Raw genomic sequence first — 72089 nt, forward strand, 5'->3', positions numbered from 1 at the left:
ATTTCCTATCATTTGCCAAACAGTGATTATATTATACAGCACCTTGGGTAAATCCATCATTGGGCAGGCAGAAGTTAAATGAAAGAGGGCTTTCAGATTCTGCGTCTTTCAACATAAAAGCTTTTCCCAAAAACTGCAGCATTTATTACCAGAGAGATATGTATATTTTTCTGCATTTCAAAAGTGTTAAAGAAATAAGGGAGACCCAGTTACGTCTGTAGTGTTGTACAAATCAAAGCCTGCTGTAATTATTATTTTAACTCTTGGAGATTTTCCTCTCCCTTCTCAGTGTCAACGAAAACACTCAACATCTCACAAAGTCTCACCCAATACTGCTTTCCTCCATCACACCCTTTTTATCTAAAAGTCAAGAGAACCAGAGGCATATAAATAAAGTAGGTGGAGAGAGAAAATGAAAAGTCACACAAAACAGAAACAATACATTTGACAGCCAAGGTATGTCAGTTGAGTTTACCTCCTAAAGGGAAATCTAACATCACTATGGATGTGATAATATTAGCGCTGTCTGTCTAGACTTTGAGATCAGACTTCAAGTTATGTTCTCGCTTACCCCTAAGAAATTATATTGTAAATGGATCGTTGTCTGTAAACAAATGCCTTAATGCACTGCTTGTAAATTCAATCTCATTGCTTTAGTGTATAGATTCACAGTATCTCTGTCCTGTTTCATTTCAGGAACTCTCCCATCCTCTCCCATCTCAATTTCTTCCTTTTCTTTATTGCTTTGGTGACCTTTCCCCCACCTTCATTTGATGGCCACTCGTTAAGCAGACAGTGCGGTTGGATCTCAGCGAAGGGGTTGGGGGTCGAAGTGGGCTGCTGGTGGCCCCGCACCTCTGCCTCCCACCCAACGTATGTGGAGATCGGATGGAAAATTCCTGAGCTGTAAGCTAGCTGCACTCCTGGGCTCCCTCCCTTCCCAAATTAAAGGCATGTGTGGAATCTTGAGCCGTGGCTCTGACAGTAAGGAAAGAAGGGAATGGGGAAAAGACAGAAGGGAGCAAGATGATCCACGAGAGCGTGGATGACTAAAGAAAAGTGGGTGAATAAAACAACAGTGAAAAGCTGATGAGATTCGGAGAGTGTGTTTTTCTCGGAAGATTGGAAGATGAAAGAGAATGAGAGAAGGTCTGAAGTACGAGGAGAGTAAAGGGTGGAGCTGCTCCCTGGGGATGTATGGAGGCGCACATGTGCTTCCTATCCAGCAGATCCACGTGGATTTCTCCTTTGCTCATTTGTACGCCTCAATCTCTCTCCGTCTGCGTCTGAGCTCTCAGGGTGTGATGGAGAGAGAAGTTTCTAAAGCCCCCAGCACAGATGTGTTTAGTCAGACGTTTAATAAAAAGAAAACAAACTTTTCAGTTTAACCTGCCGCACCAGTGGTGGAAACAGAACCCTGGGCAGGGGGTCACAGAAAAACATAGATCCCCTGTTTCCCAAATCAACCCAACCTCTCTCTTACCAGATACAAGATCCAAACGTTTCCTGATGCTTAAGAAATAAAGATTCCACTGATACTAATAGCTGATTATTTAGACTGATATATGCCGATTATGATGCAGATACTGATAGCCGATTATTCAGACTGATATCTGCCATTAATGATGCAGATACTGATTATTCGGACTGATATTAGCCGATAATTATGCTGATACAGATTATTCAGACTGATATCTGCCGATAATGATGCCGATTACTCAAACTGATATCTGCTGATACTGATGCCAATAGCCACTTATTCACACTGATTTTTGCCGATAATGATGCAGATACCAATTATTCAGACTGATATAATTGTGGTGATAGCTGATTATTTTAGACTGATATCTGCCGATAATGATGCGGATACCGATTATTCAGACAGATATCTGCAGATAATGATGCAGATACTGATAACCGATTATTCAGACTGATATATGCCGATACTGATGTCGATAGCTCATTATTCAGACTGATATCTGCCGATAATGATGCAGATACCGATAACCGATTATTCAGTGTGATATTTGCCGATACTGATGCCGATAGCTGATTATTGAGACAGATATATGCCGATAACGGTGTGGATATCGATTATTCAGACTGATATCTGCAGATAATGATGCAGATACCGATAACCGATTATTCAGACTGATATCTGCCGATAATGATGCAGATACCGATTATTCAGACTGATATCTGGAATAATGATGGTGATACAGATAGCCGATTATTCAGACTGATATCTGCTGATACTGATGGCGATGGCCGATTATTCAGACAGTTTTCTCCCGGTAATGAAGCTGATACGATTATTCAGACTGATATCTGCTGATACTAATGCCGATAGGTGATTATTCATACTTGTATCTGCCGATAGTGATGCCGACACCGATTAACTTATATATAAATTCTGAAGATAACATTTTCTAAATTTTAATTATTCATTGAATGCGTATAACTACTGAACTTTAAACTAGTGATGTTTCTTTACATTTTCTATAAACAGAGCTCAAATTTATTGCATTTTCCTGTTCTCTTTTGATTGACAGGATATCACCATGACTATCGGTCAACTACTGGTCGATAGCAGATAATGTGAAAAATTGCTTTTATCGACTGATACAGATTATTGGCTGATATATTGGTGCATCTCTATCAACAGAGCAACACAATAAGAGCCAGGGGTATGTAAACTTTTGAACAGGATGATCAGTATTAATTGTTATTATTTTGTTTTAAGATTATATTTTTTATTTAGTAATCCCCTTTAGAAGCAACCTACTGTAAAATACGTTCATGCTTCCCTGGAAACAAAATAGCAATTTACATCATCTTGTTCCAAAGTTTTGGTACCCCTAATGTATTATTTTGTCATTTTTAGGATCTTTGTTTTGTTTGGTAAATGTTATTATGAATCTCTCAATTGTCCTCATTGTGAAAGGATGAATCTCAACATCAATGTTGGAAAGGGGCCAAACATGCACAAGATGCTGCAGAAACACAGAGTGTGCAGAACCTGGAGGACTTTTTCTTAAGGCCATAACATAAAAACAGTCATTGATCAACCAGGTAAGAGTTAGTAAATGCAGTTATTATTATGTGTGGCTTATATTTAAAAATCTGTCATATAATAGTTTGTTTTGAACCCCCAAGCCTAAAGAAATTCACAACCTTTAAACGACAATGACATCATAGACTCGACTTCTGGCAACTCTCCCCATGGCTACTTATTTATGCAATCCCTGATGTTATCTGCCATCTAACAATAAAAATGGCACATTTTGGTTCAGTGAACTTATTTCTAAGGAACTGTTAATAATTCTGTTATTTTTGCTCCAGTGAACGGCATAGGAGGATTTTAGGACACATTTTTTCTTTACCACAAATGGCAGTCAAGAATTTCCTAGAACAGGTGACCTCTGTAAGAGGTGAAATGGCCGGAGGGAAGGGATGCAGAGACCAGCTCATCTCCACAAAATAACAGCTCAACTAATGCCAGGCCTCAGGATGCACGTGCTGAACATGTGTCACATGACCTCGCAGAGGTCAGCAACATTGCTTTAAAAGCTGATCTTTGGCCTTTAAAACCATAAAGATTTGACATTAAAGTGTTTGTTTACCTAATCAGGTCAATAGACATTCTTGTAGTTGTCAGGGTCTCTCAAAGGAGAGAGAGAAAGTGAAATTCCTTTTCTTATAAACTGGAATGAAATGTTTATACTTAGTGCTTCCTTATGTTAGTCTTTCTATTTTAGTTCTACGCTGGCAGTATAAACGACGTTACTGTCTGTATTAAATCAATCAAACAGATGTTTTCCATTGCATGTACAACATTGCTGCCCAGCTCAGACTTCTTTTAATAACCTCTCTTATTAAAAAATAACTGACCTGTAATGACACATATGTGACCCAACGTTTAATATTAGTTTACTCAAAAATATAATTTTCTTTTTTTACAGTGCAGAGATGCTGGAATGGTGTTAAGAATAAACAAATAAACAAACAAATAAATAAAAAATTCTCATAATTATAAAATTATTAGCATTAATATTTGATTTCAGTCATTGATTTTACATTGATATCAATCTTTGACATGACCATACTTTTAAATATACAGGTGCTGGTCATATAGTTAGAATATCATTAAAAAGTTCAAAAAGTGAAACTTGTATATTATATTCATTCATTACAAACAGACTTATAAACACTAACCTAAAGGATTATTAGAAACACCTGTTACATTTCTCATTAATGCAATTATCTAATCAACCAATCACATGGCAGTTGCTTCAATGCATTTAGGGGTGTGGTCCTGGCCAAGACAATCTCCTGAACTCCAAACTGAATGTCAGCATGGGAAAGAAAGGTGATTTAAGCATTTTTGAGCGTGGCATGGATGTTGGTGCCAGACGGGTATTTCACAATCTGCTCAGTTACTAGGATTTTCACAACCAAGGTATGCATTAAAGCATTTGTGAAGCCACAACACGCACAACCTTGAGGCAGATGGGCTACAACAGCAGAAGACCCCACCGGGTACCACTCATCTCCACTACAAATAGTAAAAAGAGGCTACAATTTGCACGAGCTCACCAAAATTGGACAGTTGAAGACTGGAAAAATGTTGCCTGGTCAGATGAGTCTCGACTTCTGTTGAGACATTTAGATGGTAGAGTCAGAATTTGGCGTAAACAGAATGAGAACAAGAATCCATCATGCCTTGTTACCACTGTGCAGGCTGGTGGTGGTGGTGTAATGGTGTGGGGGATGTTTTCTTGTCACACTTAAGGCCCCTTAGTGCCAATTAGGCGTCGTTTAAATGCCACGTCCTACCTGAGCATTGTTTCTGATCATGTCCATTCCTTTATGACCACCATGTACCCATCCTCTGATGGCTACTTCCAGCAGAATACTGCACCATGTCACAAAGCTCGAATAATTTCAAATTGGTTTCTTGAATATGACAATAAGTTCACTGTACTAAAATGGCCCCCACAGTCACCAGATCTCAACCCAATAAAGCATCTTTGGGATGTGGTGGAACGGGAGCTTTGTGCCCTGGATGTGCATCCCACAAATCTCCATCAACTGCAAGATGCTATCCTATCAATATGGGCCAACATTTCTAAAGAATGCTTTCAGCACCTTATTGAATCATTGCCACATAGAATTAAGGCAGTTCTGAAGGCGAAAGGGGGTCAAACACAGTCTTAGTATGGTGTTCCTAATAATCCTTTAGGTGAGTGTATATCAAATGTTTATTTCTTTCAATTTTGATGATTATAACTGACAACTAAGGAAAATCCCAAATTCAGTTTCTCAGAAAATTGGAATATTACTTAAGACCAAAAAGGATTTTTAGAAATCTGGGCCAACTGAAAAGTATGAACATGAAAAGTATGAGCATGTACAGCACTCAATACTTCGTTGGGGCTACTTTTGCCTGAATTACTGGAGCAATGCGGCGTGGCACTGCTCAGGTATTATGAAAGCCAAGGTTGCTTCTAATGCTGTGTGTTGTTCAAGAGTGGCTTGTTCAACAGCCGAAACCCATGTCTTGCATATGTCTCTGCGTAGTGGTTCTAGAAGCACTGACTCCAGCTGCAGTCCACTCTTTGTGAATCTCCCCAACATTTTTGAATGGGATTTCTCCAGGGTGCGGTTATCCCTATTGCTTGTACACGTTTTTTCTACCACATCTTTTCCTTCCCTTCGCCTCCCTATTAATGTGCTTGGACAGTCAGCCTCTTTTGCAATGACCTTTTGTGTCTTGCCCTCCTTGTGCAGGCTGTCAATGGTCGTCTTTTAGACAACTGTCAAGTCAGCAGTCTTCCCCATGATTGTGTAGCCTACAGAACTAGACTGAGAGACCATTTAAAGGCCTTTGCAGGTGTTTTGAGTTAATTCACTGATTGGAGTAGGGCACCAGGTGTCTTCAAAATTGAACCATTTCAAAATATTTTAATTTTCTGAGTTATTGAATTTGAGATTTTCCTTAGTTGTCACTTAATCATCAAAATTACAAGATATAAACATTTGAAATATACCAGTATCAGTCTGTGTGTAATAAATTTATATAATATAGTTTCACTTATTTTGAATGGAATTAAATAAATCAACTTTTTGATGATATTCTAATTATATGGCCAGCACCTGTATAAGTTGTATATTTTTTACGGATTGTTCTTTATATTTTGTTGGATGATTTTATGCAGAAAACAGTAAAAAATGATGTTAGCTGAGTTTTCACAGACTGGGTCACATGTATGCCCTTTCTGATGGATATAATAAGGTATCCACTTATCTACCCTTAATAGCATTAAGATTTGAGTCGGTGTAGTTGCACAAAGTTCAATCAATGGTAACTATGTTTATGAAACATTCACACATAACTTCCTAGCAGGACAGTCATTGTTACAAAGAGCAATGTGAAGCACAAACATCCACACACAAACAAGTTCCAGAGCTGAGAGGGAGAGAATGCTGGATCCTTACATGAGGGCGGTGGGATAATAGTGTGGATTCCTAACAAAGGCTATTTTGACAGAGCAAGCATTGTCTGTGTCAGCCCACAAATCCATCCACTCCAAATGAACTCAGCAAAAATAAAGGACTTTAAACAGTGCTGGCCATCGAAAAAACATCACTGTTCAGCACATGTGTTTGACCTTTTGTTATGTATCCGAACATTTTAATCCTTCCCTCACATAAAATGTGCCGGAACCTGCTATCACAAAACCCTATTGGATAGAATTAACATGAAGAGTATACGTGACGGATAACTGTAATGGTTTTAAACTCTAACACTAATACTGTTTTGCTCATAGTTTTACCTTTTTGTATCCATATAGTGCAGTCAGACAGAAAAAGCTTATTGACGGTAGCTTTCACGTTCTGCAATGTCCTCTCATTTTCTTTCACTCTAACCATCCAACATTCACCTAAATCACGTTAACAGAGAACCCAGTTACTGCCCTGCCAAATATAGACTAATGCTGACCCTCTCTTAAGACTCAAATTTAATTTCAAACTGACATCAGTTCATTTACCAGCACACAGGACTACTGCTGCTTCAGCTGTATGGTAGGATGTGCTTTACCTACAAAATTAATATCCCTTAAACTTCAAAAGAAGTTTTGCAATTATAACAAAATGTGTTGAACAATATTACCAAAACATAGTTAAAAATAATTCATCACAAAGTCGAACTCCAGTCGTATTAATGCGTATAAATGATAATGTGATAGACACTTACAAATACATAAACTTACACACTTTAAGATCAAATTTAGGAAGGAAAGATCCTAATAGTTTTAAAGATATTAGGTGAAAATGTGAAAAGAGGAATATGATCCTACTGTTCGAGTAATGAAATGGAAAAATAGGGGAACTGCTGCATCTCACTAATAGATTTAGCAGAGAACGATCGTATGGTTTATAGTTCCAGGAATGGATGTCATTACATATGGATTCACCACCAGTAACAAAAACCAAGACGCTTAGAGATGGTTGAGCTTGTTTGAGAAACAAAGATCGATGGCGTAAATGTGTTTAAATTTACACAGACCATGCACTCCAAAAAATGTTGGGATATTTTAACCCACTGTTGTGTTATAAATAAACCTATGCTGGGTAGTTGTTTCCCAGCCATGGGTTAAAACAACCAGCATAGGTTTATTTACCAACGGTTGGTGCTTACTAACGGTTAAAACAGTGGTTCCCAACCTTTTATTCTTGAGCACCCCTTTACTCCTGTACATCCAATTTTCTTTTAATTTTTGCAATTACACTGACAAACACATTGAGATGAAGCGAGCAAAACTGAAAGAATAATTACGTAAGATAATATTTGAAAACCTCAGTCACTCACCTCAGTCAAAAATGAGACAATAATATTGCTGAATGCTCTCTGCACATACTATATGTCCATCAAATACTTTTGCTTTAAATCTGCTTAATCCCTGCCTTAGGCCATTCAGAAATGCTGCTTTGTTGGCAGAATCTGTTAAACGCCACCCCCAGACGCGAGTGTCGCGATTCGGTCACTGGAAAACAAAGCTCTGACGTTCCATTGAGGAAGAGAATCGTGTTCACCTTGATAATAATGAGCAGTTATCATGCTAAACATTGAATTTTCAAAAATATGCAAAGTTCATGGCTTTTTTAAATGGACGTTATAAACTACGCTGACTCGTTATGATTTTAGATTGATAAGGACTTCCTACTGACCAAATGCCATAGTATACGCACAAGCTGTGCATGTAACAAAGAATCGCAGCCTTGCGATTCAGAATCGATTTCAGACAGGCATTTTTAATGGGACACACGTTGAATCGTTACATCCCTTGAAGGTGTTAAAAAGTGAAGAGATATGCTTCAAACAGACGTTTAACGGGAGCGTCTCATTGGTATGGCTGTTGATAAAGTGCACAATGTTGTTCTATGGTGAGTAATGTTGTTTATTTAGATGCTATTCGATTAGCTGGTTATTTCAAAAACTGACTTGTTTCCAGCCAGCTCGTAATTGTGGGCAGTCCAAAACGTGACGCTAGATGAAACAAACTGTGATTGGTTGTTTGAAATGTCGGTCAAACAGCTCGTGGGCGGGCTTTGTCCAGAAAAAGCAGTGAAAAACACCAGACCTTTAGTAGTCTTGTCCAAAGAATTTGATTTTTGTAGAAGTGGATATTTTTTAAAATGCACTTAGAGGGTTTTGCAGTGAAAGACAGTCAAATTTTATTAAATAACAATTAAATTACTGTAAAAGTGACATTTGTAAAAATAAGGCATTTTTAATTACTGACTAATAACCTTTTCATTATCATTAAAGTGAAACCAAACCGTTTGTGGACTTCATTTACTTCCATAGCATTCTTTTTTCCTACTATGGAAGTAAATGGGGTCTATGAACGATTTGGATACAAAACATTTCGTAAAATATCTTCCTTTGTGTTCATCAGAACAAAGAAATGTATGCGAGTGTGTAATAACATAAAAGTGAGTAATTTTTGGGTGAACTAACCCATTTATGAACCTAAACATAAGAAAACATGTCAGATACACTTAAAGGGTTTTGCATCTGAATGTTTTAATTTAACAAACTTATATCTTGGCCTTGTAAGCATGTGATTTTTAAAAAAGCTTTTAAAATATTTTTTATATAAAATTATATAAAGGTTGGGAAACATTGTTTTTAAAGTGTGGCAATCAAGCATCAATCTAATCTAGTTTAATGCATGTGCTTCTATTTTAAATGGCATAATAAGACACTTAATGAGAAAAACTCACAAAGCGGAACCTAAGCGACTAAACATAAATGATCTCAAAGCTGAGTAACATTTGACAAATTTTTCCTTTTCTATCAGCCAATATCAACTATTCAAGTTCCCTACTGCACTTATATCATAGCCACAAATGCGTACAGGCCAGAAGAGACCGAGCTCATCTGAACAGCACTCTGGCTCCAACATTTACTGAACTCAGCACAATCTCTGACAAGCCTCAATGTCTATTACTCACCCCAAAACTCCCAGCTGCAGCTGAGCAACGCCATGCGGAACAGCCCAGACCAGGGAACAGGGGAGAAAGTCTGACCCAAGCTCAAACTAAATTAAAGGTTGATATGGTTTAATAAGCAATAGTGCTTCAACAAAAAAAAAAAAAAGAAATTCTGTGATATTATAGGACATATAAAAAGAGACGCATAAAACAAAATCAATGCAACATTGAATGCATTTGTCGCCCATTTACCCAATCAACTTCTCTTAATTCTTAACACGCACCGGCCCGGCGGCGGTCCCTAGGGGGCGTTTTTACGTGTTTTTGTACTTTGTTTAACATCAAATATTCAATCAACAATCATAAACTTTGCATTATTTGAAAGTTTAAACACTCAAAATTCATGTTCTGAACTTATTTTTGCAATCAATACACTGGTGTGGATAAGATTAAATAAAATGCAGACGGAATGCATATAAAAAAATTTGTGGGTACTCACATGTCTTGCCATATGGTTCTGATCATCTCTGACAATTCCCAAAAACTTCAACGTACATTGCAACGTAAGGGTCCACTCTTCAAAAAGCATCCCACGTTTTAATCCAAAACAACGAAAAATAGTGATAAATCCAGCAATACCCTCCTTTATTTACATCCGCGCTTCCGCTAAGTATGATCGATCATGTTTATTTTCTATCAAATATCGAGTTTTATCAGTGAAAATCCATCTCTTCCTGCTTCGTTAGACTCTTCCGATAAATATCCCGCCCTATTTTTCTGTTTTGTTCAATCAGATAAGGTTTGACAACTCAAAATGAATCGGGAACACCGATTTGCCCAGACAGATGTCCTTCAGCTAACCATAGGCTTTTGACTGGATTACGCCAAAACAAAGCCAGCCAATGCTTAGCCAGCAAAGTTTTGATGGGCAGGGGTAGTAACCAATCATGAAACGATTACAAGGATTCAACTTACGTCAGTAAAGTGTACTTCTGCGCAAATCTACAGAGGCGCATGAAGAGGAATGCCCACGCCCCCTCCCTGCGCGTTTGTTTGTTTGGGTAGCATAGCAGCCGGCTAGGCTCTCCGGAGCCGCTGAGAAACCTCTCAAAGGTTAGATATAACATCTCCATTGTGGATTGTCGACTGCAGAGGACTTGTTTGTGTTGAGAGTGTTTTGGAGAAGTTGATAAAGAGCATGATCGCGGAGCAAAGATACAAGATTGGATATAAACAATCCGCGTCGTCGACGAGAGATGGACCGGACTATGAGCTCAGCTGCGCTCGCTTGGATAAAGTAAGTGGATTCTTTTGTTCATTAGTTATTTTACGTTACATTTCTAGTTTCTTGTTAGCTGTTTTGATTATAAAGTAACAGTGGAGATGACTAAAATACGAGTTTTACATGGTTTCATTTTCTATGACATGTTATATAAATGAATCATTTTTATAGCTATATGAATCAAATGCACAGAATATACAAACTAAAAACAAGATATGTGGTGGAAAATATGAGTATTACCAGCTGAGAAATATAGGTTATTTGGCAAACATAAGACATTTGTAATTATAAATATATTCATGTAATGTGTGTATGTGTGTATGTATTATGTTCATGTATATTACATCATAGTTTCTCATACAAATAGTTGTATGTCTCTAAATTTTGACTCAAACTAAAATCCTCTCTTGCTTTGTGTGTGTCTGTGTTGTGTTGTGTTGTGTTGTGATGTGATGTGATGTAACAGGTCTTCAGCTGACATCCAGAGGAGGACTGGAATCTGGAGTGCATTCATGAGCGACCACATTCAAAATAGCAAGTATTTTGTTATAATGTGCAAATGTTTTTTTCTGAAATAGTTTTTTCTATGTGCTTTGGTGGGCAGAGAAGTTCTGAATTGATATACATCATGTAATATGTAGTCCTGACTCATTTTCTTTTGATAATCATGTCATTTTGTTATCATGTGTATATTTGGAGTTTCCAAGTGCACTTTTTCTGAAAGGACGCCTGGACTTTTTTGAAATAAAAGCTCACAGAAACAACATTTTTTGGAGTATCATTCTCAAATTTGAATCACAGCATGGTCAGACATTCAGTTTACCTATATGGTGTCCCCAGGTGTCTCAGATGACCATTTCATACCTTTTTTGCTAAGTGAATGTTATTTAAAGAAAAACGGAAGTCATTTAATGTATATTTTACCTTGTTTTACTCTGTTTCTTTACTACTCTGAGTTGTTATGACTATTAGGCAACAATATGTCAAGTGTCTAGTTTCAAACAAGACCAGAATTATGAATATAGACCATAGGGTTTAAGAGCTGCAGACGTTTTAGGTTGGAGTTGTCGTTTTTCAGAAAATGCTCAAAAATAGAAGTGCTGGCTAACAGGTTAATGTGGTGGCTAAAAGCTTTTGAGTGAGGACTATCTTGCATTTAACCAAATAACAAACTACAAGTTCGACTACAGCTACATAAACTCATGTTGCTTATGCAGAGATAAGAGCGACTGCAGAAAAGACATTGTGACATTGACCATGTTACTCCTTTGTGCAAAAGGTCAGATTTGATGTACTTCAAAACATTCTTGAATCATGTTGGCATAATATGCATCATCTTCCAGAGCACAGCATCTCAAACGCATGCTGCTTTTATTCAATTATTTATATAAAAGCAGAAAAACACGCATGAAGCAGTAGTGTAACTTCATTTACATTAATGCATTTGGCAGGGAATTTTATCTAAAGTGACATACAGTGCATTCAAGGTATACATTTATTTATCAATATGTCTGTTAGAGAGAGAGCGAGAGAGAGAGAGAGAGAGCTCTGTCATTCCACTTGGGTCGAGTCATGGTGCCAGGCTCAATTAAGCCTCGTAAAAGACTAAAACAATGGCAATTGTGTGTGTACACAGAGTCCCATTCTGATAACAGAACCTCAGTGTGTGCGTTTGCAAAGATCTTGCTGAAAAACAAAACAACATGATTTTTCCACCTGTTTACCGTGGTAATGCTGGCTGACTGTGGTGCCACAACTGGGGTTTAAGCTTTCTGATATTCTCATGATCCACAAAGTGCTGTGGGAAACAGAAACGGAAAGAGGAGGAAAATGACAGATTTTGAGACAGTGCCCCTTTATTGACATGGAAAGACACAGTCGATGTGTTTTGGTTCTACTTGGCGACTGCTTGGCAAAAGTCCAGAATTTTGAGATGGGAACTGCCTACAGCACATTCAGGACAATGAACTCATGAGGGAAAAGGAAGTCCGATTGTGCCTGGCTGTGAATGATACCACACGAGAAACAGAGATCATATGTTTACATAATCATTTTTAAGAAATGCATGTGCACTGTAAAAATGATGTGAAATCAACACATTTTTATGTTACTTTAACTTAAAAAATTAAGTTAAGCAATTTCAACTTGTGTTTATAACTTAACTTGCAAAACCAAGTTGTTTTAACTTACAGGATTAGTCGATTTTCTTAAAAGAAAAATCCATATAATTTACTCACCACCATGTCATCCAAAATGTTGATGTCTTTCTTTGTTCAGTCGAGAAGAAATTATGTTTTTTGAGGAAAACATTGCAGGATTTTTCTCATTTTAATGGACTTTAACAAACACCAACATTTAATACTTAACTCAACACTTAACAGTTTTTTTCAACGGAGTTTCAAAGGACTATAAACAATCCCAAACGAGGCATAAGGGTCTTATCTAGCGAAACGATTGTCATTTTTGACAAGAAAAATAAAAAAATGCTCCTTTAAACCACAACTTTTCGTCTAGATCCGGTCGTGATTTTCAGCGTGACCCCACGCAATACATCATGACGTCAAGAGGTCACAGAGGACGAACGCGAAACTCCGCCCCAGTGTTTACAAGTGTGTTGAAAGAGGACCGTTCCTACGTTGTTGTATGTCAACTGATACTAATTAATGTCTTTGTGTCAGTTTATTGTTTACAATGGTCCGCAAATGTGCGTTTTATATATGTAACACGTGACCTCCCTACGTCACTACGCATTTACGTTAGGTCACGCTGGACCGGACCTAGACGAAAAGTTGTGGTTGAAAAGAGCATATTTTTTTATTTTTCTTGTCAAAAAAGACAATCGTTTCGTTAGATAAGACCCTTATGCCTCGTTTGGGATCGTTTAGAGTCCTTTGAAACTCCGTTGAAAAAAACTGTTAAGTGTTGAGTTAAGTTTTAAATGTTGGGCTCTATTAAAGTCCATTAAAATGAGAAAAATCCTGCAATGTTTTCCTCAAAAAACATAATTTCTTCTCGACTGAACAAAGAAAGACATCAAAATTTTGGATTACATGGTGGTGAGTAAATTATCTGGATTTTTCTTTTAAGAAAATGGACTATTCCTTTAATGCTGCATTTTTTTTACGGTGTGTATATTCAGTATCAGCAATAGATACGTTAGAAAAAACACCAGCAACAAATGTCTTATCGCCACATATATCACAAAGAAATAATAACAATGGAAGCATTTTTAAACATTAAAGGCTTTCAAAAGGTAAATTGCACGTGACCTGCGAAATCCTCTAAAGAGGCTGTAAATATTGCCGGTTTTGACCAAAATTCCACTAAGACGGCACAGCCAAGACCATTTTTATTTCATGTTGTTTTTTCTGCAAATCCCCCCTGTGTTTTTCAAACCCTCAAGCCACCTTCTGAAATTCTTTCAGGCTCCGGAGAGAAACCGAGAGCCAAGAATAAGTTGAGGTAGTAAGAGAAAGAAAGAGAGCATACACTCTTTATTTACTCTGTTGTAACGGTACTTATGAGAATTATATGACCATAGGATGTTAGCTGAACTTTTAGCATACAATGGACTCCCCATTTGACCCAGGGTCATAACAATCATCATTTAAGGAAATAATCATTAAACCGGGCTTGCTTATCTTGGAAGTAACATGGAGAAAAAAAAATGTAGCGCAACCTGAAAAGTAAAGCTTACTGGAAGCCAGTCAGCTTCCTCAGAGACCAAACAAACATGCAGAAGGGTTGAGCAAAAAAATCTCAGGAAGAGCAAAAAAATAATTTATATACAGTACTGTATAAAAGTCTTATGCATTGTTGTCAGAGTCATGTAAATCTCTTAGAAAATGCTGAATAAAATTATAAGCTAAAGTGTCAAGTATTTAGTGCGACCTCTCCTTATCTCCTTAGGTACAAATGTTGTCACGGGATGGTACCTTTTAAAGGTAATATGAACCATTTAGGTACGAATGGTAATTTTTAAAAGGTACCGCCCCAGTGACAACTTTGTATCGTCTTGTACCTTTCCTTTTCTTGAGCATTAGCAGTAACCAGGCCGTCTTAAACCTAAATGAAATGAAAGCCCAATATCTCATTGAATCTAATTACTTTAGGATTTTTCGGGGGATGGTTTCCTGGACAGGGTTTATGTTAATCCAGGACTAGGCTTTATTTATATTAGGTAATTTAAGAAGTTTTTACAAACATACCTTACAAAAAACACTAAAGGTGTGCATATTGAGACAGAACAATGGCACTGAAATATGTTAAGATACTTTATGTCTGTACAAAGTATTTTTAAATTAAGGCAGCTCAACTATGCATTTAAGTCTGGGACTAGGATAAGACATGTCCAGAAAACTGCCCCCAAGAGATCGAGATGTGCTAAGTGCAAAGAGAGGTCACACTAAGTACTGACTTTTGACTAAAGAAGGCATTTTTCTCAAAAAAATGTTATTGACACTTTGTGTATGTACATACAGCATTTCATATATTTTCTGTATCTTAATAAAGCGAGAAATAAATATGGATGGTCATTAAATATTTGTTAAAACAACAAAGCTGGTGGAGGCCTAAGACTTTTGCACAGTACTGTATAATATAATGTAATACAACTCGCTTCTGATGTAATTATTTTTTTTAATAATAAAAAAAGGTCCTATGTAGGTATAGATATGTATACATTTGATACAAATAATTCAAAAAATTCTGTCTGTATACTAAAGGTGGATATTGTTTACATATCTGCCTATAATAGATAGATATCCACACATCCATGATCCTTCATCAAACCATCTTTGTATTTTGCAGCAATCCATATAAATAATTTTTTTAAGGGCTGCACAATTAAGACAAAAAAAAAACATTATAATTGTCAGTTATTTTCCCCTGCTATTGTAATAACAGTTTTCATTTTGATTAATAGTATTTACATTGTTTTTATTTTATTATCATTGTATACCTGAGGCTTAATTGTAACCCTGTGTTACAACTAAGCCCGTGCTGTGTAAAAATGTCTTCAATCAGCTATCAGTTACTAGGAGTTGCTGACATGTTTTAAAACGGTGTTATGTTTTAGGTAACAAAACAGTTATCGAATATTATAAGGTTGGATTTGGTGGCTTACACACCCAACTCAGAAAAAAAACATAAGACGAAGAAATGTACTTCCATGCCTCCAAAACACTCTTTGTTCAACATCTTAACGAAAGCACATCAAAACTTTTCACAAATTCACAGGAGATCATCTTCTGGCAGTAAGAAGAAAAACACCAAAAGCACAGATTGCTCAGCGTTGTACAACTATGTAAAGTAACCGTGTTACAATATAACCCAGCGTTAGTTTGTGTCCCACTCACCCCTACCTTTGAGAAACTAATATGTACCTCTGAGGTACTAATATGAACTATTTAGATGCAAAGCTGTACTTTGGAAAGGGTACCTCCCCAGTGACAACTGGGGTAAACACTGTATTTTGATAATTTTTTTCTGACAGTATGAAGCTCAATATGTGGGGATTGGTGCTAACAATGCTATACGTTGCTGAGTTTGATTCCCAGTGAACACAAAATGTATAACTTTAATGCACTGTGAGCCACAATGTATAAAAACACAAATGCAATCCAAGCCAAATAATGCCTACACCAATTCTTGGAGCCATGTGTATACAAATAGGAAAAGGGAATGAAAAGTCTGTATTCTGCTTCTAGAAACACCAATAAATCAAATGTGTGGGGGCCGATTAATTTACAAAAAATTGAAAAAACAAAACAATAACAGATCATGCATACAGGGTACAATTAGGCTAATATCCAGATCAGGTTCTGGAAAAGGTTACAATTTAGTGACCCCAAACATTTCATCATTATTACCATATGACTAAAGAAAACCTCAACCAGACAATGTTTATAAATATTAGCATTGCTGTATCGAAACTGACATTGTGTATACTTAGACTGTATCTCATATAAAGAGATGAGTGAGCAGTAAAGTATTGTAAACAGACTGATGTCAAACCCAGAATATGCTCAAAATGCCCCAAAGCCTTGCAGCTGTTCGGATACATCTGCCACTGGACAGCTTTGGGTGACAGTACACCTGTGAAAATACTTAAGGATTGTTTTGGCCCCTCTATATTACTTCCTCTAACACTCCATTCTTTCCCCGTTTCAGAGACCCCATGACCTTTCTCGTCGTCTCACGCAGCATCTGAAGTTCAAGTGAAGTCATATGGTTTAAGAGTGACAAAGTCCCTGTGTTTTTCTTTTCCTCTCAATGGAAGTGGTGAGGTTAATACAGGCACGTTTTTTAACTTTACTTTTTGACCCGTGACCTCATTAAGTCAAGTGGTAAAACCTCCATGTACACTTCAACCACTACCCGGCGCTCCCTTGAGACTACACTCTTTCATCTTCTCCTATTATCATTTTCCTCCCTTAGCAATGCTTGTCCAGTGATATGGGCTGAAACACATGTACTATTATTTCCACAGTGTGTGCCAACTTCTCACTGCCCGTTTCCTCGAACCAACTTAAAGCTTTGTAGTTCTTCACTGCTCCCATGCCCTCTTTAAAGCAACACTATGTAGTTTTTTTACTTTTAAATAATGTCTCTAAAATTATTTCAGTGATAGAACAACTTTAAACTGGACAAATTGTACTGTTGCTGCAACCTGAGAAACCTCCTAGCTGCTACAAGCACACTCTGAAAGTGGCGGTGGAGGGTAGAGCACACAGCCCCGCCCCTCCCCCTGCCTGCAGAAGAGTGTCTGATACCAGGCACTGTTGCGCTTTTCAACCACATGGGGGAGCTGTAAGTCATTTTTACATGGAAACTACATAGTGTTGCTTTAAACCATCGAAGAGTAACATGTTATGATTTTCCAAACAATAAGACACATGTTGGAGAAATAAATCACAAATATGGTAAATGCACCTGCATAAAAACCTATTCAAGCTCCTGTAAAGTCAGATATTAAATGTGTTTGTCACACCACAGAAAAATGTGTTATTAACCACCCAACCAAATTTAAATTATGGAAAAAAGCAACATAAATAAAATAAGTTATCAAAAATCTTGGAAAAATAGGCAGCATTCTCTGCTCTCAAGTGGTGGGGCGTGTCCACTGCCTGGGCTGAAACCACACCCACTCGCCGCAAAGCTGCAATCTCTCTCAACTTTCAAATACCTCTACAACCTGAATGGATGCTCACTTATGGTTAGGGGCGGGGCAATGTGCAGTGGCTCAAGTGCATCATCGAGCCACCTTTTTAGGCCCGCCTACTGAATACTTAACTAATACTTATACATTTCTAACATTTATAAAATTGACTTTGCAGGGACATTAAAGAAAGACACCATGCAATGACAAAACATGTACATTTGAATGTGACATATCAGAGGACCTACCATTCAATTTTAAAGTCACAGTGAAATTGAAAATGACCATTTTTATAAATATTTTTTTCATGCAGGTCTTTTTAAATATTCATGTGGCCTCATAATCTTTAAATAAAAACTTAAAGTGTCTTTGACTTCATGTGGCGCCACAAGCACCAACAGGCAGATGTCATCAGACTACCATGAGTGTGATCCGAGAAATCATACGCTGGAGTCTGCCTTTGAATCGCTCTCGAAGTACTTTGATGTTCATCTGCCTTTCAATATTGCGCCGCTAGAACTGACAGGGGGTTGACGTCAAAGTTCACTGAAAGCAAACTCCTCCGTATGATTTCACGAATCGCTCTTGTGGTACTTTGATGTCATCCCGCATGTTGATTCTTGTGGCGCCGCATATACATGGGTTTCAGTCATGTGACTTTTTACGTTATGCCGCCATCTTGAGGACCTACCGAGTACCAGTAGGCTACTGACAAGCATTGGCTGGCTTGCTACAATTTACGGATTTCTTATCTTTTACTGTCTATGATTCTTATGGATACGGGAAATGGCTACGAAAGACAACATGTCACACCTCGACTGTCATGAAAAGAAACGCGACTTTAAAAAAATATACCTTGGTTTGGGTGTGATGCCTACTCAATCCCCGATACGTTCTTCCAGCCGCTGTTCGCTGCTACCGAACTACCACTATTTTACAACACTAAGGCGGCGCGTCACAACATGAAACTTTGCTCGAAGTATCACCTGGATCTCTACTCATGAACGCGAACATTGAGAACATTGTTTGTGTACACAGAGTTTAATAAAAAAGAAAGTTTTGTACAACTGATTTTGGCTGTTATGGTGTCTGCTCGTCATCCCTGCCAGACGGAAATAATCGATTTCTGAATGCGAATGAATGAATCTCATATGAGGCTCCTTTTTCAACTAGAAGGTCAATATTGTTTTTCACTTGCGACAAAACAACGAATTATCTGTGCATTTATATGGAACTATGCTTTAGGAGCTATCCATCTTTACTCTCCTCCCTCCTTACGTTCCATTCGCAGATCGATACATCTAGACTGGGAAGATGGCGGCGAGCGGAAGCCAAATCAACCAAAGTCAGTTGTTTAAAACCTTCTTTTTAGTAAACTCTTTGTTCACAAACAATGTTCTCAATGCTCGAGTTCACGTGTAGAGACGCAGGCGATACTTCGAGCAAAATATTATGTTTTGTCGAGCCTTCTTAGTGTTGTAAAAATAGCGATTTTGATGCTCACAACATATTGAAGGCATAGCTTCTAGTTCTTTTGCGACCACTTCAGGTCCTCAAAATGGCGGAAGACAAGAGAGTGACGCCAGCTGAAACCCATGTATAGTAGAACAAGCCTATTATCTCCTCTGTTGATGCTGTATATCTTAGCCTGAGGGCGGGGCTATATTGACAGTCCAATGGCCAGACTTCCATCAATCCATTAATTCCTGAAAGACTAAAAACTCCCCGCCCTACACTTTTCTCATATCAAAAGTTGTTTCACGCAGACATTTCACAAATACATTAAAAACCAACATCACAACTTCCGACTAAGAAGCCAAAAGGATTTAGTTTTGTCACATCCACAAACCACGACTAGGTACGCTGTAAAAAATACTAACATATATTTTTATGTTACTTTAACTTAACAAATCAAGTTAAACAATTTCAACTAGTTTTGTCAAATAAGTTGTGTCAACTTAAGTCAAAACTTTAAATAGTAGGTTGAATTGACTTGCAAAACCAAGTTTTAACTTCATGCTGCATTTTTTGTAGTGGCATGTGGAGGAGTGACATTAACATTCTAGAAAGCATCTGATTGGACAAAAATTTGGTTAGTGCATGATGACTCATCAGTGTCATTGCTCTGAAGAATAAGTTAGTAAGTTTCAAATCCGGTTAAAAAGAGTTTCCTCAACATTTAGGACTACAGAAAAGTATAAAGAGCTCAGATGCAAAAGCCTCTAAATGCCACCTCTATCAAAAAATTAGATAATGACATTAACCGAATGCTATCTGCACATATTATACATGCATCAAATATTTTCGCTTCAAATCCGCTTAATCCCGACCTCAGGTCTTTCAGGAACACCTGGCAGAAACCATTACAAGTCTGATAAAAAAATGTTGATTCACCACCAAAAAATGTCAGAGGCACTTAAAGGGTTTTGCATCTGAAAATCTTCATATAGATGTTTTTTTTTTTTTTGGCGAAAAGCCAGAAAACATTCATTGTGATTTCACAAGATCTTTAAACAAAAAACAAACCATTACAGGTTGAATATTTATGTACACTGCTTGACAGAAACTTTTATTCTTTGTGTGCTTCTCATTACACCATCACAGACTGAAGTCACCTATGCTGCTTCCATAACATCTCATTCAGTCATTAGGCCACAGTGTTGGTATGGCAACGCTGAGAGGATGGAGTCTGTGTGTGATCTAACTAAATTAAAACTTTGCTTCTGCTCTATGAAAGCCATTTATCGTTCAGAGGTTCTGCTCCACTGCAACGGAGACAGCAATGACTGCTGTTATCAGACCAGCACAACAACCATCAAGCTCCAGTAGAAGTCAAATACTGCAGTAGACTTCTGCCTCCTATATGCTCTATCATGATGTGTGATCTACAGAGTTTCCCTTTCATGTAAAACACTTAGTGGTACGGAGAATGAGCTTAGTATACGTTTCTTAAAAAGGGAAATCATGTCTTGTCATAACACCGTGTGACTGTTTGAATTTTAATCACACAGTTTATTTACTTTGAATGTACAAATATATGTGTTGTATATAAACACATCTCGTGTTTCCATGTTGAGCACACTGGACTTTAAAAACCGAGTTCTTAATAGCCGAACCATTTTACCCTTTTTTCTCAAGGTGAGAAACATTTGTCAGAGATATCACCTCCTATGATTGTTACTTCCCTTCTTAGCAGCGCCGTCAGCACCTTTGATCTTTAGAGAGTCTAACAGGTTTTTTATCCTTGAGCTAGCTGGTTCCAGTTTTCTCTTCCTGCGACTTTTCACCCCTGCTCCTGCAGTGACTGAAGGAAGGAGAAGAGCGGCGAATCCCCACGGCGAGAAGGATTCGGCCGATTGGCTAGAACTTCGATTAAGAACCTCCCTCTGCTGAAGAAGCCACGCGCTTTCCCGACAAAGTGCCACAAAACGTTCTAGCTGTGTTGCGTTAACGTTCTTGCTAACGTTCAGAGCGCTTTCAAATGGGTTCTGGATGTGCAAAGCGGATGTTTCTGGTTTGATCTGATCCTTTCCCTGCCAAAAGGTATAAACAATGTGTTTAAGGCTTTAGGCAAGCACACATACAAACAAACACTGTGCATCTATAACAACTGACAGCACTCCAGATTGGAATTTTTCTGTTTAAAGTCCTATTTTTTTATTTACTTTATATCTTTATATATTTCTACATAAAAAAGTTCAATTTAGATTAAAAATTTGTACAAAGATGCTGTTTAAATTCACATATATATTTTTTAAATTGCCTTATATATTTATGTATTTTTCACATCAAAACTCTTAATTTAGAAAAGAGACAAGCTTAAAAAAATTACATAGGACAGAGATACTGTTTAAATTCAAATATATTTTAAAATATTTTTTATATTTAAAAAGTAAAAAAATAGTTTACAACAAAGATGATGTTTAAATTCATATACTTCTTTTAATTAACTATATATTGCCCTCTGGTGGCTGATTGTGGAAGGTCTGTTAATACGTCACCAGTATCTGCTGTTTGTGTGTTTGTGTCATCGTTGGATGACTCACCTTCCTAATATTGATTGATGCCTTGTTAAAGGGAAAATTGCCATAAAACTCAAAGAACTCCTGCAACAGTGTCACTGTGTAAGGGAATAATAAAAAGTTTAATTCAAATTTCTGCAGAAATTAATGCATTATAGGGACAGTTTCCTGGACAGGGATTAGACTAGTCCTAGACTAAAATAAATAGTCCAAACTGAAAACAACTTACACTGACATATCTTAAAATACATCAGTGCCCTTTGTTTTGCCTCAGAATGAACGCCAGTAATGTTTGTAGTAAGGCATGTTATAAAACTAGTTATATTTCCTTATTAAACGGACACTCCACTTTTTTTTTTTTAAATATACTCATTTTCCAGCTCACCTAGAGTTAAAGATTTGATTTTAAAATAGTCCCCTTAGTATCTTTCAATAGCAGGGGACTATTTTCAGGCACTGCGTAATATCATTGCACCTCCTGCAGCCATGTTACAGCAGCAAAGTCCTTGATTATTACATCAGAATGAGAGTATAGGTCCTAGCCATAAAAAAGCAACTTTTAATTTTCCGTCGGTCTTGGTACACGATTTAACTAAAGAAGTTTTAAATAGGAAAAATATTAAAACTCTTTGGTTATTTTTTAGCCCGATTCTAATGGTCTAATCAGATTCAATAGATTATGCTAAGCTATGCTAAAAGTGGTAACGCCAAACCCAGAGATCAGCTGAATGGATTTCAAAAAGGTAAAAATCAACTCTAGAGGAGCTGGAAAATAAGCATATTTTCAAAAAAAGTGGAGTGTCCCTTTAAACTAAGGCCTAGTCCTGGTTTAAGCTAATCCCTGTCCGTGAAACTACCCCATAAAGCATAACAGAAATGTATTACATGTTAACTCACCTAATGTATCAGTGTTATTTTGCACCGTAATCTTGCTGAGGTCACTGACAATAGTGCAGTCATTACCTTCAATGACACACTTATCTGATGCTCCTAAAAAGTGCACACACACATAAAACGTAAATTTAATGTCAGTGGCCTTCCACAAAGGGACAGATTGTGTATCACGATTGTCGAGTCAGTCTCCTTGACCCTGGTAGACTAGACAATGATTGTGTGGGTAGCTTGTCAGCTCTGGGGAGAGTCATACAATGTGATATATGCCAGGCTCCTATACTTTAGTGTGACCGCATTGGATAGGACAGAATTGTATCATAAAAGCTCTGCTTTCTCAGACACCATAGCAATATAAATATATTACACAGCACTGTGGAATGCTTGATTCTGACTTGCCAGTGGAGACATTCCAAGGTCCGTTATTCCCAGACAACAACTCCCTGGAAATGATGACTCTGCCTCATCAGAGTGCAGTTAAATTACAAATAAATATAAATATGCATAATTAATAACATATTTGACATTTACCAAATGTAGTTTTATAAACCATGGGATTTATAAACTATATCAAATCAATATTTCACCTCATGTGGCTATAAAAATAAAACTATAGACACTCCACTTATGAGAGCAAACAAATGAGTGAATACATTACCGGTCAAAAGTTTTGAAACACTCTCTCGTTCTTTATTTATTTAATTTTTTCACATTACAGAATAATAATAAATTGTCCAAACTATGGAATAACACAAATGTAACTATGAGAATTATGTTGGTGACTTAAAGTATCCAAAATAAATCAAAACTTATTATTTTATCATCTGTTATATTTTATCATCTGAAGTGCAGTCACCCTTTGCCTAGAAATTGCAAAACCGTACCCGTGTCATTTTATCAAGAAGCTTTTTGAAATTTCACCTTAGTATGAATTTGATAGAATATCGCAGGAGTTCACATTTAATCCGGGCTCTTATTGGTTGCTTAACCTTCAATATTCAGTCTAAGTCATCTATTTCAAAAATAATATTTAAAATATAATTTTAGTTTTCTAATAACAGAAATTAATCTGTTTGGCACATTTCAACCATTTAACCATACACCTTCAGATTTTTAAGATAGTAACATTTCATTCAAATGTTTTTAAACTTTTGACCGGTAGTATATATAGTAACCGAGAAGAGAAATATGGAGAGACAAGGCTGTTATAGAAAGATTGTATATACCTGACAGGTCCTTCAACTGGTCCAGGGTGGGCAATATTGGAGGACTCCTCTGCTGTAGAAAGAACAACACCATGACCGTTAAAGAGAAGTTGGTGATCCATGGTCCTGGAATACTGCTTGTGATGGCATGAACCCGAGCCCAGCACCGCACGCTGAACACCAGATGCCGAACACGAGGGTCCAGGGTCCCGTACAAAAACAGCAGCTCTGAACTCTTCATCGCCACCCTACAAACAAGAGAACAACGTTACATAAAACCTTTTGTGGGTTTTAAAAATGTTTCTCTATGCATCAAAATGCTGTTTACACTGCAAACATTCGGGAATCCCCCTCTCTAACCCACAGGTCTGTCCATGAGGGAATCCTGCATATTAGGACAACATAAAGATAACAGCCAGTTTCTGTGTGTTACACTGGTACGTCACGGTCTAAATTAAAGCATCATGGTGACCTTTATTTTGAGGAAGTATGATGAACTTGAGTTTCCTTAATTCTCACACCACACCAAATTAAAAGCGTATTAACTTTTGCTTTCCATCTTGGCTGTGGAAAGATGTCTAATTTTGTGTCTCTTATTATAAAATGTCATTTGAGGGTGTATAATCATGTCATTTAGCAGACAGATGAATTCCCCATAAAAACAAAAGGACATTTTGCTATGGTAGATAAACTATTACATAGTTTAAAAAATGAAAATTCTAAATAAAAGTCTAATACCTGTTATTGGCAGTAAGGTCACACTGAAAGCCAGAGGGCTGGTGAGCAAAGCGGACAAGAGGACATCGAGCTTGGAGAATTTTTTGGACCCCAACACATCCAGGGCCAAACTTGTCTACACATTCCCCAACGACTGAGAGGATATTCTGGGTGACAACCCGCTCTGATGCCCCTCTCTTTACCTGGTACTCCAGAGAGACACCTGAACCCTGTTTAAAAAACAAATAAACAATTCATAATCAATACTACAACAATAAATAATGTAATATTTATAACAGTTAGTTAATTTTTTTAACCACTTTGTAAACAACATTGCAACAATTTATAGAAATTAAGCTGAATAATTATTGTGCCTAAAAAGCAAAGCTAAAACAACAGCAACACATTAAACAATTCTAGTCTCATTAATGCACATTTCTCACAGTAAGGCACTTGTGCGCATGATTTGAATGGACGAGCAAGGTGTGCGGACCTTACAGACACCTGCTATTGAAAATGAACTGGACATTCGCGACTGCCACGTACGGTGTGAAATGCCCATAATAAACATATCATAGTAAACAATACACCCTACTAAAACTGACCGATTTTTGGCTTGGTGCATAGATGCCATCGAGGTCCAGAAACATGTCAAGGTCACAACCCAATTTTCCAAAGCTGTTCACAGTGGAGCCAAAAGGCCTGATAATGCATTCTGGGAAATACGCAGCCGCTATGTCTCTAAGAAGAGAGCAGACCAAGAAGCGCAGGCTGATGTTCTCTTCTGTAAGCTCTAAGGCCTCTGTTAGACACAGCAGTTGCTCATCTATCTGAAAATAAAATGCGGATAATATGGTGTTCTACAAGTCAAAGGTAAGCGTTTTGAAGTCATCATTACAGTTCCTGTAGCTTGGATGGTAGAGTACTGACTGACATTGATGCATTTGGCCAACGCTTTTATCCAAAGTCACTTAATGCACATTGAAGGTAAATATTTTTTATCAGTATGTGTAAAATCATGCCTTTAATAAACATGTGACATGTTTAAAAAACAAACAGATCTTGTTTAATGATCTTAACATTAGTAAATGTCACTTACACTGTCCTGTTCAGAGAGCAGTTTAATAATGTCATTGATGGTTGGTGGGGAATGCTCCTTGAAATTTGGCATAGAATTACTCCCAGACCCAGTCTGTTTGACTGTAAGCAATCGGGATTTGAATGGTACAGCGGCTTCATGTTGAACAGCTGGTATGTTAGTTCTCTCTTTCAATGAGATGATGCTCTCTCTGCTGGAGAATTCAACAACAGCATATGTTCCCTAAAAAAAAAAAAAAAAAACATACATGGTCACGTGACAGGCATCTGGACACAATTATTTAATAGTTATGTAAGGTATAATTGACAACAGGCGCTAAATTATTTTCAAATAGGACTGGAATAAAGTATTCGGCTTATACCATGGTTACCACAGACATTGCAATGCTCCGATGGTTTAGATATTTGACAGGTCAGGTGTGTGTTTATGAAAAAATCATGCATAACGGTATAAAAAAATAAATAAATTTTTATAGTTTAATAGGCTTGGTAATAGTTAAAGGGATAGTTCACCCAAAAATGAAAATTATGTCATCATTTACTCACTCTAATCTTGTTACAAACCTGTATAAAGTTTGTTGTTCTGATGAACACAAAGGAAAATATTTTGAGAAGGGTTTTTAACCAAACCAAATGTTTGTAACCAAACCGTGGACCCCATTCAGTTCCATAGTAGGAAAAAATAATACTATGTAAGTAAATGGGGTCCACAATGGTTAGTTACAAACATCTCAAAATATCTTCCTCTGTGTTCATCAGAACAAAGAAATGTATACAGGATTGTAACAACATGAGGGTTAGTAAACGATGACAGTATTTTTATTTTTGGGTAAACTATCCCTTTAATCTTGATATATGAGCTGCTGTAACGCTGTCATACTTACATAGCTGTTGTAGAAAAAATGTTTGTTGATTGTCCCATGTTTTGACAGGTCATCCAAAAACTTGTTTTCGTTTATTTTAGCCGGACAGCTGATTAAGACCGATCTTTCAGCTTGTTCTCTTCTTTCTTCCTGTATTGCTTGGAATGATTTAATCTCCTTTGCTTTCGGGAAGAAAACGAAAGGGGAGCAAGTAGAAATACTATTGGGTTAGTGACAGTCCGATTATGCACATCTTAATAAAATATATTAATGAAAGAATATAACGTTAGTTAAGTTTTACAACATCTAAATACTTAATTGAAATCTCTTGCTTGCCTGTCAATTATAAAACTATAAGTATACCGGATGTCGCTGTTTGTTTTACTGCTCGTGCTTTCAAATGTGATGTAGTTGTAGCCAATCTTCTTTTTGATTGAGGTACCGCTCCAAGACAACCTTTAATAAGCTTCCCCGAGCCCCTCGTGTGTAACCTACACACACCAACGGAGGCCGCCATTGTTGACTTGAAAAGGGCGCATGCGCAAACGGTTACTGTACGGTGGCTGCGAGGAAATATCTATGTCGCGTTTTTATTTCGAGGGACCAGAGTCATAAGCTTACTTCAGTCAGCTATCACACACAAATTCTCTTGAATCTTAATAAATCCTTTTAATCACATATATTACATTTATAGCAGATTGTTGGAAACGCCATAATTTTTTTTCTATGGCGCAAACGGATAGTGAAGATGAAAGCGAATGGCACGCTTCTTATCTCCGTGGAAGATTCTGATGGGGGCGGAATAAAAACGAAACCGCTAAACGAGAAAATACCCTGTGCCGCTTTGAGTGAGAAGAGAAAACGAAACCACGGTTGACGCACGCGCATACATTACTATATCGTATGAGAGCGCGTCAGTTTCCAAGAGAGTCAGTCAGTGTGAAGTATGGACAAGCGGAGAGGATGTGTACGGCTGTGATTCCAAATATTCAAAGGTATGTAAACTGCTGTTATTTTATACACATGTGTTAATATTACTTTTAGTTTATTGTACTTTTAATATGTCTGTTAATATTTGTTTAAAACATTAGTTTATTTAAAGGTTAGACTTCTGGTTGTATTGTAATTTTAGCCAGCAATTACAACTTAGGTGCGTGACGCAAAATGTCCTGCGCGCGCCTAACCCCCGAATTAACCGATGTTAAAATATGATTTTGAGACGCAGTCATTGACTATCGCGTGTGTATTGATTTGTTTTTGAAGGGGATTGTGGTTGTGGGGGTCGCTCCTAAAATTGACAGCTAATCTCATTGCTGGGAATAAGTTAATATCCTGTTTGAAAGGGAGTTTATGCTGGACAGTCTCTAAAAGATGCGTTAGGGTTTTTTAAATGTTGAGTTTCATATTCTGCTAGATGTTTTGAAGGAAAACATGTAGGGGTTTCCCACCCCCCAAAACACCACCTCTTACTTGCAAAACAGTGCAAGAAGGCTGATCAGGAAACACACCTGACCACACTGAACATACATTTGGTGCTTTCTTTGTAAACAAAAAGGATACATGCACACAGTACCACAGGTGCTGAATCGGGGGCATGACATGTTCATAAAGTCTCACAAACTTTTTTTTCTAGAATTGAATCAAGAATGGAGTACGAGAATGAAAATGCTGGTATAAAACTGCTTCTTGCTCACATGAATATTGAAGACTTTATCCAAGAAGCGGACAATTTTTACTGTGCCGGTGAAGAGGTGGAATCAGGTATCTCATTTGAAGAAAGTTTCTCGCAGGACGACATGTTGGATGATAATGGGGAGACACCTGTCATAGGAGCGCAACATGATGTCATTTCAAATGTGCAAAAACATGGAAAGGTCCGTTATGGGACATCATCTGAACTTTTGGACTTTGTGAATATGGTCTCAAGTACATCGTCTTCTCTTTTGGACATGAGTGAAGAAATGGGAGTCTTGCTGAACAAGGTACTAAGAGCTCTGGCTTATGATTTGATTCTCAGATAAAGCTATGCTAATCAGATACTAGGTAAAGGATAACAGTTACAATTGGTGACACAGTAAAGGTGAATCATATTTGTATAAAATACTTGTTTGACAAGTTTCCTAGTTTCATTAACACCCTGATTTGTTTCTGCAGACGGATATGATTATTAAGGAGGGGCATTACCGCATTGACTTGGATGTTCTTCTTTTTCCATGGAAACTTACATATAAGCCCAGAGGGCCTGGACATGTTCCCAAAGGCTCCTTTGGGAAAGTCCATTTGGCCCAGGATATCAAAACTCGGAAACGAATGGCATGCAAACTAGTAAGTGCTGGAATTGTTTGTTTCAGGAATCTCAACAATTTGTTTTTGGCAAAGGAAATTGTTTACTCTGACTTACAACATTTTTCCTATTATGCTTGGGTGTGCTTTTTGTTAACAACTTTTGTACTGTCTGTATGAAGTAATATATTATAAACCTGATTTGAATCATTTAAAAAGAACAATACAAAGGATTAGACACAGAAGGTGGGGCAGCAGTAAACATAGTGGCTCTTTGGGCACATGAAAGGATCAGCAGATCAAACCCAGATGACACTGTTGTATTTCCCCTAATGTCTTGCAACAGTCATATGCATCAGCATGTGTAGTTCATGTGAGTCCATAAGGATTTAATACAATAAAAAAATAACTCGAAAAAGAGAAACACTTGCAGAAGCAAGCACCAGTGTTTTCAAAAGAGGAAGAACCCATTTTGGGAAATAACCCTGTTTCTCTAAAATGCTCAGAGGGTCAGTCTGCAGCATGTAGTGTATCAACAGAAACTGAGAATGGTTTGAACGTAGACAGGAAACCTGACACAAACGCCCCCATGGAAATAGGCTGCCCACAGAGATGGAGCAGCACATGTCGGTGGCAAAAGACATTTCAAACTTGTGATTAACTTAACTTTAAAAAAAAGCCATCTCAGTATGGACTTTGACATTTTGTTTGACCGTATCAATTATTTTTTTATATGTCTGATGCTGAAATCTAGAGATAAAATAAATCTTAAATCCACAAAATTACAAACATTTTACAAAATATTTATTTTAGGTTTAGTAAATATAAGGTTTAGTAAAAATGCAGATGAATGCAGTAATGTGTTGAACATATAGCGAATATATTTAGAGAAGTTATACCATTGCAGGTTGCAAATATTTTGCAGCATTGCTTCTACATACCTTATAAGCTCGTGAATGTTTCCTATCAGTTCCTATTGATGGATGGAGTATTTCCTGGCTTTTGAATGCCAATAGCTTCTTTTAAAGGGGACAATTCACTTTTAAAAGATGTCAAAGAAATAAATCTTTGGTTTCCCCAGATTGCGTATGTGAAGTTCCAGCTCAAAATACAACACAGATAATTTATTATAAAATATTTAAATTGCCATTATGTAGAGCTGATCTCTGCACTAAATGTGGCGTGGTTGGATAGTGCAGATTAGGGATAGGTATTTTCCCCTTCTGACATCACAAGGGGAGCCAAATTTCAATGACCTATTTTTTCACATGCTTGCAGAGAATAGTTTATCAAAACTAAGTTACTGGGTTGATCTTTTTCACATTTCATAGGTTGATAGAAGCACTGGGGACCCAATTATATCACTTAAACATGGGAAAAGGCAGAGTTTCATGATATTTCCCCTTTAAAGGTGCAATGTGGGACTTTTAGTGGCATCTAATGGTGAGATTGTAACTAACCTATGGCTCAGTCCACAGTTTCCCCTTCCTTTTTAAACGCATAGTGAAGCTACGGTAGCCACCACAGGAAAAACACGTCATCATCTGAGACAACAAAGTAAAAAAATGTGATCTATATAACAGTTTGTTAGTTTAGGGCTACTGCAGACGGCTCATTCTAAAGTAATAAAAACAATACAGTTCATTTTGTAAGGTCTTTATACACCACTGATAATATAGTTATGTATATTATATTTCTGTGAAAAGATTCTTGTAAACATCCCACATTGCACCTTTAAAGGGGACATTTCATGAAAATCTGACTTTTCCATGTTTAAGTGCTATAATTGGGTCCCCGGTGCTTCTATCAATCTAAAAAATGTGAAAAGATCAACCCAGTAACTTAGTTTTGATAAACCATTCTCTGCAAGCATGTGTCAAAATAGGTCATTGAAATTAGGCTCCCATTGTGATGTCAGAAGGGGATAATACCGCCCCTTAATCTGCACTATCCAACCACAACACTGACATTTAGTGCAGAGATCAGCTCAATTGCTTTTAAAAGGAAACACCCAAAATTGCAAATTTTTGCTTTACACCTACAAAGTGGCAATTTTAACATGCTATGAAATGTCCCCTTTAATGCATATAAGTAGACAAATGGTTTTGTTGCACTTTTATACCATTCACATGGAATATAGAAAGTAATGCTTGATGTGCTTTATCTCCAGATTCCTGTAGAACATTTCAAGCCTGCAGATGTAGAAATCCAAGCCCGGTTTCGACATGAGAATATAGCAGAGCTCTATGGGGCGCTGCTGTGGGAACAGACTGTGCATTTGTTCATGGAAGCTGGAGAAGGGGGCTCGGTTCTGGAGAAGCTGGAGAGCTGCGGCCCAATGAGAGAGTTTGAGATCATTTGGGTCACTCAGCAGGTTCTGCATGGCCTGGAATACCTGCACTCTCACAACATTATACACCACGACATCAAACGTAAGTGCTTTTTTGCTGAAATAACACTGCTGTTTCCTACCAAAAACTGTCTATGTTCACGTAAAGTCATCTGCTCTACACTGAAATGTTCCAAAACACTTTTAAGTCCTTAACCACCGGAGGTCAACAGCAGTTTAGGAGTTTTTTATTGCAACCACAGGCATTTAAAAACAGCAGACAGTTGTCGGTGCTTTTTTCCTCTGAATGCAACAAGGTGCTCTGTTCATGTAGGTAAATCTCTGTAGATAACTTGGTTATGTGGTCAAGGAAGGTGTTCACCTAAATCTAGGTCACTGAGGGAGAGGTAGCTGTAGTGTTATGTGATTGACTGGAGTTTGGCAACAGACTGTCTGGAGACAATGTTTTGGCCTGTCAAAGTTAGGAACATGACTAAATGTAATGCGGTGAGGTTGTGGCCAATAACATTCTGTAGCCGTGTAGTCATACCTGAGAGCCAATCAGAACTCAGCATCTCATGACTTCTCAACTCATGTCTGGAATTTCCAGTCAGGAGAGCAAGAAGATAATAAATGTGATTGCTCACATTTCTTTTCAAAGCATTAGTCAACAGGCTGACAATTTAACTAGTGGTTTTAGACTCAATAAGATTGACAGGGTAATGTAAAGAGGGAGGGAGGGAGAGAGAGAAATTTTGGCACTATTCTATGAAACGAATGACCAATCGCCATGGCCTGCTGTGTGGTTTTCATCGCTGGCGCCTTGACATTTGGCTTGCAAAGGAAACTTGCTATTTCTTTGAAATGTAAGGGGAAAGGAAAAAGGGGTTTTTTAGATGAAGATCTACACATCTGTTTTTCTGCATGCCACCCATCTTACACTCAAAAAACAATGCTGGGATGTTTCAACCAATAGTTGGGTCCCATATATGGACATTTAATTTCAACCCATGTTTGGGTCAAATGTGGACTTTTTTTGGGTTGGGTTTGTCCAAATTTCCCAATCATAGGTTAAAACAACCCAGCACTTTTTAGTGTTGAAAACATCTTGCAGCACATACATGACAACATTGTAAGCTGTATTATAGTCTTAAAATGCAATGTCTTTTATGGTTATAGTTTTTTTAAGATTTCTGCATGCATACGAAAGCACTGACTGCATGATCTAAACGTTTCTCTCCTGTTTCTGCAGCCAGTAATATTGTATTGATGTCCGCCAAAGCCGTGCTGGTGGACTTTGGACTTACAGTGCAGATGAAGGATGACATGTATGTTCCCAGAGACCTACGTGGCACAGAGGTGAGTGTGTATAAAAACACTTTGTGTTTTATAATTTGATAATTAAACATGCAATGTTAATGATTACTGTAGATACAACGTAGGAAACATTTACTTCCTGAATGTGCTGTTGACAGAAATATTTAAGAAAGAATGCCAATGAATAAACATTGTCTTACTGTCACATGGGTCATACTGCACACGGAAAATGTTTAAATATGTATTCAGGAAGCAAATCTCTAAAAGCACACACACACACACACACACACACACACACACACACACACACACACACACACACACACACACACACACACACACACACACACACACACACACACAGTTTCACATTCGTCATGTAAAGCGTCCCAGCAAGCAAAAACCAAGACAGTGAAATGACGGCTAACTATAGACCCAGTATAGTCTGGCTGTTACTCACTTATACTCAAAATAACATGATGTTTTTGCCAAAATAACTTAGAGATGTACGATATTCCATCATGTCAACAAATGTTCAGGGTGTTTGCTTGAATATCTGCTTTAGATGATGTAAAGGTATATGCGTTGTCTATTCTTTGGCAATGGTTAGACGTCTATTAGACTTTCACTGGCAGCCCAAATTTTGCCTTGTTTTAGCCAAAATTGCTTGCTGGGGACTATCCTGCTAGCACAGTTTACTGCCAGTGGTCAGCGTTTTTATGTGGGGATGCACAAAATTGCATTATGGACAGGAAATGTTAAGCTGTTAGATATATTTCAACATGCACGTCTGCATACAGTAAGTTAGCTCAGAGCTTTAACATTATTTGTCGTATTCTTTGTTGTTTTTCTCCTGCATAGATGTATATGAGTCCAGAGCTGGTTCTGTGTCGAGGACACAACACAAAGACTGACATCTACAGTCTGGGAACCACGATCATACACATGCTCAGTGGGAGCCCGCCGTGGGTTAGGAGATATCCACGAACAGCGTACCCCTCATACCTCTACATAGTGAGTGTGCTTTCTGTATTCTGTTATAGTGGGTTAGACTACTTCCTCTTGTTATTATATATTGTTTGCATGAATGTTAGCCTGAAGGACATTGCTTTAACGTATAGGGGGAGTCCCTGGTTGCGTCGAAACCTCAGTATATGAAACTGACTACATACATTGACCACAGGGCAAAACTCTGAAATGCCATCCATGACACCAAAACAACAAAGGCTGACTTGTTTCTTTTTGTGTACAGTTCCTTTAAAATTCCTTCATGTTAATAATGCTAATAAAAATTAATCATTTTAAGCTAATCATTAAAGCTAATAATGATTAAAGGTTTAACTGCAAGCATTGACTCGGTTAGTATTTATTTACAACATATACACTTCCAATATTTAAATTCGTACACTGTAAATTAAATAGTAAAAATGGCTCTCACTGGGACGGTACTCCTTTGCACCTAAAAATTCATATTGTCCAGGTACATATTGGTACCAAAAAGTGCATAGTAGTACCAAATGTATACATATAGTATCTATACCTAAAAGATACACATTAGGACCTTTTTAAAGGGTCTCAATGCGCATTGAGAGATAGGGGCAATTTTTTGACATTTTTTTTGACGATGTGTATATATGTGTGTGTGACCCTGGACCACAAAATCAGTCATAATTTGCAGGTGTATATTTGTATCATTAGGATATTAAGTAAAGATTTTGTTTCATGAAGATATTTTGTAAATTTCCTACTGTAAATATCAAAAAAAAAAATGAATTTATTACAAGTAAAATATTTAGATAAGGACTTAATTTGAACAAAGTTAAAGGCTATTTTCTCAAATTTTTTTTTGCACCCTCAGATTTCAGATTTTCAAATAGTTGTATGTCCGAATATTGTCCTTTCCTAACAATTAGGATAGGAAAATATATATTAGCTTATTTATTCTGATTTGAGATGAAAAAATTGACCCTTGTGACCAGGTTTTGTGGTTCAGTGTCACATATAGTTTTCTTTCCTCTTTAAAACACCATGAGGCAAAACTTGTGATGGCAAGTTCTCCTTTCCATTACGAGCCATTTCAAAACTATTTTTTTCTCTGACATCAGCAGCTTTAGGTTCCTGTGTGTGTTGCATATTATCCAGACACCAGTAGTTCAATATTTTCCCATTGATTCAGAGTCTCTATTATAAAATATCTTTATAGAAATGTAAGCAACATTCAGCACGTTTGTATCGACTATTATCTCACCGTTAGTTCCCTTTTCTCGTATCTCACTTCCTCACTTCCTTTCATACAGTGTCCCTTAGGGCTGCACACAAATGCACCTGTCTCACTATTGCGGTTAACGTTCTTGTCTCTGTGTATCTAGATCCATAAACAAGCTCCTCCTCTAGAAGACATACCGGAAAGCTGCAGCCCTGCAATGCGCAGACTCCTGGAGCATGCGCTTGACAGATCCCCAGTACACAGGAGCTCTGCCACTCAATTATTACATGAAGAAGCCCTACATCCATCTCGGGATGACCAGCCACGGTGTTGGAGTCTGGATTCTGCGCTGGAGGACGGCACGCACCCAATGTTGCGACAGCTGAGTCAGATTTCAGAGAACACCCAAGGTATTATACTGTATTCTGTACATTACACACATGCACACATGTGTCAGATTAATTTAATAGTATGTTTAAGGTATTTCTCTTTTATTTTCAGACTCATCCCTGTATACTGAAGACTCAGGGCATTCTAAGAAAAAAGGTTCTCTTTATATAGATCTGGGTGCCTTGTCTGGTTACTACAGTCGGGTTAGGGGACCACCTAGTAACGAGTATGGCTAAGCTGGATTTTTATGCTTGTGGACCAGTTGGGTATTTGTATAGTTTGCTTTAATAGAAATGCCACCAAAAAAGCTGGAATGAAATCAAGCACATCCACAGAATAGATCAGATGCTTGAATGACCTTCTGTATTGTGAAACAAAGTGAAGATGCAATCCATGTATTATGGATTGTACAGATCACATGTTGACTGGACAGTAAGCTGTGCAGTTACAGTTAGATTTGTTCTGAAATGCGAGACAAATTTAAATCACAATTTAAAGAGGTAAAATAGTGGTTTTTGGGGCATGTTCACAATTTAATTTCTGTGGTACGAATTCATATAGCATCCAACTTGAACATAAATGCATGTGTGCTTTTTGTGTTTTGTTGTAAATTGCTGTAGCAGTACAGGAGTTTATAATGCATTCAATGTTTTTCATCACATGCATCTAAGGGCAGGGTTTAATGAGATTAATCTGTGATTTAGATTATGCAAAAAATTATAATAATGAATGCATTATCATTGTTTATGACCATAACAGTGCTGGGTACATCATGAATATAATGTGTCATATTAATCATATTGTGAATCTTTTGATCTTGGCCGTCTTATAGGTTTTTGCGGTATTGTTGAATGTGGTCTGAATTACAGGCCTAGTAATTTGAGTATTACAGTTATCTGACTCAGATTTCATGTAACTCTGTAAGTTTAACTCATTTCAGTAAATGATTTCACCCCAGCTTACTGCACTTGGCTTTAAAATATCTTCATCTGAGATTCCCGCTCAATACATTTACTGTATTGTAAAGATAAGAGATGCAGAAAAATTGCACACTACGACATTTGAAATAGTACTCTCTTTTTTTCAGACAATACTGAAAAAACATCTCAGTTTTTTGTTCCCATGGAATGTGTTTTTTGTTAAGTAGTTGCAATGCAAGACAATTAAACATGCATCTAGACTCAAATTGAATAGATGCTCCAACGTCAAGCTTTTTCCATTGCTGGCAATGGAGGTGCAAATATATGCCTTTATAAAGTTTCTATTAATGACAGTGTTTATAATCTTGACTCACTGACACATATATTTGTCTTGGCACCAAAGATGGTTTTGTTATTATCTTTGTGTGTGTTTTGATTTGGCCAGTGCTTTTTTGTAGCTCTGTTTTGCTATTTGATGCTTTGACTGTATATCTGTATTAAAGGGACACTTCACCCATTTTCATTAAGCTTTGTATAGTAAGAACCCCAGTCATGTTTTTGAATGGTCGTGCATGATTTCCTCAGTTGTCGCTGAGACAGGAGAAATACAGATTTTAGTGTTGCACTTCCTTCTTTCAATGATGTAAAAATCATCATTTTGCATCATTGAAAGCAGGAAGTCCAATATCTTTGTTGAGGTGGTGAGACTACAAACACCCCTTTTCTCGGTCAAATAGGCACCAAATTCGAAATGTATGTTACATTTCCACTACAAATATGACGCACTTTCAATAAAGATTAATGTTTCTAAGGGTGAAATGCTCCTTTAAAGAGCTGATTCTTTGTATCATCTTCTAGATATGAATAAACACTGTACTTATTGACCACCTTGCGTGTATTTATGACAATTACTTTGTTCTGATCCATGATTTTTGTTATAAATATGTTGTTAATGGTTGTTTGCCAAATGCCATAATTTACATATTAAGGTTATGATGGAAGAAAGCATGTTAAAAATACATAATGGCTGATTTGAGCTACAGGCAACAGTTCTTCAGAAAAGTTCAGTCATTCTGGAAAGACCATAGAAAGCACCCGTCAATAATGATAGTATCACCCAACACAAAGGTTACCCTGTATTTCATGTTATTCATCACTTTGCAAAGCAATATGCATATGTGAGGTGTGTAACGTTTTAAAGATAAGAAGATTGTTTATAAGGTATCTTTATTATGCTTATTAATATTAATGCTATTGTAAAGCAAGTGGAATCATACGAACAGAAAATTGGAATCATATGAAATAAAAATCGTATAACAAAAAATCATATAAAATAAAAAGTCATAGTACTGGTTTGGTAACAAAGTATGTGTTATGTAGCAGACACCTTTAATTCCAGTGACAATGTTTCCTGTTAGCTCTCTATGTGATCAGAATGCAGAAGTGCAATGCAACAACAAGTTTTCATATGTTATGCTTAACCAAACAAGGAAACATTACTGAGAACATGAACTGTATATACAAAAAGGAGAGTAAATGCCATGTGTATATTGTTATGCTCAATCAAACAAGGAAACCTTAGCGAGAACATGTAGACAGAAATGGACAGTAAATGTCATGTATATATTGCATGAACTGAAATTATTTAAATTAATGATTTTTAATTGGTGAAAGTGCTGACACGCGAGCGAGCGAGCGAGAGAGAGAGAGAGAGAGAGAGAGATCAGCAGAGTTAAATTGCACAGGAAGTGGATTTCCCCCTGCTGATAAGCATTGGGTTCAGGGGGAATTGTGTTTCCTGCCCTTTCTAATACAGAGTTAAAATGACACACAAGAATTTCTGCCGTGATGTATTAGGCTACTTGTTGAAATCATTTGTAACCCACACATACCACAAACACACTGGTATAGTTGTTTCAATAGATTAAGGTGACCAGATTTTTTAAATGAAAACCGGGGACATTTACTAGTTCAATGGTCAAAATATCATTAAAATCTCATTTGTTGTTATTATCTATAAAAAAAAATGGGGACAAAACATTTTTCTTGCAAAAATGACTTTCTTACTTAGTATTTCTGTCTTGTTTTCAGTACAAATATCCAAAAAAATCTTAAATCAAGATGCATTTTCTTCATAAGCAAAATCCTCTAAGAAAAAAAATCTAGTTTTAAGGCAAAAAATATTAAACTGAAGTTAATTTGTGCTTAAAACAAGCAAAAAATCTGCCGGGGTATAATTTTTTTGCTTATTTTTGCGAATTAAATGGACTCTGCGAATTTTGGTCTAAAACCTACTTATTTTCTTAGTGCATTTTGCTTATCAAGGAAATGAATCCTGTTTTAAGAATTTTTGAATATTTGTACTAAAAACAAGAGAAAAATACTTAGTAAGAAAGTAATTTTTTGAGTGTTTCTAATTTAATTAATTGAACAATTTCTGTAGCCTTAATCTATTTTTTCCCTTATATATTTAGTGCCCATATATGAAATGACATGAAATTACTTCAGCTGATTACATAGCATTGTTAATGTTAAAAACAGAAGAAATAATACAAAATGTAAACATGAGTAGTTAGTACCTTAAAGAGTAACTAAACCCCAAACCAACTTTTTTTAGTTAATGATCTGTAAGAATGATGCTTTATTAGTGCTGTTCATTGATTTTAGTAAGTTTTTTGACATTTGGATATAAAGTGTTTTAATACTACAATATATGGTGTAAAAACGTCTGAGTGCTGCCCTCTTGAGGTTGAACGGTGGCTACTGCAGTTGAATTTTCCTATTGGATGTTGGGTCCAAGAAATGACTCGTGATGTAAGCAGGTTCAAGCTCACCACACCACGCCCTTGTTACGATCTCACCACACACTTAGTTCGTCCCCTCTATCTCCGTTGGGATCTGCCCACTTTTCTTGCATTTTTCAAATATTGCAGTGGGTGGAGTCAGGCTCTGACCAGGGGTTTAGTTACGCTTTAACACCCGATAACTTTGACTGTTTTCATTTCTTGATTGATGATAACTTGATGACGCTTTCTTGTGTGTCTCGTAGTAAATTCTTCTTCGCTAAATCAGTGGCGTGCAACAAAAAATCAGTGTAGCTCGCGGTCGCGTTTCCCTCTACTGGTGAAAATAATCATTACATGATTGCTCCGGTCTGGTAGTACAAAGAAAACATGTTGATCGGGTTTTTTAGTTTATTTGCTGGTTGTTTTGGACGTGCTGTAAAACGGGGACATTTCCGGGGACAGCTCCAGTCGGGGACAGAACACCAAAAAAACGGGACTGTCCCCGGAAAACGGGGACGTCTGGTCACCTTACAATAGATGATATCTCATACCATAATGATATTGTGTTAATCTACCCATCTTATTAACCTGTTGACATTATCAAATTACTAGAATTATGCACATTTTTGATAGTGGGGACGACCCAAAACCAGCTAGGTTATTTGAAATGTATATATACTATTTTTTAACATATTAAAGGTTCTTACAACCCATACTTACTAATATATCCCTTTAACAAACCAATAAACAGAAGTAAAATGTGTCAGCAAACAGGGGAGTCCAAGTAGGCGGGAAAATGAGGGGATTTCCACAGAGGGCTAACAAGTTTGGACAAACAGATGCTGTAGAAACGGTGCTGTTGGAAAAGTGTAGGTCTATAATATTCTGACATAATTTAACTATAAGATTAGGAGATATCAACGTTTGATTTCTCTCACTGATTTCTCTTTAGTCTCTTTAGCTGGGTTTTTGCAGACGGGGCCATATAACGTTACAGGTAATATACATTTATTTAGTATCTATAGCGCCATCTTGTTACAGATTTTTCGTTCCAAGAAGACTCACATTGAGTAAGCTTGATCTTGATGATCGCAATTAAAGCAACACTAGAGTTTTTACTCTTTGCTCCCCCTACAGATTGGAAGCGGAATTGTCCATTACCACTGTCGTAAATAATTTAGCTTACTGCAGCAAAGCTGGCTCTGATTGGATTGTAAGTCTGCCGTAAAGCAAGTTTTTGTAGTTTTCCCTCTAATTACAGGACCGCGACCCGACGGGCTGCAAAGCGAATGTGAAAGTGCCGCCCTGTTTCGAGTGGATGAATGACTGAAACTTTTTTGGAAACGTTATTTTAAGGTAAAAAAAAACTCTTTGGTGTTGCTTTAAAATGATAAATAAATATTACATATTTTTTGTTAATTTGCCCACATGACAAAATACTGTAACAATAGTAGTAAACTGGAGTATAGTGTAGTAGCATTTTAAAGAAATTACTTCACTTTATTATACAGGTCTACAAAATTCTGAGACTTATGAATTGACAAACTGTAGTAAATACTGCAGTATACTTGAATATTTATTTAATATTTAAGTTTCACAAAACATTTAAGTTTCATTTAGCCTATATCAACGTATAGGCTAAATGAGTTTACTAAAGGCTAGACTATATTACAGTATTTTCACGTGGGTTGATAGGTCAGAACTGCTATTAAAGAACACATATGGAGATCTTGCTTGTTATGTGAAATAAAAAAAATATAAATTAACCCTCTGATTTACCATTAAAAGTGCAATCTAAAAAAGACTGTTTGCTAACGTTGGTATACACACTTAAAACAGCTGTTTCTTTGCATTTTAGTAGCAAAATATTCATAAATTATAAATGAAATACAAATGCTAACATATTATCAATTTATTTAGTAGCCATTATTTTATTTTATTTTATTTTATTTTATTTTATTTTATTTTATTTTATTTTATTTTATTTTATTGTTTAACTAAATCTCTAGTCTTAATAAAAAAGGTGATTTAACATGGTAACCTGGTTATCTCAAAATCCAGAAGGGGGCAGTATATTACCGTTCAATACCACATTTATTTTTTAATTAAATTAGATGTTCACATTTTTCCACAAATCTAGAACAATTAAATACAGAAAAACAGGACAAAATAAAATATGAGTAATAAACCTGTAGTTGGTAACTGTCCACGTGGTTATTTCCATTTAAAAAATATCATCCCCAAAATATTTATCAAACCTAAAGAGGAGAAAAGCATAAATTAATTTATAGAATAATATAATATCAATGCACCTTCTTAAGATATGATAAATATTTTTGGCTGTATGACTTTCTTAACTAATTTATTTAAAAAGAAACACATACACAGAAAGAGAGAGAGAGAGAGAGAGAGAGAGAGAGAGAGAGAGAGAGAGAGAGAGAGAGAGAGAGAGAGAGAGAGAGAGAGAGAGAGAAGAGAGAGAGAGAGAGAGAGAGAGAGAGAGAGAGAGAGAGAGCACCTCTCTCGTCCATCTAAAGGACCCAGACAGACAGCCTCTGGGGTGGCACCACTAATGTTAGTGTGTGCTACTGTGTACAAAGGGCCATTCTTTACAAACACAGCTAAGCAAAGACACATTGGCCTCTAATCTTCCCATCTCCAGACTGCACAAACAGAAGATAGTTATTACTTTTCATAATTCATACCATTTTTCTCTCAATACAGAGAGTATACTGTACCCTGCGGTCACTGTGTCTAAAAACATGCGCCTGTGCACAAAAGCATTTTCACGCCTGTCTAATGAAATGTTTCAGCAAATTTATGTTTATCGCCTTAAAGAAATTACATTTAAATCAGCTGTCCTGTTCCTCTTATACTGAATTTGAATTCGTATCTGCTTTTTAAGCTTAATCTGTCTTAAATTATACAGGACATACAGAATCAGTTTTTTCGTAAAACCCAGTGTGTTCATTCTCTTGTATGAATTACTTTAGTGGGAAATATGTAAGGGTTTATATGGTGACTTAGTTGGCTTTGTTAGCTTGTTGATTTTGTTCTTGCTATGGGTCAGCAACACAGTGACTCAGGCTATGACACACTCTGGGTAATTTCACCCCTCTCAGCTTGGCAAATGCCATCTTTCCTGGCAATGTTCATGTTTGGATTGATGTCTGTGCATGGCCAGAAGTTGTTTGCCCTTTATTCCACCTCCGCCCATTTTTTCAACACACAATTTATCATGTAAAAGTGAAAAAAGGTTTGCATGCATAAAAGGCAAAACATTTATGGAAGGGATGTTAAGTGACAGCATTAAAGAGGAAACCATAAGGTGTGTGTGTTAAGTGCATTGAATCGGGTATGTGCCCAGTAATGACATTTTGATGATTTTAAACTATTTTATGTATGCTTAAAATCCAAAAGACCTGTATTTCTCATTAAAGCAAACTCCAGTGAAATAAAACACAGTTGCTGCAACAGGAAACAAGCTAAGCGTATTTAGACTTCCTTATGCAGTCAATCACAACAGAAATTCAAAAACTCTTCAAATAAGAAACTGAAGATGATTTTCCTCATAGCATCATACAAGAATCTCAACCAGCTTCATTGTTTAAAACGTTATGCTTACTTTGTAAACTAGAACTGTTTTTAGAAAAACATTTTCATTTATTTGTGACTTCAAAGCTTTTCACCCAAGATGTGAACTTTTTATTTGGTTGTTAGGATCTATGATTTGGCAGCCAACCTCCCAAAACCCACAAAAATGCAGTAGGCTACATATAACCACCTTGTACCATGTGCACCGTGTCTAGAGAGGTAATACAAAACAATAAACAAACACAGTAAGGGTAAAGCAACATGATATCACAAAATTGGGATAAGTTACACTGCTGTAAAAATTAGTGAGATTTTTTTATTTCGGTCATAATCTTTAAGCTCATGAGAATTTGTGGGTTTCTTCACTTTAAACTGTCAGTACATGATCCAAAAATTAAAGGCTTATTATTGGATTCTGTAGATTTTTCATAGCTGTTAATTTTAAAATGTAAAAGTTTCATGTTAGAAATTTCCTGTGTTCATGAGCTCCAAATGTTGCTTTTTTCCATCCCTGCAGCTTGACAGGGAGCAGATTCGTGCCATGGTGGTCTTTACAAACACAAGCTAACAGTGAACTGGGTTTCCTCCACATGTATTGACTTAAGCTTACGAGACATTACAAAACTTCAATCCATCCACTGACATAAAAACCAACCGCAAAATCCTGAGAGAAATGAGATACTCTAAACAGACATTCATCTAGCCCTCTAAGCTAACAGGAATCTCTCTCTCTCTCTCTCTCTCTCTCTCTCTCTCTCTCTCTCTCTCTCTCTCTCTCTCTCTCTCTCTCTCTCTCTCTTCTCACTGGCACACAAATGCTTACAGATACATACACACAGAGGTACAAAGGTCCCCATTCTGTGACGGGCTGAGAGCTAAAGTTTGATGTTTAATAACTGCGGTATTTTAATGTTGTCTGTGCAGCGGGTTCTGAAGACGGATAAAGGCCGGACTAAAACGCTACCTGTGGATTCCTGAGGTATTGAGTTCTAAGGCGCCGGCCAGAGGTCCGTTTACCCTCCTTCATCATGTGTTTCTCACAGTAGCCCTACAAACATCCCGGATCGAGAAAACTCATATGATGAGATCTACTGTAGATGTGAATCAAGGCGGGATTACAAATGGAGTCGTGAAGACTGTGGCAACAGAGATCAATACAGAGCACAGACCTTTGAAAAAAGCTGGGTCTCATACATACACAAACAAACCTTTTAAGACTCATTATTCTTCTAAATATTTATGTATCCATAAACTGAGTATAAACATCAAGGTTGGCATTTGACTTTATATATTAATGTGCTTTTTATACTGACAGAAGGGACAGGAAATAAGAGGGGGAGGTGGGAGATCCGGATATGTTGCAGGCCGGACTCAAACCTCCATGCCAACTGGAACTAAACAAACAACTGAAGCATTATGCAGACCGCCTTTCATATTAGTCATGAGTGAGTGACGTCATTTTGGCACAACATGGTTTTTGGTTACTATTCCTAAATTACGTAATTAATCCACCATTTACATTACATGTATGCATTTGGCAGACGCTTTTATTCAAACCAACTTACAGTGCATTATACATCAGTATGTGTGGTGTCCCTGCGGATCAAACTCGTGACTTTTGTGGTGCTAACGCAATGTTCTACCAATTGGTGATCGACTGGCTGACATTAAAGGACTTTAACTCATTCCCCCCCAAGTTTTTTTTTTAAGTTGCCCACCAGCATTTTTTTATGATTTTCACAAAAGTTTTACAAAATGCCTTCCAGGAAAATTTTCTTCTATAAATATATAACTATACAAATATATCAAATGAAAGAACAGACACTCTGCTTTCAAACAAACAAACAAACAAAACAGGAAAAAAGTTTCATCTTATCTTCATTTGTTCTCTTTTTATAACCTCTTAAATATGGGTAGGTTTCTTCAAAAATACAAAATTTTGAGCAAAAAGCTGAAATAATTGCATTTTTGTAAAGAAATTTTGTTAGAAATCAAGTTCAGAACGATGATCAAAACATGCATGGAGTTTAAAATGAATTAAATTAGTTTTTTGCTTCAGTCTTTTCAGGCTACGTTTACACGGAAACAATCTGAAAAGAAAACCCAAAAGTGACGTTGCGTTATCACGTTTTATTCCACGTTTATACGAGCATTTTGAGGGGGAAATCTGTGTGCATATGGTGACGCAAAAGCCAAAGCCGTCTGGGTTGCCTCCGACGAATGGCGCATCAACAATTTGATGAAGGTAATTAATGCGCCTTCTCTGATCAGTAATACTACCTGTGAATATTTCGTCCAACTGCTGGAAAGACGCATATTTATCAGAGCTGCTATGGCAACTTGAAGGTCTGACGTATGGAATTAATCTGAAATGTTGTTATTTTCCTGAACTGGGGCATGTCTGTGATGTAACGCGTACGCGACAAGAGCCACCGTGAGCAGACTTTTGCATTTTTACCCTTTAGACAGGAACGCTGCGGTAGATCGTTTTTAAGACTTCCACTCTGGAGGGTGGTTTCACTTTTTTGCGTTTTAAAGCCCCACAAACTCAGTCGCCGTGTAAACGAAAGGCACATCCGATAAAATATTTTTACGTTTTCACCCGCGAGTGTTCTCGTGTAAACAGACATTCGACGCATGCGCATTGTAAGGAAATGCAGTGCATCTCCTGGGCTACATACTATTCTCCTGCAGGAGCATGAGCAACCTAAGCATACAATGTACACAGGGTTTAAAAAAAATCTGGCATGGACCGTGAATGACATATTTTTTTGCTCATTTAAACATTTAAATTAAACTTTAAATGAAAGGATTAAATAATTTCTAACATGATTTTGGAATAAAATCTGGAACAACCTGCCAAGAACTAAAGCAAACTTTGAAGTTTCTTTAGGGTTGCGTCATTAAATGAGCATTCTGATGCTTAATGACCTTTGACCTCTCAGTAAGGTGGTGGCTTTTTCATGCCTGTCAGACAGCGTGTACATGCAGAGACCAGCCAGGCAACCATTGTGTCTCTGTGTCCTCTGGGCTAATCCCACCAGCCCACCCACAGGCCTAAACATAGTGACTATTTATTCATGCCTATACCAAAGATTTCAGCCACAAGCAGTTTGCCTGTCTACACTGAATTTGAACCTGATGCCCATGTTACACAATCTACAGCCAATAGGAAAATATTATATGTTTAATACACAGCTGAGAGAAGTGGGATTTTGACCTAATGAGATTTCACAGTGGGCTACAGAAATAAAAAACCAAAAACTCAGATTTACTGTATGTTGCTTTAACACACTGACCCTTGTTTATTATTATCTAAACATGACCTTCTTATTATGTCCACATATAAAAATGAACAGTAGTTCATAAGATTTACACAGCTTAGCATGATGCTCTTCTGTATAGCTCTAGTGCATTGCGCTAGCTGAGCAAAAGGTCATGGGTTGGGTTGTAATTTAACCTATGCTGAGGTTTTTCAACCGAAAATGTTTGGTTGTTTTAACCCATTGTTCGACAAATATACAATTTTCTGTGTTCATTTAGCCCAACGGATGGGATTTTGACTCGACTCTGGGTTTTGTACCTTGTAATGCATCATAAGTCACTTTGGATAAAAGCGTCTGTCAAATGCATAAATGTTAATGTAAATAAAAAGTAAAAAATGTTATAGCTCAGTAAAAAACTAAACATGCCAGACTAACAGGACCAACGGAGAAAATAAACCAGTGCACAGTGAAAAAGGTCAAGTTTGGCACAGAGCAGGAGACATAGATTTACTACCCAAGTGACTTCTGACCTTTCGCTTTTTTTCTCCTATATTTGCCACAGTGTGTGTGTATGTGTTTGAGGCAGATGATGGCAGAGCTCTCCATCTCACTCTAAACTGTCCAATCTTTCCAGGTCTGTTTGCTCGCACTGACACACACAGTGTTGTTAATGGCTAATGACCAAATGTAAAACGGATGCATGCGGGCCGACACCCACAGACAGAAAAATGCCTGTGGAAGACTGATGTGAAAAGACGCAACGCAAACACACACAAGCGTAGCCTCTGTTTATCATCTATTGTCCAAGAGGCTTCTGTTTTTCACAGAAGCATGAGAAAGGAGATGGATATGTTTACTTATGCGACGACAACTTTAAACACAGAAAAGCTGTGGGATAATCTCCCACAAATCATCAATGAAATAAGGATATTTCAAATTAATTTAATTTTAACATCATTACAATTTCAGCACATTAATTCAAATTCAAAGTTGCTCAGAGTCTGTTGCGGTTGTCATAAGTGGGAACATTAAACGCCATTACCAAACTAAATGTAGACACTTTGAAGAAACGTACCCTCAGCAGTACGAGGAAAGGGTGCAAAAAATAAATGAACTAAAAGCCCACTATGAGCGACCCTCATGGGGCCGTCAATTTATGTTTTTACTTGCAGTACATAATTGTCCGGACCTCAGCTGGTAAGGAGGGTTCATTTATTGGACCTCAAGCTATTTTAATTGAAGACCCCTGACATAGACAAACAGTTCCTGTAGCTCAATTGAAAAAAGCATTGCGTTAGCAGAAAGCAACATTATGAATTCAGTACCAAAGAACATACTTTAGGGGCATGTACACCAAAGCGTTGAAACGCGGCTGAAAATGCCAGGCGGATGCTGACTGTAGGCGCCCTTTTTTTCAGCTCCTCCACAATGATTGGATGGATGAGTTGTGACATTGACGGGCTAAATGTTTCACCCCAAGTTGAATTTTTTTTAAATATCGGTGCTCAAAAAACGTTGAGTGCTGACGTTTTTCCTTTGGAAACAGTTGAAAACATACACCAGCCGCTTGGTGGGCTTATACTGATAAAAAGTGTTTACCTTGAATGCACTGCAAAGGCTAAAATATGGTCCAGTTTTTAAGTGTACGCGAGGGTTTGCGAAACAGTGTGCTTGACGTAGTGATGGAAATGTTTATTCTTGCAAGATTCATTTTCAGTTCGTTCATCAAAATTATTTGTTCAGATTCGTTCACTGATTCATTCAGTAACCATTTCTTCAAATTACATATATTAGTCGGCAGGAACGAAAAAGAGTGTCTTATGTGTTACGTCTAAAGTCAACGATTGTACTGTATTACTATTAACTTGTTACAAAAAAACGGATTTGACAAAATTCAAATGTGTAATCTACTCGTTAAATTAATAAAATAATAAATAAAATGTTTTTCCTATGACCAAAACATAAGGTTTTCATGCATAATAAACATTTTAATTGGTTGGTAAAGTTATGTTCTGTATGTTAAATACAGGTGCACGTTTGGTTCCAAAACGCAATAAATGCCATTTTGACAAATTTCGGTAAAAATTTGTTTTCTATACCAAGAAAGTGACGAGATGAAAACCACTATTTTCTGTTTCAAACTTTCACATAGCATCTTTAGGTTATAAAAACACAAAAAATTAAAATCTGATTTTTAAAGATTTATTATAAAAACTAGGGCCGGGACTTTAACGCGTTAATTAAGATTAATTAATTACACAAAAAATAACGCGTTAAACATTTTAACGCATTTTAATCGCACTTATTAATAGAGTCATTCGTAAATGCTGCAGACCCTGTTTTAGTTCGAGAACTCCGGGGTTGTGATGCAGTGTAAATTAAAGTAGACGGAACCTAAACGAACAGCTGATTTTAACGTGACAACGCATCAATTTCAAAGTAAAAATGATTTATTCTGGTAAATGGAGGTTTGCAACGGAGGTTTTGCCCAATAAACATCTACCAACAAACTACAGATTATTTTAACATGTATCCTAATGTCTGTTATATGTTAATGTTTGAGTATTGTTGGGTTTAAATATTGTTGTAATGTTGTTTTGTTTCAATTTAATTAGTTTATTACGAGTTTAATTTAAGTTTTGTTTGCTACTTTAAAACGAATTTCGTTTCAAATAATTTGTCTCGTAATTATAAACAATGTTTTGTTGTTAGGTTTTGTGAATATAAATTAAAAAGAACATTAAAAGCAACACCGTGCATCTCATTGATGCATATGCTACCGAATGCCAAAACATGCAGTGAGTAGCCTATATCACTTACTTTTCAAAAAATCAGCCTGGCAGTGCCCAGAAGTTAAATTTACACGCGCAAGAGCATAATGTAGCAGCACGTTTGATTTGCGGTGTGCTTAAGACTTTTAAAAATCAACTTCATATTAATTTTAATAGGCTACTTTGACGGAGGACACGCACAGAGAACAGCGACAGCAGGTAAAGGAAAAAAGTTAAACGAATAGAGTCAGTTTGTAAGAACATTTTTAAATTGACTATAAGATCATCAATATGAACTCTGAACAATGAACTATTATAAACATAACAGCAAGAAAAGCTGAAGAGTAACTCGCAACATTAAAGCAATAAGCATTTATGTAGGCTAAAGCTATATATCACCTCTTATTTTTTTTATTTAGTTAAGTTTCAATGGTAACACTAAAGGCGCGTACATTATGCAGCGCTTTTCACATCCGAATCCCACTTAAGAAACTTATAAACGATGTGCAACCAACTTAAAAAATATATTATGCACATTTTTATATATTTTAATTTTAATATAGGCTATATAGTATATTATGTTTTGTTGTTTTTATACGCGAGGTGGGGCATCCGCGCACATAGGTACCAGAACACAGACAGTCAAAACCTGAGAAGTCCCGAACCCTGCAATTATTAAACAAATGACTACTTTAAGAAATGCGGGCCAGGAAGCGGGTCGGGTATAATATATATATTTTTTTTCTTTTCGGTCCGAGTTGCGGGCGGGTTGTTTATACATTGACCCGCGCATCACTGGTAAGCGTCGATAAGAGCATGGTTGTGTGTAAGATATGCAACAAGGAATTCACATATCACCGCAGCACATCGAGCCTCAAGTATCATCTCAATGCAAAACATACAGCAGCTAGCGTGGACATTAGCCCCACTCCGGGTACAACGACTTGGTTGAACAAAAATAAACAATATTTTGTTAAGCTTATGTATTCAGTCATTATTCATAAAAATCCATGTAAAAATACTTCTTAATGTTCTCAGGTCAAATATTTATATGAGATTAAAATGCGATTAATTTAGATTAATTAATTACAAAGCCTCTAATTAATTAGATTAATTTTTTTAATCGAGTCCCGGCCCTAATAAAAACGAATACTTTTTTCCACAAAATGCAATAAATCCATCCAAGTTTTCTTTCAAAATGCTAAAAATTTATTAAATCAATATATAAATGTGCATTCACCTTTGCCATGTTATATTCATTTAATTGACTAGTGGTATACACTTATTTAAAATAAACATTAATGGCATTAACCAAAACACTTACTTTGTCATATTAATAACACATTGCTTCTGTCATCTTAGGGACGTTGTTGCTGAACTTTTTTCACAGCGATCAGCTGTAAAATGTTTTGGTACTGCTCGATTTTCGTTGACTTCGAGTAAAATAATGGAACATTTTTCATAAGATCCCCTGGGGTTAGCATTGATGCTGTCGTGTGAGAACAAGCAACAGCCGACATTTTTCTGTCTCCTGAGTGCCTCCCGCATAAATTATTTCATCATAGAAAACCACCACAGGTTTATCAATGCCATTCAAGTATTATTTTGTTTTTGTTTGTTTGTTGATTACGCATTTATCGCATTTTGGAACCTAACTCTTCATATATAAACATGCTTATGTGCACAGTAGCCTACCTGAGGAATTTCAGTGAACGAGAAATATGAGTCAATTGCAGAGGTGGAAAGTAACGAATTACATTTACTCACGTTACTGTAATTGAGTAGTTTTTTTGTGTACTTTTACTTTTTTGAGTAGTTTTTAAAATCTGTACTTTTACTTTTAAGTATGTTTTGTTTAAAGTATTGTACTTCGCTACATTTTAAATCATTTCCGTTACTGAGTAAAAAAATATTTAAAAAAGCAAGGTGAAAAGACGCGCAACGAATGATTGATGGGCGGGGACGCGCAAAAAGAACCATGGAGACGGACGAGACAGGCGCGCTAATGCAGACCCGCCTCAGTTCAAATCTTATGAAAGAAACCCATGGTCATATTTAAGCGACCACTATCCACTGACGCGAAGCGAGTGTTTCATTCCTATGAAAGGTAGGATTCATGCCCTTGAGTACGAAATTGCCGAGCGTGTTTTTATCGCTCATTTGCACGACGCGTTTTTAATACCATGCACATTATCTTCCGAGGTCTAGCAGCTTCGCGTCAAGTCAAACACAACTTCAGAAAGTCCTCGAGAATGCGCAGGTCATTAGACATTGCAGAAAGAGAGAGAGAAGAGAGAGAGAGAGAGAAGAGAGAGAGAGAGTGGAAGAAGAATAAAGGTCTGACATCAGGTACCCAGGTCAGGGAAGCTAGAAGATAATAAACGTGTCAAAAATATATAGCCATGGCATTCATTTCATTATATGCTGATTTAAACTATATATAGTTTAATAAAATAAAGTATGTTTCCAGCAATACATCAATTACAACCTTACTATAGTGATTTTATTTACTAGCTGCTGACCACCTTCAAAAGTGCATAACTCACATGTAAAAATCATTAAACAATTCAATAAATGTTTCTTAGTTTAAAAAAGCTTTTTATTTTTGTTATTGCACTTTAATTGTAAAGATGTTCCTACAATTAAAAACAACTAGTTTGAGATTTATATCCCCATGTATGTCGTTTTTGAATTATACTAGAATCCTCCACCTCTCCCAGTGGTAAAAAAAGTAACTTTTACTCTGAGTAAAGTTAAAATGACTTACTTTTTACTTTTACTTGAGTAGATTTTTAGACCAGTAACTTTACTTTTACTTAAGTAAAATATTATTAAAGTAACTTTACTTTTACTTGAGTACAATATTTTATTACTTTTTCCACCTCTGGTCAATTGATTATGTGAACGAGAACGATTCATTCACCTTAAAGGTGCAAAAGAGGATGTTTGTTTGATACATTTTTGCAATATTACTTGAAACTGTCTTTACTAAATGATAAAAGACTATTTATTAGGTGCACTGAAAGTAATAATATTAATATACGTCATCTGTGCACAAGATAGGGCCTTAAAAACATCAGCCAATTGCTCATGCGGTCATCGCATCAGTGATTGGCCCTCTGGCTTGTCAATCACTGCCATTACGATCCTTGTGAGAGACGTGCGCACTCCAGTAACTTTACACAGGCGACGCATGCGCATAGCGCATGAAACTCTGTCTTAAGTTTCGGTTTGTTTTCATTGTCGATCCTGCTTTCCTCCTTGAATTTGCACCATGGAAGAGAAAAAACCCGAAGGAGGACGCAAAAGAAAGACTTTTTAAAAGCCACTGGGAATAGGAGAAAAATTGTCAGAAGAACATAATGTAACCAGAGTTGTTATTGGAGAAACATTTCAACGCTGGAGAGCAATGAAGGAACAGAGAGGTGTCAAGACTCAAGACAGACGCGCAGTTCGCAAAATTCTTCCCGACAGGTAACAGTGATTATTCTTACTTTGGGGAATAATTACTGTTGTACTGTTATTCAGGTATATTGACGTTGTTCTTCTACTGTAGTTGTAAGGCAGTGACCAGTCTGCTACATGCTAGTTGAAATGGGAGTAACGTCGACTAATCTAACGTTTTAACGTCTTATGTGTTTATTATCATCATTTCACATAATAAATCCACTGACGCAACACAGCATATGCCGGTGGTAAACAAACACTCGTGTTCAAATATTCGTGCACGAGTTTTGGAAGGCGTTACCTAGAAATGAGCTGTGAAGGAGGGAGGCTGTTCTTACGCATGCGCTCATTTAAAAAAACGTTTTTGGATTCTCAGTTGGCGAAAAACATCCTCTTTTGCACCTTTAAAGATTAGTTCAAAAAGAACGATTTGTTTACGAACGTAACATCACTAGCGTGACACAGTTTTTGTCACCAGAAGAGTACACATGTTCGCGTTCACGTAGAAAAACAGACTATTCTCTGGGCTCAATTCACTTTGGATAAAAGCATCTGTAAACATTGATAAATGTATGGCTTGAATGCACCGCATCTGCCAAAGACAATTTCTAAAAGTTGAACCAAAGATTACAAACACTAGTTTATCTTTAGCAGACAAGGATGATGATAACTTATAAGCAGAGAGAACGGCCTGTTGTACAGCTGTATGTGAAATTAAACAGTAGAGCTCTCTATGAGAAAAATTAGCATCCTGACTTAGTCAGGATGACCTATGGTCCTCGCATTTGAAACGCCGGCCTCTCTTCATCTCACTTATCGAGCCATCGGATATAGCCAATGTTGTTTTTCTCCTCTTTCTCAGTGTTATTTTTCTCCTCTTTTTTTAATGCAACATGAATAGTGCCTCTGTCATCTAAGGAGGCAGAGAGGGATGGGCCGTGTGCGTGTGTGTTTACGCTAAATGTGTATTGAGTGGATGGGGAGATGCCTGTTTGTGTGTGTGGAGTTTAGGGGGAGTCTGTAAGTCTGGCTACTAGATGGGGTTCTGGGATGTCTTCTTCCTGTTGACTTCCTTATCGCCATGGAGATGCTGAATCTATGTCTCTCTAGTGTCCGACTGAGCTCCCAGTGGCACACACAAACACTAATTCTCGCACAAATGCATAGCACGCACACACGCTCTCTTCGAAGATTCGGGACGGGATGCAGGAAGCTCTCCTCCACCTCTCTTGAAGGTGGCCTCTGGTAAAAGAACTTCCAGAGATTGTATGTGTGTAAAGATTTTTGGTGTGAGCTGATCATTTGTTTTCTGAGCCATTACTATGACAGTCTGTTTAGAGAGAGGGCCAGATTACAGTTGCACTCTACACTGCTGTAAGTCCCCCAATATAAACAGCCACACCAGCCCAGCTTACTGTTATAAATAAAGAGCTCTCCATCTTTCTCTGTTTCTCTAGTGTCTATAATGCCGCGTACACACTATTTTTTTTGTTACATTGACCTCCATTCATACACAATACGAATGCGGCAGGAAATGCAAGTTCATGCAAAGTGTTAGCATTTTAGTGTGTTCCAAAGTTTAAAGGTCACATTCTTCCTGATCTTTCAAACTTTAGTTAGTGTAATGTTGCTGTTAGAGCATAAATAATACCTGCAAAATGATAAAGCTCAAAGTTCACTGCCAGGTGATATATTTTATTTAACAGAATTCCCCTTTCAAAGCAGCGAAAGGCCGGTTTGGACTACAGCCCTCTACTTCCTGGTTGAATGACGTCAATATAAGAGTTTTTGACTAAACTCCGCCCACAGGAATACGTCAGTCACCAGCTTTGGCTCAAACGGCTCAGCTAAGCTAAGCTGCTGTTGAATCACAACACACTAAACAAACTACACAATTAGAACTCATTACGTATTTCTGACAGAGGGACTTCATAAAACAAGAAAGACATCAGCCCATTTTTAGGACAGTGAAAACAGCGATATAGAGATAAGTAAATTGTTTGAAAAAGACCACGTTTTTTTTACACGTTACATTGCGCCAGAGATGTATAGTAACGAAGTAGAACTACTTCACTACTGTACTTAAGTACTCCCTTGTGAAAAATTAGCGTACTTAAGTGTATTGAAAGCATACTTTTTGTGTGCTTAAAATAATAAAAGTATACTTTTTGAGAAGTGCACTTGCTGATAATATAATATAATATAAATTAAAGACCACTTAAGCGTACTTAAATGGAATACACTTTAATGACACTATTTATAAACACACTTAAGTGCACTTTTAAAAATGCACTTTTAAATAATGTCTAATTAAGCTTAACTTAAAGAAAGTACACTTTCATCATAATATTTATAAACACACTTAAGTGCACTTTTAAAAATGCACTTTGTAATAATATCTAATTAATTTGAACTTATAGTAAGTACACTTTCATTATAATATTTATAAACACACTTAAGTGCACTTTTAAAAATGCACTTTGTTATAATATCTAATTAATTTGAACTTATAGTAAGTACACTTTCATCATAATATTTCACTAACACACTTAAGGACACTTTTTAAAAATGCACTTTGTAATAATATCTAATTAATTTTAAATTATAGTAAGTACACTTTCATCATAATATTTATAAACACACTTAAGTGCACTTTTAAAAATGCACTTTGTATTAATGTCTAATTAAGCTTAACTTAAAGAAAGTACACTTTCAACATAATATTTATAAACACACTTAAGTGCACTTTTAAAAATGCACTTTTTACTACTGTCTAATTAAGCTTAACTTATAGTAAGTACACTTTCATCACAATATTTCTTAACATACTTAATTACACTTTTTAAAAATGCACTTTGTCTAATTTAGTTTTACTTAAATGTAACCCAGGTTAAATAATTAAATATTATTATTTTAAAAGTGTGCTTAAATATAATAGAGACTATTCATACATCTACATTTATTTTATAAATGAGGAAATACATGTGAATAGTTCAATCTGAATTATGGCTATGTTTACACGTGGGCGGTTATTTTCATAAACGGACATTTCAACCTCTCCGGTTTCAAAAATAACATCGTGCACACATGTCAGTTTTCAGAAAAGTGTTTATTTACACGTACCCGTACATATATGCCGACAAGAGAAGCTCAAGCCCGCGTAAGCCAATCACCGGCTGCGCTGGTGGTGACGTGAACTGGTTCTTCATGTTGGAGGGAGGAGTTGTTGCAGCAGGTGATCGATGACGTCAAAGTACCGCGAGAGCGAGTTGAGGAATCATACGTAGAGGTCTAATTTCGAATCGCTCTCGCGGTACTTTGACATCATCCGTTGCAGCGCCGCATGAAGTCAAACACGCGTAAAATTGCTGACCTCAGAGCACTCGTCTCTGCTCCTCGACATAATGGAGCAGCTGTATTTGCAAATACAAACACACGAAACGAGTTTGCACGAACATAAATGTGATCTTGGAAGCATTCAGAGTAGCAGTCACATGTAAACATGGGTCGCACTTTTGACGTAGGTGCGAGCTCTGGCGCATACTCTGTGACGTTGCCTGCTTAAACATCCGTTTGTCTCACTTTACATGCAACCGTGCAACCGAAGATTTTCAAGATCTCCACTCTGGCCGGAGTTCTTAGAAACAATCGGTTTCAGAGGCGAGTTCTCCGTTTGCGTGTAAACAAGGGGCACAAACGAAGGTAAATCTCTCAGTTTTTAAAAATAACCATGTACGTGTAAACAGAGCCTATAAATCTGAAATGAGTAAACCAATCAGAGTGTTTAATTGTAAGCTCCGCCCCTTTTTTGCTTTCGGATCGCGTCTCAGTTCAGAGAAGAGATGCAGAGCGACAGAGACACTCGATCTAACGCGAGAGTGTTTAATTTGATTAAATATGACTCCTAAGTTCATATAACGGAAGAAATCAGAATGCACTTTGATTTGTAAAACACACTTTCACCCAGCTAGCATGTATAATCGGCCCGAGCTCGGCTGCCCTGCGGCAGCTGCGGCTCAGACTCGGCATCGGCGTGTGTTAACCGAGCCGATTGTGCCCCGCAGCTCGCTCTGGCACATTCATTTTTGTTCTGGCTGTAAGCACTGGGCCGATTCATGTTCACCGTAACTGGTAACCCAGCTCTGGCTGTATGATCTGGACCACTTTTGGAAATGACTCGGCTTATGTTAAATCAAGGATGGTTTTAATGGATGCCATTCAATGTAGGCGACTTTCTTTAACACAAATGTAGATTTTTAACTCCAACCGTTTTAGTCTGTCCATAACAAAAGACAGTAAAAAACAAAACATGGTCAGACAAATCCAAATTAAACCCTGCTGCTCGTTGATGTCCTAAGACACGATCGGTTTCTGTGAGAAACCGAACTGTATTATATAATTTATACCTCTAATACGGCGCCTTCTTCTTCTTTTGAGTTTTAATGGCGGGTTGCGAAGCAACGTCATAGTTGCATACTGCCATCTACTGTATCGGATGCACGGCTTGAGGGCTATACAGGGACACCCGAAACCGTAGGTGGCGGTATGCACCTATGAAGTTGCTTCGCAACCCGCCATTAAAACTCTAAAGAAGAAGGTGCTGTGCACGGGCTCATTTGACTACGCATAGTACTGTATTAGAGGTAAAAAAAATTATATAAATACTGTTCGGCTTCTCGCACAAACCGATCGTTTCGTTTCTTAGGATATCAATGTGTCGTCACGAGCGGCAGGGTTTAATTTGGATTTGTCTGTGCATGTTTTTACTGTCTGAGATTTTGTTACTATTCACATGCATACAGACTGAAACGGTTGGAGTTTCTACATTTGTGTTGTACTGAAGAAACAAAATCACATACATCTTGGATGGCCTCGGGGTAAGCTGATAAATATAAAAAATTCATTTTAAGATGAATCCCGTACGTTGGCGGTTGTTTTAAACTGGGTGCTCGGCTCAGACCCTTTTGCCAGTATGAAGCCGATTTCAACGGTAACTGCAGAAAGCGTCAGCACGCTCAGCTCATCACTGGAGTAACGTCTGTACAACGGGTGAGATAAAACTCAACGTCTGACTGAATCATCCATTCCCTTTTCGATCCTACGCCATACGTTAAACTTGAGGTAAGTCTTGTGTTCAGTTTCCTTAAAAAGCATCAACATTCACGCTAAGCATAGTTTCAATCGAGTTCCCGTCACATCATATATTAACTCTATTTCGAACTGTTGCTGATTACATGTTGGTTATTATTGATTCGTTCATGTTCCTTTGACATGTTCATGTACTTTTTTTCCAGATGAAACAAACATAAAGAATTCATAATTCATTTAAGAATTATTAATTAGGACAACATCAAATTATTTATCATGTCTGAGAAAAGTAGTGCAAATTTTGGATAATATGAAAGTGGCTCCAACTTTTATGGCGCGAACGAAGCTAGCATTGACTAGCTGGGATGTTAAATAATGGGACGCAATTTTTATTAAATGCAATTTACGTGATTAATATTTACAAGCATAGTGTTCTTTGGTAGAAAATTAAGTGGAACAAAATGTTAGCTGGTAGTGCTGTGACAAATCGCAGTTGATCCGAACCACGGTTCGGCTCGCATGTGATTCGCGGATTAATATATACCAGTGTATGGAATGTCACAATTATAGATTTGTGTGTAAACTTAAACATGTCTTGATGGACCCTAATTTATGCACTGTGCAGTTATGCTGGTAGTTGGGTAATGTCATAATGGTTATTGGGTTGGGCTTGGACTAAAAAAGGGAAATTGTAATGGTTTAGTATAATAAGACATTATGTACAATGCTAATCTTTTTTTTCTTTTTTCCTCAGGTAATCTTGCTTTTGCTGTTCTAATATAAACACTGCTCTTAGGTAAGAATGGCTAATCAAATTCATTATTTTAAATCTAATCTGAGACACAAAGCAGTTAAATCGTTGTCTAATTTGCTGCAAGGTATTAAGAACGACAGTAAGCTTGTTGACGATGATCTGACTGATGACTGATATGTGTGATGAGATTAAAACTATGGCTGTGCAAAAAAAATCGATACAGCTAACTACCATGATAGTTAGCTGTATCGATAGTGTATCGATATTTCGATCTCTACTGTCGATATTTTAAAAAACATCAAATCCCTCTGTGTGCGTCAAACGACCTCCTCGCCGCTGCTATAGTTGTCACTGTCCAGTTGTCTGCCATATACGGCCATTCGGCCAATGTCTCAGAAGTTAGAGGGAGTGAGAAAATGGCAGAAAATTTAAAAACACCTGCATCTTTCAAAGAGCTGCAGGTGTTCAGCTCTATTTTTTACATTTTTGATTGTATTGTGATACGTATCTTATCATGACCCATGTATCGTGACACGTATCGTATCGGGAGGCCCTTGCCAATACCCAGCCCTAATTAAAACAACTTTTCTTTTAGCACACCACCCATACATGGCACACAAAACAGGTCTTGTGAGGGGGCTGTGCCCACAGGTAGAAATTCTGTAGGTCCACGGGCTTCTCCCCTTTCAGCGAACATCACAGCGCTTAGTCCACCATCGTGGTCTCCAATCTCCATTACCAACAGCCTGAGTGCTACACCTACAGACACCCCAACCCATGCAGCAGCTGGCAGAAGTCAGACATCAGGCCAAACTGGATTTCAAGTAAGAAGGGCGAGATAGCCCATGGAGAGAAAAAAATCACTTTGGTATTAGGGCTGGGTATTGTTTCAGATGTCTCAAATCGATTCAGATACATTAGATCTCAAATTGATTGGATTGCGATTTTCGATTCAATGATTACATTTTCACTGGCCCCACCACAAAAAAAGTAATAAATGAATGAAATAGTTTTTGTAGTTTTTACCCATTTATTCTTGTAATAAGGTTATGACACCCAATATTTTAAATACCAGTGAAAATTAACAATTATCAATTCTATTTTTGATACTACAGCTAAAAATACTAATATAAATTTCATAGATTAAAGACAAGTTAATAGTTGTTAATAAAAATTAAATGCAAGCAATGCAATATAAGTACAATAGAACAAAGATACAAATGAAGAAATCTGTGCATTTCAGGTAGGTCTAACAGTATTTTTCAGATACAGAAATTGAAAAAGTAATCAAATGTAAAATAACACGGCATATCTTCACTAATTAGGATTAACCTTTATTTAATCTGCACAAAGTTACAAATCGTTATTCAGTGAAAAGCAGGGAGTGACTTCCTCTTTTGTAGTTTGATTAACATTTAAAAACACAGACAGGTGAAGGTTACTACCACTTTAAGACTAATGCAAGGATCAAATTATGATAGGCAATGAATGCATTCTTTTTCTACTTCTTCTCATAACCGTCTGTTTACTCGCAAAGGCCGGCATTTTTTTAAAAAATGTGTGAATTTGCAAGTAGAGAACTAGAATTAATTTCGTAATTTGCACGCTGTCGCGCAGCTGTAAGCGCTTCCAGTGTGTGCTCTTCTCACATAGCGCATGCAAGTTATCTTTCGCTTGAATGCTTAAATTGACAAGGCTTAAAAATGCGTGCAAAATGTAAACTTTTATGATCATGCAGCACTGGCCCAATCGGGACATTGACAGTTCCTTCAACCGGAATGCTTTTCAGATATAATGTAATGAAAATAAATACAGAAAAACGATGAAAATTGATATTGAATTGACCACATTTAAAAAAAAAAATTCACTTTTTTTTGCCTATTCCTATTTGGTATATGTGATGAGATTAAAACATATTTTTCTTTTCTTTTAGCACACCCCACCCTTACATGGCACACAAGTATATGACACACAACACAGGTCTTCTCAGGAGGCTGTGCCTACAGGTAGGAATTATACAAAGTGATCTCTCTCGGTTTACTCTGACATATCTACGTACAATGTTTTGCTAGTAATCTGCTATGCTTGCTTTTTCTTGTGTTCTACAGCAATAGGCTTTACGCCCAGCTGCACTACTTCCTGAACTTCAGCCAGCTCCTTGTTTCCTGTCTGCCATTATTGGACAAACTGATTAATCCAGGTGTGCCTGAGCTTAGTAGTCACAACAACAATAATCAGACACACCTGGATTTATCAGTTTGTCCAGTAATGGCAGACAGGAAACAAGGAGCTTAAAGCCTATTGCTAAGGAGATCCTCATCCAGCTCGATTTTATTAGAGAGCAGCAGTTGCAGACTTCATCCCAGACCCAACACATTTTGGGCTGCCACTTTCAACTATTGAGGAGCTACAATGTTTGTAGGAGACATTAAATAATCCAGATGAGAAGAAGAATTTGGTGAGGTAAATTATGGTTTAATCAGATCATTCCTAAAAGTCAGTCCTCATTTTCACTCATGCTATATTCCTTAAATAACTAATAAGGTACATGTCTTTTTGTTTCAGACTGTTTTTCCTGGAATGGTCGGAGACAAGACTCTTAAAGACACCGTGGGGTGGGTCCTGAAAAAAACAATGAACTCTTCGTGGTGAGACTCATCAATTGAAGTGGGGTCAACTGAACGCCTGCATTCAAAGGGCTCACTTTGAAAAGTGTGGTTTTGGGTGAGTGTCAGTGCTGGAAACGGCACTGTAGTGACATCCCAGGGCTCTACAGTGCGACTGACTCGATCAGTGGCTGGTTGCATAAACCTTTAAGACTAGTCTTAAAAGTTAGTCATTTTTTTTTCTTCAAGACTGATCATAATTGTATTTCTATACTCAAACTCTATTTAAAACATTAACATCATAACATTATCATAAATTGAAATGCATTAATGCTACTTCTGAGCCTCATTAAACAGTCTGTAAATATAACTAAATCCCACATTTCTGTTATATGCCACCTCTGCAGTGCAAAGATGAATTGTGTTGCTACTGATTTCATTTGATTGGTAACTTATTCTTCCTGATTGCCTCTTATTATTCTAACTCAATTTATGAATTTTATAGTCAAATATCTCCTTATAATGGGAAGGTGATTTTGTCATTGATCAGAATGAGCTCCTAAATTTTTGAATGTGCTCCTAAACTAAAAAGAAATGTAAGCGTAGAGCCCTGCATCCAAAATAAGTTTTGGTGGTTTTATGAGTAACATCACATGGTCATGCTGACCTCTTCTATCTTTGTTTTTTTTTTCAGATGCAGTCCGCCGGAATGCCCTGACCAAAGATAACACAGAAAAGGAGATAGAGCTCCTCATCACCAGGTGGTCGGTGCTAGCATATGACAGGGATGGTGGCCAAATCCAGACAATAGACAGACAATGAATTAAAATGTTTTAAATTTAAAAATGTTGATTTTTGGAAAATTCCTATTTGAACTGATTGTGTGTGTGTGTGTGCACCTGGTAATTATCACGTTGTGTCCCCACAAAGATAGGAATACCAGTATTTTTGTGACCTTGTGTCCCCATGAGGAAACAAGCTTATAAATCAAACAAAATGATGTTTCTTGTAAATGTGAAGTAGGAGAAGGGTTTCTGTGATGGTTGGGTTTAGGGAATGGGGTAGGTAAGGGGAATAAAATATACAGTTTGTATGGTATAAAATGCATTACGTCTATGGAATGTCCCCACAAAACATGGAAACCTGTTTGTGTGTACGAGAGAGAGAGAATGTGTGTTCAAGTGAATAAAAAATGCATTAAACGTGAAATTCTTGTTCTTCCTTGTGTGTTTTATTTTCAGTTAATGTTGCATAATGGTTGCTTAGCAATTTTAGTATTAACCAATCAATAAAATCAATAAATTAAACAAGCCCAAATAAGGAACAGGATTGGAGGGGAGCTTACGTCCTCTCACTCGGGGTTCCGCAATCGGGCCGCGTTAAAACTGAGTGCTCGGCCGTGTCCTCGGGGCGCGTGAAAACCGAGCGCTCGCAGAGCAATCGGACCTAGATTCATGCCGAGGATCGGCCGAGTGTTCCAGCATTAATCGTTCCGCTTTCGGCCCGCGCAATTTTTGCTAGCTGGGCAATGATACAGCGTGATTGTGTGGATTGAGCACTTTTTGAGCTTTCATTTTGACCTGGTGAGTTTGTTATAATTACCAATGTTATAATTAGCCATAAAAACGAATGTCAACACTTTAAATGTCATATCATTTTATTTGTTTAATCCATACGAGACAAAATGGCGTTATATTGTGATGTTATATGGGTTGGATTGTTCATTGCAGTGTAAAACCACATGGTGCATTGTGTTCACTGCTGTTCGCTGACGCCATTTTGGTTGCACGTGCCTGTGAAAGACAAAAAGAGAGAGTAACACGTGAATGGACAGGTATTTGTATAAATTGTCATTTATTATGATGATGGCACTTATGTATGTATTTTATTTGTTTCCTGTATTATGTACAATTGTTAATCGTTATTGATACACAATATTGAATGTTTTTTCCTTTCGTATGAACATTCCTTGAGCTGGATTTTCCTAATTGATGGCGAGCCTCCCATTTCGACCTGATTGGATCACGAATCTAGAGGAAAGGACAATTTTCTATTTTAAATATTTTTCTTCAGACAAGTAAGAGGATACATTTCAGAAACTGTTTCCTTATTTTGTTTGTTTACTTTATTGAACTGAAACATTTCAGAAGCACAATTCTGATAATTTAAGACTGATCAATACTCCAATTGATAAGAACTTTGAACTTGAATACTGATTTCAGTGTGTTACATATATAATTTGTACCATCTTTGTACATTGATTGTGACTGTGATTTCTGTAAATGAGAAGTAATTTAGAGGGTATATATAGTTAATTGTATTTTCATTGTTGTTTACTATTTTTTGTGATTTAAGGAAAGAAAAAGAAAGGTTTCTCAATACTCAAAGTAAAATAATTTATTAATCAACTTACCTTCTGTCTTTGCTTGTTGCTCACTATCACTGCTACCTCCTCCTTCGTACGGTGCACCCTTCTGATCTTATTATTATGCCTGGTCCATAAGTAAGTGAGTTAATACCCGCTACATAAAGAGTTCACTTTCATGGCAATATTTCTAAACACATTTAATAAAAGATCATTAGACTGATGTGACCTACCAAAGACTTGTTAATTTAAAGTTCATGCAGTTCTTTTTTAGTTGTCTGTTAAAATGTAAAAAAATTATAACTTTGAGTTTATTTTTTTCTAAGGGATGTAATTATTCAATATTGATAGTTGCTTGTTTGATTCCAATTTAACAATATTAAAATGAGTTTTTTTTTGTTTGGACATATACAACTCATAATTAATTTATTAAATGTACTTTTGCAAAACAAAAAATCTGATTCATAATTTGACTACCAAACTGTTTTATTGTCAGTGTAATCATTGTGGTTTTTGTTTGTTTGCAATGCATTAAACTGAAATGAATACATATTTAATTAACTAGATTTGTTTTTCAGTATTTTGAGAAGTACATAACCATATTTCACATACAATAGAAGTAGTTAAAGTACATACTGTAGAAAGATGCAATGAAATCACTTCACTGCACTGAAATCACAGTTCAACTGATTGCATTTAATTTTATATATTGGAATTTATTTAGCAAACTTGTATTTGAAACATTACATTTAATGAGTAATTAAATGTACTGTTAATATACATTAACTTATTTTAAATTTCACATTAATTGCTTGACCATAGATTGAACAGTGCAATTTAAGTATATTGTAAAAACACTAGAAGCAATTATGAAAGTAGATATAAAGTTGTAATAAAGTACCAATTAAGTTGTTCCAAAAAATCACTCTTAATGGCAACTTATTACATTTTATTTCAACTTAATATATGATATATGTGAAATTAATTACACTTAATGTGCATTCAGTGCGCTGAAACCATTGCATTCAATTCACACTTAAGAGTATTGTTAACAGACATTAAATTGCATTTTAAATCACATTAATTTCATGTCATTATATTGTGTAGTGCACTTTAAGTATATTTTAAAAACACTAGAAGCAATTATGAAAGTAGATATAAAGTTGTAATAAAGTACCAATTAAGTTGTTCCAAAAAATCACTCTTAATGGCAACTTATTACACTTTATTTCAACTTAATATATGATATATGTTAAATTAATTACACTTAATGTGCATTCAGTGCGCCGAAAAGATTGCATTTAATTCACACTTAAGTGTATATACTTAAAGTGTATTATTTATGTAATAAGTACACTTTATAAAAGTACACTTAGGCTTCAGTCACACCAAAAGCGCTTTAAACGCTTGCAAACGCAAGGCGCGACGCACTGCCTTTTTTAAAAAAAGAGCAGTGCGACGCGGCTTTTCATATTGCTAAGCAACCACCGAGTCAGCTGTCTTGTCAATCAAATATTGAAGCGTGAGCGCTCTTTTGCTGTTAACTGTCATATCAGCAGAAACTTTAAAAAGAGGACGCTTGCTCTGACCTTGTTTGAGGATGAGAGGTGCACAAACACGCAGGAGAGAGTGAGCGAGTGGAGTCCGGTTCTTCAAAGCAACTGTAAACTTCCCTCGCCACAACGTAAGGCCCGCCTCTCCCCTCATTCGATTGGACAATGGAAAGACACAAATGACGTCGGGCGCTTCTCCGCTCTCAGCGCTCCTTCAAAAACACGTCCGCGGCAGGCGGCAAAAAACCGCAAGGCGCTCGGCGCGCATAAACAGCGCGCAAACGCGCCCTGCCCATAGAATATCATTCAAAAAAGGCGCCTGCAACTGCCATAAACGCTATTGGTGTGACTGGCCCCTTAAGCACACTTTTTTTTCACAAGGGCTAAAAGACAGTATCTGTACTCTACTGAAGTATTATTTTTTTCTCCTACTTCCACTTTTACTTCAGTACATTTTTTCTTTGAGTTTAATACTTTTACTCCAATACATTTTTTATGTGCTGCATAGTTACTCGTTACTCTCAAATGTTACGAATCATGGTCACATGGTGGTCTGAACCAATTGGAGATAGTAAAGGGCGACCCCTCCCAACCTCTCACTCACAAATATGAGCCAGGGTTGTTGACAAATGTGAAGCGAAGAGAGAACCAAAGTGCGCGAGAAAGACAGAGAGAGAGAGAATGCGCAAGAAAGGGCGAGTGTGCGCGAAAGAAGGAAACCTAAATTCAATGAAACACCTTGTACCTTTACCTATTACCATTTTATCGACAAATATTTCATTAATTCTGAATTCTCTATCGCCATATCAGTTAAATTAATCTGAATTATCTGAACATTCATGTCCTTGTACTCCTGCTACAGCCAAAGGAATTGTAAGTGTCCTTTAGCTTAAACATTTGAAATAATATAAACAATATTATATTCAAACTTTTGACTGTTTTCTTTAATAACTACATTACACAATACTTGTACTTTTACTTTCAGTACTTGAGTAGTATATTTTAAAATAAACTACTTGCAATACTTAAGTACAAAGCATGTTTAATACTTTAGTACTTCCACTTAAGTGCTGTGCTTAAAGAGCACTTCAACTTCTACTCAAGTCACTTTTTTGATAGAGCACTTGTACTTTTACTCAAGTCTGGGTCGCTAGTACTTTATACATCTCTGCATTGCGCACTGTATGCAAAATCTAAGCTTCAAAAACACAGAAAGAACGGGACCTTTAAAGTTTTGTGAACTCTGACCTGCAAATTGGTATCACATGGAGATGTGTGCGATCAATAAAAGACTAATACATCACGTGTAACAATATGTGTTACCTTTTCAAAAATTACAGTTAGGAGGTAATACCATGAATACCGCAAAAAATATATTTTAAAATATACAAAAAACGGCTAAAAATATATTGGCTGAAATATATTTTGGAATATGTTTACAAAAATCTTTCACCAATATATTTTTTTACCATTTTTTTGTATATTTGTAAATAAATGTTAAAAGTAAATAAATTTTTAAGAATTAAAAAATATATTTAGCCATCCATATATTTTTCAATCCAAGGAAATTCACGTCGCACTTTGTTTATGTTACAAATCTAAAAACATAACAGTTTCAAAAAGTCAATATAAAATTAACTTGTATTCAGCATATTTAAAAAAATATTTAGGCAAAAAATACATTTTTGCCATATGGGATGTAAAATTTGAAATCTATTTGCTTGTCGTTGAAATACATTTTTAAATATGTTATAGGTTAAAACTAAATATATTTCCAAATATATATTCAATTGAGCATAACCTTCTACAAAATGTATTTAGCATATATATATATATATATATATATTTTAGCCAGAGAAATTGATTTTTGTTGTTGTATGGGATAGGGGTATTACACAATACTGTAAATACAGCTGTAATATAGTAAAACAACAATAACAACCACTATGATGTGTGTATATAAAACCTAACGCCTGGGCACATGATATCATATTTGGTTGCCATCCATATTCGAGAGGTTCTGGTTAGAATATTTGCATGCTGTAACTCTACTGTGACCAGCTTAAATCTGACCATAATTATTATTTGCAAAATCTACATTATAAATAATAGAAAATGTACTGTACTGGTAATTTTCTTGAAGGACATTATTCTTTAATTTTACTGACATTTATATTATTCGTAAAACACAAGGCAGTAAATATTCAAAATACAGATAAAACACCTGAGATATTTTTTAGAGTGTAAATATCCACGGTTGCCAGGTTTTCACAGCAGAACCCACCAAATTGCTACTCAAAACTAGTCCAAAACAATCCCAATCTCATTTGGGGGATGGAGGATTGGGTTTGGTGTTCTTCTAAGATTTGCTTTGCCGAGGCTAAATATCACATTATTGGGATCGCTTTAACCCAGGGACTTGAAAAACCCAAAGAACGAAATGTTCGCAACAACAGCACTAAAGCAGCCCAATGTGTTAACAGTAGACTTTGCATCCCTGTTCATACCCCTGACACATTGTATTGTTAAACATTTAGTGAGCAAGTACATAAAAAATCTGTGTTAAAACTGTCCCTTTTCCTTACCGATACGCAATGATAAACTATAAATTATGAATTATAATTTAAACTGTTGGGTCGAATATGGCGGGAAATGTCAGTTTGATGTCATTTGACTTCAAAAATAAAGTAAATTGCAAATGTATGCTTCATAAAAAGATGGTAATATGCCGTGGAAGCAAGTGGCGGCCGGTGACTTCTTTTTTCGAGGGCACACGATGTGAAGTTCGTCACAACATGTATGAAGCCCGTCATGTGTGGGGTTCATAATCGAAATCCAAATATGTGTTCGGCGTGTTTGTTTTTATTAATTGATTTTCTAATTGGAAAATGTTGTTGTGAGGATGTCTCTCAATGTCCCCAAAAGGGAGCTTTAGTCAGATTTTGCTGCTGAGTCACTGGATGCTTTTAATGCCAGTCAAATGTAAGCCTGGGCATTGTTTGGTCATAAAGATTCATCAGCAATATACAGCACATATACACACACAGGTGTAAATGTCTAGAGACACCAAAAGCACAAGCAATCTGTAATATTTTTTTGTTTCTAAAGTGGTCTAGGTTTGTAATGTTTAGATGTTGAATATGACCAAACATAAGTTGCTGCTGTTTTTAAGCAAACAAGGTAATGTCAAACATGTAATAGAACAGAGAGTGGGAGAGGACAGAGAAGAAAGTTCTGGAAAGGCAGCGTGTTAGTTTGGTGCCAGACCGGATAGCGTTCCGGATGCCGCTCCACCTGGGAAAGTGACTGAAGTGGAGCAACCCTGGAAAAAATAAGGGGGGGGGGGGGTAAATTAGGATGATAATTAAAACAGAGTGCTGACAGAAGACAAGAAGTTCAGCCAAAAGTCTGGCACAACAAACATTGGGTGCCCTCAGATATTGGTCACACCACACCTACAGTACTAAGGGCTTAACAAGACCACTAACAGTGTACTAACAAGAGTGATACTCAAAAATATAGCATACATACTGGTGTAATGACTCTTCTGATGTCAGTTAAGAGCTTGAGATGTTTGTTTACAGAAAATGACTTTTCCCTCACCAGGAATGAATCACTGCCAGTGTCGGGAACGTTACAGTGTTTTTAACTCTCAATTTATGAGAATATTTACACATCAAACGAAGTTCAGAAGTGTTTTCTGGTAATTTGGATTTTTTTTACTATTCATTACTATTAAATGCCAGGAGAGGAAGTTTACCCCGAGTGTAGGAAATGCATATACACACACCAAACAAATATGCACAAAAACATGTTGCGGTATATTTTTTTGCCTGACATCGACCACGAAAGCAAAGATGAATATTCATAAAGTGTTTTCGGCAAACAGAGCTGTTCTTTGTTTAGATGATACACAGCTCAGCATTCAGTCTTCATGTGCGTCTCTGTGGCCCTCCAACTCTTTTCAGGCTTTCGTGTGGAGCAGACACTCCTCAAACACACCGGCCCACACGCATACACAAACACAATAAACAGTGGCGCCTGTTTTCATCTTCATTTATTCCCTGACCAAAAACACACACACATGCAGTCACGCACAAACACAGTCTCTTACAATCACAAATGTTAAAAGATCTTGCTTATTCATCAGCGATGAGTCCTTGTTTGAGCATTTAAGACAAATGGAAAAAGACACCATTGATCTATTTGATTTAATGTGTGTAAAGGACACTTCATTCACACAATGTTTACAGATAAGCCAGTTACATGTCCTTAACACACTTTAACATGTAAACCTTTGTTTCTAAGACATTACCTCAAAAGCCTTGAAGGAAGAGAGTCACAGTGTTTACAAAGCCATCTGAACCCGGCAGGGAAAGGCGAGAGCGTAGCACTAACATACAAAGGCCTCGTTGAAACGAGGTGATAAAATCAGGCAGGGAAGTTGAACTCTGATAACATGGTGTATTAATGTCACTTTTGATCAGAGGACAGCCTGCTGGAAGCCTTCGGGATGTTTTTAAAGAAATGAATTATCCCACGCCATCAAACGGTGCGGCACATAGAGGTTTTTCATTACTTTATGTTGTTTTAAACCTGCCTGACTTCAGTGGAACACAAAAGCTAAAGTTTATCAGAACATTGTTTTTTAGCAGACAAAAACGTCATATACAAAATAACAAAAAAGTCATAAAGAACCATATAAGTATTAATTGAACTCTAGGTGCGTCAGATGTTTTCTTGAAATTTTTTATCAGGCTCTTAGGGGGCGTGCACAGCAAAGCTTTTAGGGGGCGTGCACACCAAAGCTTTTACATCGGCGGCCGGAGTGTGTTTCCAATTAAAGCTCTGCGTTTTCAAAAAAGCCAGCAGCTGGCGTTTTTTCCACGCTAAAAACCGGTGCTCTGCGTTTTTTCCACCCTCAAGCTCAGCTCGCCAATGTCCGTTTTTACACGGTCGTCAAATCACAGTGGAGGAGGGGCAAGATACATCACAACAACCAACCGCTGCAGCGTTCAACTACAGTTAAACAAAGCAGAAGTATCATAGTAAACAAAGCGCTCAGCGTAAAAAAGCTTTGGTGTGCACGCCCCCTTACATTGTAAAAAGTTGAATCAACCTAAAGAATTACTGTAATTGGTAAAGTTATTTATTAAATTGATCCAACTTTGCACTATTTACAGTATGTATTTAGGTTCAGTGATTTCAATGTATGTGCAATTAAATGGTTGTAAGTCAGTGCTTGAATTTTCACAGATTTCATTAATATTTAACAAATTTGACAGTTTTTTTGCTCCGAAAAAGAGATGTGTGGATTCTGGGACAGCGCATTTAGTGTGTTGTTCCTGAACTAACACTAATGTGTTGTTTTTAACATATCCGTTCTAATGGGGCATACACACCAAACGCGAGTTCAACGATTTGCGATAGTAGATTACAGATGCAAAGTCAATGCAAAGACGCAATCAGATTCTACCAACAAACCATTTTTCTGCATGGCCTGAACTGAAATTTTTTTTTATTCAATTTACTCAATTTATTTAAGGTAAGTGGTTGCAATCAATTTATTTAAGCTACATATAAACAAAAAAGTAGTACAATTAAATTGAATTAAAAACTTTTGTTTAGATGTAGCTTAAATAAATTGATTGATTAAAGGTGCAATTTGTAAGATATTTGCAGTAAAATGTCCAAAAACCACTAGGCCAGTGTTATATATTTTGTCCAGCTGATTACTATCAATATCTGTAATGTTTTCAACTACTTGTAAATCATGAGAAAATTTCCATTCAAAACATTGACACGGGGCAGTGCAGTCTCCTGTCAATGACGTTAATATCCATGTGACCCTTTGTCACCGCCTTTACTGACGTAAACCACATGACAACAGTGGTCGAGCTCGAACAAATAAAATGGCGGCCAAGGAATCAGCTGGAGCACAAATTTAGTGAAAATAAACGTATATTTTCGCTTTTTAAGCATTTTAATTGCATTTCTAGCGAGAAATTAGTATTGTAGTTTTCAAATATGTGATTAGTTATCACAAAGGCGCTCTCTGTTTATATTTCAAACACGCTGCCTTTGAAGTGCGTCGGAAAGCCTTTCTCTGAGCGGCCTTCAGGCCTCCGAGGCCGAAGTCATTTCCTCAAGAGGCAGCGAGCCAACAAGTCCTCACTGCCTTGAGTTTTCGGACGCAGCGAGCCAGTGTTGTGGACAAATGCGGAACTATGCGATAGCGCCTGTCGGGCTACGCGCTTGCTTATGAACTTATGGATATCTCTGTACCGTCTGCCGCTGGTTGTGTCAGCTCCTGTAAGCGTACGGGCCAACCAAACGACCCAAGAAGAGTTTGGAACAAAACAAGGGAGGATCAATTTGTTGCATTATCTGGATGGAGAGAGCTTCACGACAACATTTAACTAGACCAAGATTCTGATCCTGCTTGTGTTTTACGCGATGGGTGAGTTGTTTTGATTCGTAACCCTTCAAAAAACGTATGCTATTATATTGATCACAACATTAGTGTGTAGATTGTAATCAGCGCGTCTTCCCGCGGACGATATGCACATCAAAGGTATTGTACAGCAATATAAATGGTCATTTTAAGACACTTCACAATAAGATTTGTACTGTCAATACATTATGTCAAAAATCATTGTAGATTGTAAGTTGAAAACTTAATTCTGTGCTGTGTTTACCATCGAATTTGGACTAATACTGTAATATCAATATGACTAACAATTTCGTTTTGAACATCACATATAAACTTACATAATGAAATAAACGATGTCATCAAACGCAACATTTATAAGACTTGATTACCTTACGTGATTTCTCGTTCGCGTCTGATTGATGGCCATCAGTGGTTGAGTTAAAGACTACAAATCCCATAATTCCACGCTGCTTCAGAGCGTCAGTAAACAACATCATTGTTATTGTTTGATCTGGCGCCATCTAGCGGCGAAAATTTTACAAACTGCATCTTTAAATTGATTAAAAAAATTAAGTAAATTGAATGAATAATTTTTTCAGTGTGAGGCTGGGATTAAGCGGATTTGAAGTGAAAGTATTTGATGAACACATCACAAATGCGAAGAGCATTCGGTCAATATCATTATCTTATTTCTGACAGAGGTGGTGTTTAGCGGCTTAGTGTGCATTAGTTTAGCGGTAAGTGTGCATTATTCATGTTAACGATATGCAAAAGGTACATATTCCAAAGTAAACGATGACGCGAGTTATCATTTTCAACGTAAATCTCTTTTCTTGGACTACAACAAATACACGGATAGGCAACAGTTTACTTCCTGGGATTGGGGATGTAAGGAAGATCAACATTGTCATAATTCCTCCCGCTTCGGACTCAGCCTCTTAGTGAACTCCTGTCAGCATTGCATCATGAGCGAAACATGGTAAGGAGCATCACATTTCCGTCTGACGTCAGAGTTATTTAGGCCAATCACAACGTACAGATTAGCTGGCCAATCAGGGACACAGTGCTTTTCAGATCAATGAGTTTTGTACAAAATCCAAGCGTTTGAGGAAGACAGGATATCTGGAGCTACAAAAATGAACAGTATGTGAAAAAAAATGTTTTTTTAACCTTAAACTATGCGAACACATATTATACCAAATACTTTTTGGAGCTGGATGGTCCCGGGTCACCATTAACTTTC

At 36.9% G+C, this 72089-nt stretch overlaps 2 protein-coding genes and 3 long non-coding RNA genes across 10 annotated transcripts; 4 read left to right on the forward strand and 1 right to left on the reverse strand.

Moving 5' to 3' along the window:
- Positions 1-2490: 2490 nt before the first annotated feature.
- Positions 2491-3496, forward strand: LOC135720603 (uncharacterized). The gene is made up of 3 exons (XR_010521310.1): positions 2491-2687; positions 2945-3072; positions 3343-3496. It is a non-coding gene; the product is annotated as an uncharacterized lncRNA (long non-coding RNA).
- A 7032-nt stretch (positions 3497-10528) lies between these two features.
- On the forward strand, positions 10529-11549 carry LOC135720604 (uncharacterized). Its single transcript, XR_010521311.2, has 2 exons — positions 10529-10798; positions 11250-11549. It is a non-coding gene; the product is annotated as an uncharacterized lncRNA (long non-coding RNA).
- A 7785-nt stretch (positions 11550-19334) lies between these two features.
- Positions 19335-27392, reverse strand: mtpap (mitochondrial poly(A) polymerase). Its single transcript, XM_065242337.2, has 9 exons — positions 27102-27392; positions 26760-26920; positions 25877-26098; positions 25383-25607; positions 24799-25007; positions 24082-24308; positions 22862-22954; positions 21989-22062; positions 19335-21475 (listed from the first exon to the last, which is right to left on the reverse strand). The coding sequence occupies exons 1-9, from the start codon at positions 27253-27255 to the stop codon at positions 21104-21106; spliced, it is 1737 nt and encodes a 578-aa protein (XP_065098409.1). The 5' UTR covers positions 27256-27392; the 3' UTR covers positions 19335-21103.
- Positions 27393-27511: 119 nt separating this feature from the next.
- Positions 27512-37064, forward strand: map3k8 (mitogen-activated protein kinase kinase kinase 8). The gene is made up of 8 exons (XM_065270421.2): positions 27512-27733; positions 28372-28720; positions 28893-29063; positions 31192-31453; positions 32603-32709; positions 33529-33681; positions 35037-35283; positions 35375-37064. The coding sequence occupies exons 1-8, from the start codon at positions 27642-27644 to the stop codon at positions 35497-35499; spliced, it is 1506 nt and encodes a 501-aa protein (XP_065126493.2). The 5' UTR covers positions 27512-27641; the 3' UTR covers positions 35500-37064.
- Positions 37065-56439: 19375 nt separating this feature from the next.
- LOC135720302 (uncharacterized) lies at positions 56440-61704 on the forward strand. 6 transcript variants are annotated; one of them, XR_010521252.2, is made up of 9 exons: positions 56440-56690; positions 56850-56924; positions 57006-57168; positions 57890-57931; positions 58485-58713; positions 59823-59895; positions 59998-60352; positions 60455-60613; positions 61190-61704. It is a non-coding gene; the product is annotated as an uncharacterized lncRNA (long non-coding RNA). The 6 variants fall into 6 exon arrangements; XR_010521253.2 differs by having other exon boundaries at positions 57019-57168; XR_010521249.2 differs by having other exon boundaries at positions 56442-56924.
- Positions 61705-72089: the final 10385 nt, after the last annotated feature.

The sequence above is a fragment of the Paramisgurnus dabryanus genome, chromosome 1 (genome assembly GCF_030506205.2).
Source record: "Paramisgurnus dabryanus chromosome 1, PD_genome_1.1, whole genome shotgun sequence".
Taxonomy (NCBI): domain Eukaryota; kingdom Metazoa; phylum Chordata; class Actinopteri; order Cypriniformes; family Cobitidae; genus Paramisgurnus; species Paramisgurnus dabryanus.

Excerpts from the sequence above, each read along its gene's own strand:
- map3k8 (XM_065270421.2), top strand. The coding sequence starts at position 27,642 with ATGAGAGCGCGTCAGTTTCCAAGAGAGTCAGTCAGTGTGAAGTATGGA. Across the intron at positions 29,064-31,191 it reads AACGAATGGCATGCAAACTA|ATTCCTGTAGAACATTTCAA; the intron begins GTAAGTGCTGGA and ends CTTTATCTCCAG. Across the intron at positions 32,710-33,528 it reads GAGACCTACGTGGCACAGAG|ATGTATATGAGTCCAGAGCT; the intron begins GTGAGTGTGTAT and ends TCTCCTGCATAG.
- mtpap (XM_065242337.2), bottom strand. The coding sequence starts at position 27,255 with ATGGCGGCCTCCGTTGGTGTGTGTAGGTTACACACGAGGGGCTCGGGG. Across the intron at positions 25,008-25,382 it reads ATGCACCAAGCCAAAAATCG|GGTTCAGGTGTCTCTCTGGA; the intron begins GTCAGTTTTAGT and ends TTTTTTAAACAG. Across the intron at positions 22,955-24,081 it reads CCAGTTGAAGGACCTGTCAG|GAGCATCAGATAAGTGTGTC; the intron begins GTATATACAATC and ends TGCACTTTTTAG.